General features: G+C 52.0%; 1 protein-coding gene across 1 annotated transcript; it reads right to left on the reverse strand.

The window, feature by feature from the left end:
• Nucleotides 1-11,218: 11,218 nt before the first annotated feature.
• On the reverse strand, nucleotides 11,219-55,882 carry eef1g (eukaryotic translation elongation factor 1 gamma). The gene is made up of 7 exons (XM_072246098.1): nucleotides 55,742-55,882; nucleotides 48,262-48,405; nucleotides 43,748-43,877; nucleotides 33,779-33,971; nucleotides 17,787-17,959; nucleotides 16,337-16,461; nucleotides 11,219-11,504 (listed from the first exon to the last, which is right to left on the reverse strand). The coding sequence occupies exons 1-7, from the start codon at nucleotides 55,757-55,759 to the stop codon at nucleotides 11,346-11,348; spliced, it is 942 nt and encodes a 313-aa protein (XP_072102199.1). The 5' UTR covers nucleotides 55,760-55,882; the 3' UTR covers nucleotides 11,219-11,345.
• Nucleotides 55,883-62,911: the final 7,029 nt, after the last annotated feature.

The following is a 62,911-nucleotide window of genomic DNA, read 5'->3' on the forward strand; positions in this document are numbered from 1 at the left end:
GTGGATACGATAGGGTCTTTTAAGAGACTTAGATAGGTACATGGAGCTTAGAAAAATAGAGGGCTATGCTCTAGGGAAATTCTAGACAGTTTCTAGAGTAGGTTACGTGGTCGGCACGACATTGTGGGCCGAAGGGCCTGTAATGTGCTGTGGGTTTCTGTGTTCTAACTGCCCTAGATTCTCCTATGAGAACCACCTCCCTCCTCACCGATCCTGTCGGGACCGTGTATACTTCAGCACAAACGCACTCCCAGCCCCCGCCTGCGGTTTTCCGTCCCACCGCTCGGCTCCAAAGCACCATCGTAGTACCCCCTCCATGGGATCTTGCTGTGCAAACATTGAGGGCAGCAATCCGGGCGAAAGGCAAGTCACCACCTCCGGCTTTGAAGTGCGGCGGGACACCCCGGGACCGTGGGAAGGCACGGAGACAGTTGTATAAAGACCGGGGAGGGGAGAGGAGGGAAGCCCGGGCGGGGTACAACATAGTCCCCCCCCACCACAGCCAATGGGGAACGTCCGCGCCCCTGCGCCGTGCACCCTCTCCCCGCCTCCCTGGGTCTTTACACACAACCTCCTGCCCCTCATCCAGCCCCCACCCCAAACTCACAAAGAGCACGGATACGGTGGGTGCTCCATCAGGTAGGGGGAGTGTAAAACTAGAGGGCACAGGTTAAAGATGAAAGGGGAACGATTTAAAGGGGGGGGGACCTGAGGGACAAGTTTTCACGCAGAGGAGGGTGCATATATAGAAAGAGCAGCCACAGGAGGTGGAATGTCTGGCTACGATCACAATGTTTAAAAGGCTTTTGGACGGGTGCACGGATAGGAAAGGCCCAGCCAAGTGGGGCTGGCTCGGGCTGGTGACTTGGTTGCCAAGGGAAATTGTTTGGGTTGGGGGGGGCGGTGTTTCTGCAGACGCAAGTGGGGGGGGGGGAAGGTCGATGCTTTTTCTACTTGCTCCTTGTCTGTGGGAGGGGGGAATGGTGGTGGGGGGGAGCTTTGGGGGGTCTACGTCTCTATCATTAATCCTACGAGGTCTCTTGCTTCGCAGCTGTCTGTGAAGAGTACAAATTTCAGGGTGTAAACCGTAGACATTCCCTGATATTACATTGAACCATCTGAATCTGTGACATGCACACTCAAAGTACAAGTCAGGCAGCCTCCATGGAGGGGAAGAAACAGTCGACGTTTTGGGCTGAGAGGGTCTTGGCTTGAAACATCGACTGCTTATCTGTTTATTCCCCTCCAAGTTCCTCCAGCATTTGCCTGACCTGCCAAGTTCCTCCAGCATTTTGTGTAAGTGTGTGTGTGTGTGTGTTTCTCTGTGTGTTTGTGTTTGTGTGTGTATGTGCGTTTCTGTGTGAGTGTGTGTGTGTACATGTGTATGTGTGTGTATGTTTGTGTGTGTTTCTGTGTGAGTGTGTGTGTGTATGTGTGTGTGTGTGTTTGTGTTTCTGTGTGTGTGTGTTTGTGTTTCTGTGTTTGTGTGTGTTTGTGTTTCTGTGTGTGCGTGTGTGTGTGTGTGTGTGTGTGTGTGTGTGTGTGTGTGTCTTGCTCCGGAATTTCAGCATCTGCAGAAACCTCTTGCATTGGTGACATGCACGCCTCCTTGCTAACCGCTCGTCTCCCATCCTAACCCACTAACCTCACCCACTCCTCCCTCCCTCATCTGCTGTCCCTATCTCACCGCTCCCTTCTGACACACTCTCCCCTCGCTCTCCTCCCCGCCTCATCCCTCGCACACCATGACTACCCTCACTAGCCTCCCCTAGCCTCCACCCCCTTTTCCCCCTCCCTCCCTTCTCTGCGAGGAACTCGACGTTAGCACTCATTTCGAGAGGACCTGCGTATAAAAGCAGGGATGTAATTTGGAGGCTTTATAAAGCCCTGGCAAGGCCTCACTTGGAGTATTGTGAGCAGGCCTGGGCCCCTAATCTTACAAAGGAGAGGGTTCAGAGGAGGTTCTGGAAAAAGATCCCAGGATTGAAAGGCTCGTCATATGAAGAGCGTCTGAGGGTTCTGGGCCTGCATTCACTAGAATTCAGAAGAGTAAGGGGTGACCTCATTGAAACCTATCGAATGGTGAAAGGCCTCGATAGAGTGGATGTGGAGAGTAGGTTTCCTACAATGGGCCAGTCGGGTCAGAATAGAGGGGCGCCCTTTAGCCAGGGAGTGGTGAATCTGTGAAATTCGCTGCCACAGGCAGCTGTGGAGGCCAAGTCATTGGGTATATTTAAGGCAAGAGTTGATAGATTCTTGATTGGTTGGGGCATGAAGGGATATGAGGGGAAGGCAGGAGATTGGGGGGCTGAGAGGGAAAATGGATCAGCCATGATGAAATGGGAGAGCAGACTCGATGGGCCGAATGGCCTGATTCTGCTCCTATGCCTTATGGTCTTAACCCTCCCTCGCCACCTCCCAAGACCCCTCCCTCAGTGCTCCCTGCTCTCCCTACGCACCATTCCTGCCTCCCGTCGCTCCAGGGACCCAGAGCCAAAGTCCAGGCCTCCCTCCCCGTCGTGCGGGGTGGGGACGGGCAAGGCCGGCCAGCGGGGCTCTGGTGAAGCTGTGCAGCCTGTCCAGGGGATGAGAGAAACGCTGACGAACTCCAACCATACCGCCGACTTTCTGCGACGGAGACGGGAGGTCGCCTGTGCTTCACTGGGAACTAAGGGCCCAACGAGAAGATACCGGGACTCTGACCCAGCAACAGTGGCGAACATCCAAGTTGGGACGTACAAGGAAACGCTCGGCAGCTCTGGGCCTGTACTCACGGGAGTTTAGAGGAAGAACCCGTTGAATATTGAAGGGCCTGGATAGAGTTGACGTGGAGAGGATGTTCCCAATAGCGGGGGAGCCCAGGCCCAGAGGGCACAGCCCCAGAGTCCCTTCAGAACAGAGGCGAGGAGGAATTTCTTTAGCCAGAGGGTGGTGAGTCACTGGAGGCCAAGTCACTGGGAATGCCTAAAGCAGTGGCTGGTATACCCTTGGCTCGGAAGGGAGTCAGAGGTTACAGGGAGAAGGCAAGGAGAATGGCGGGGGGGGGGGGCGAGAGGGATCACGAATTATTCACACGGTAGACTGGCGGAGCGGGCCCGAAGCGGCCCATTTCTGCTCAGTGGCTTTACAGGGCGGCGTGCAGCTCGGGGGGGGGGGGAGGGGTGGCGCTCCCCACACCCCCACCGCCCTGGGTTTCCGCTGCCTGGGCGAGTTGCTCCGGGCGCGTCAGAAGAAGTTGCAAAAGTCGGAACGGGAGGACCTGCCCGGCAGGTCAGGCTGATTACCTCCTCCACTCCCATGAAGGGATGACAGAACAGCAGCCCAGCACGGACTAGATGGGCCAAAGGGCCTGTTGTTGAGCTGCAGAGCTCCATGACTCCGGAGATAGCGGGGTTCGGTCCTGAAGAGGGGTCTCGGCCCGAAACGCCAACTGTCCGTTCACCTCCACAGACGCCGCGTGACCTGCTGAGCTCCCCCAGCGTTGTGTGTGTCACCGGGTAACGAGTCCCATTCGCCATCCTATACGCTCCCTCCCTCCGCCATCGGCACACAGGGGATGCAGCGCGCACCGCAGTTACTCCCACCCCACCCCACCACCAGGCTACTCAACCAGGCCCCCTCGGACTCGCCAAGGGGCCGTCGGACGCGGGGGAACACCGCCGCCCGCAGGGTCCCGTCTCGGCCACGTGGAAGGGCATCGCCATTATTCCTTCACTGGGTCTAAATCCCCACTTAAGTTTAGATTAGAAGCCGGGGACGGCAGCAAAACGCCCTCCTCTACAGGCGGTTAAGATATAGGAACAGAATTAGGCCATTTGGCCCATCGAGTCTGATCCGCCATTTCATCATGGCTGATGCATTTTCCCTCTCAGCCCCCCCACCTCCCGCCTTCTCCCCCGTATCCCTTCATGCCCCGACCAATCAAGAATCTATTAACCTCTGCCTTAAATATACCCAGTGACTCGGCCTCCACGGCTGTCTGTGGCAACGAATTCCACACTCTCTGGCTAAAGAAATTTCTCCTCATCTCCGTTCTAAAAGGACGCCCCTCTAGTCTGAGACTGTGTCTCTCTGGTCTTAGACTCCCCCACCACAGGAAAACATTCTCTCCACATCCACTTTATGGAGGCCTTTCAGCGTCTGATAGGTTTCAGTGAGATCTGCCACCGCACCCTCCCCTCCCTGACACATTCTTCTGAAATCCAGTGAATACAGGCCCAGAGCCATCAAACGCTCCCATGATAAGCCTTTCAATCCAGGATAAGTTATGAGGGATAAACACAGACAAGAGAAAATCTGCAGATGCTGGAAATCCAAACCAGCGCACACACAAAATGCTGGAGCAATGCATAGGCAGCCCCTATGGAAAAGAGTAAACAGTCGACATTTTGGGCCGAAACCCTTCGGCATAAACGCACAAACAAGATGCCCCTCGAATTCTTCCAGGTGCTAAGAAAACAAAAGGTCAAAGAATTGTATCACGACCAGTAATCAAATGCTTCAGAACTGATCGGGTTTGATAAGAGTTATTCTGGGCAGTCCCATCTGGTTGTCGTGACGACACCGGGCCCTCAGGGCATTAGTAAAGAGGTGACTAAATGCAAAGCGAGTCTGATGCACGGGGATTATCGCTGGGATCTTGCTCTGTGTAACTCAGCTCAAGAAGGCAACATCAACATCGGGGCCATACCATCGGGCGGAAACCTGGCATCCCACTCGACCAGGTTCGGGAACCTTCTTCAGCCATTCGGTGCTTGAACCGATCTGTCGATCTGAGTAATTTCAGAGACCACTTTGCCTCGTTCTCATTGCTACCGTCAGGAAGGAGGTACAGAAGCCTGAAGACGCACACTCAACAATTCAGGAACACAAAGGATTCAGTGCTGTGCTCAGTTCTGGTCGCCTCGCTACAGGAAGGACGTGGAAACCATAGAAAGGGTGCAGAGGAGATTTACAAGGACGTTGCCTGGATTGGGGAGCATGCCTTATGAGAATAGGTTGAGTGAACTCAGCCTTTTCTCCTTGGAGCGACGGAGGATGAGAGGTGACCTGATAGAGGTGTACAAGATGATGAGAGGCATTGATCGTGTGGACAGTCAGAGGCTTTTTCCCAGGGCTGAAATGGCTAGCACGAGAGAGCACAGTTTTAAGGTGCTTGGAAGTAGGTACAGAGGAGATGTCAGGAGTAAGCTTTTTACACAGAGAGTGGTGAGTGCGTGGAATGGGCTGCCAGCGACTGTGGTGGTGGTGGTGGAAACGATAGGGTCTTTTATGAGACTCCTGGACAGGTACATGGAGCTTAGAAAAATAGAGGGCTATGGGTAATTTCTAAGGTAGGGAACATGTTCAGCACAGCTTTGTGGGCCGAAGGGCCTGTATTGTGCTGAAGGTTTTCTATGTTTCTATGTAGGAACAAATGGACATTGAACCATGAATTACGCAAGGGGCCGGCTGGATTTGAACCTGGGACCTCTGGCTCTGAAGTCTGGTGCTGATACCACTACCCCACCGCCACAGTGTATATGTACTCACAGTGATACACATTTTTTCCAATTATGGTGTATAAAAGTAAATTTTTTTATTACACATAGGACAATAAAGTCACCCTTGTCTTTGACCCTTTGCCACTCCCCCTCTTCCCTCAGGAACCCTCCTCCCGGGAGGACGAATGCGTAAGTGGAATGGGAGAAAGTTTTCATGACCACCAAGGAAGCCTCAGCGACCAGAAGCCGTTGGGCCCGCCACAGCCCGTGGCTGTGTGAGCTGCGGGCTGGTCGAGCGAGCTTGGGCCCTGAGCCAGGTCTCGGATTTGTGACCGTTCCCGGACCCAGTCCTTGGCGGAGCCACCCACCCACACTACTGTCCCGTGACGATAAGCAGAGTTTCAAGTTCAGACCCCACTTGGAGTACCGTGCTCAGTTCTGGTCACCTCACTACAGGGAGGATGTGGATACTATAGAGAGAGTGCAGAGGAGATTTACAAGGACATTGCCTGGATTGGAGGGTGTGCCTTATGAGAATAGGTTGGGTGAACTTGGCCTTTTCTCCTTGGAGCGACGGGTGACCTGATAGAGGTGTACAAGATGATGAGAGGCATTGATCGTGTGGATAGTCAGAGGCTTTTTCCCAGGGCTGAAGTGGCTAACACGAGGGGGCATTGTTTTAAGGTGCTTGGAAATGGGTACTGAGGGGGTGTCAGGGGTAAATTTTTTTACGCAGAGATTGGTGAATGCATGGAATGGGCGGCCGGTGACGGATACAATAGGGTCTTTTAAGAGCCTCTTGGATAGGTACACGGAACTTAGAAAAACAGAGGGCTATGCGGTAGGGAAATTCGAGGCAGTTTCTAGAGCAGGTTACGTGGTCGGCACGACGTTGTGGGCTGAAGGGCCTGTAATGTGCTGTAGATTTCTACGTTCACGTCACCAGGCCAGGCCCAACCATGTTGATGCCAAGCAGCCTCGCCAACACCTCCACTCCCTCACGAGGCTGCAGAAATTTGGCCAGTCTCCTCTCGGTCTTACCAAGTTTTAATCGACGCACCGTAGGCAGCTTCCTCTCCGGGTGCGCCGCAGATTGGTACGGTAAACCGCTCTGCCCGTGACCGCGAGACACGGCAGAGAGGCATGGGCGCAGCTCAGCACGTCGCAGGGACCAGCCTCCCCTCCATGGACTCTTGCCTACACTGCTCACTGCCTCGGAAAAGCAGCCAGAGTCATCCAGGCTAACCCCCCACCCCCAACCCATCCCAAACATTGGGGATAGTTACAGAGGCTGGGAGGTGATGGGTAGATCCGGGTGAGGAGGGGTGATGGACAGATGGAGGAGAGGAGAGTGGGAATAGTGACCGAGGCTGGGAGGTGATGGGTAGATCCAGGTGAGGAGGGCTGATGGGCAGATGGAGGAGGGAAGAGTGGGAATAGTGACAGAGGCTGGGAGGTGATGGGTGGATCCGGGTGAGGAGGGGTGATGGACATATGGAGGAGGGGAGAGTGGGAATAGTGACTGGGGCTGGGAGGTGATGGGTAGATCCAGGTGAGGAGGGGTGATGGACAGATGGAGGAGGGAAGAGTGGGGATAGTTACAGAGGCTGGGAGGTGATGGGTGGGTCTGGGTGAGGAGGGTGATGGACAGATGGAGGAGGGAAGAGTGGGGATAGTTACAGAGGCTGGGAGGTGATGGGTGGGTCTGGGTGAGGAGGGGTGATGGGCAGATGGAGGAGGGGAGAGAGTGGGGATAGTGACCGAGGCAGGGAGGTGATGGGTGGATCTGGGGAGTGATGGGCAGATGGAGGAGGGGAGAGAGTGGGGATAGTGACAGAGGCTGGGAGGTGATGGGTGGGTCTGGGTGAGGAGGGTGATGGACAGATGGAGGAGGGAAGAGTGGGGATAGTGACAGAGGCTGGGAGGTGATGGGTGGGTCTGGGTGAGGAGGGGTGATGGGCAGATGGAGGAGGGGAGAGAGTGGGGATAGTGACCGAGGCAGGGAGGTGATGGGTGGATCTGGGGAGTGATGGGCAGATGGAGGAGGGGAGAGAGTGGGGATAGTGACAGAGGCTGGGAGGTGATGGGTGGGTCTGGATGAGGAGGGGTGATGGGCAGATGGAGGAGGGGAGAGAGTGGGGATAGTGACCGAGGCAGGGAGGTGATGGGTGGATCTGGGGAGTGATGGGCAGATGGAGGAGGGGAGAGAGTGGGGATAGTGACAGAGGCTGGGAGGTGATGGGTGGGTCTGGGTGAGGAGGGTGATGGACAGATGGAGGAGGGAAGAGTGGGGATAGTGACAGAGGCTGGGAGGTGATGGGTGGATCTGGGGAGTGATGGGCAGATGGAGGAGGGGAGAGAGTGGGGATAGTGACCGAGGCAGGGAGGTGATGGGTGGATCTGGGGAGTGATGGGCAGATGGAGGAGGGGAGAGAGTGGGGATAGTGACAGAGGCTGGGAGGTGATGGGTGGATCTGGGGAGTGATGGGCATATGGAGGAGGGGACAGAGTGAAATAGGGATAGGGGGAGAGAATTACCGGATGTTGGAGAATTCTATGTTCACACCAAGGGGCTGGAGACTACCTAGACAGTATATGAGGTGTTGCTCCTCCAACCTGAGTTTAGCCTCATCATGGCAGTAGAGGAGGCCATGTATGGACATATCTGATTGGGAGTGGGAAGCCTGGGGGGTGGGGGGAGAAGAATGAGTACAGGCTGGCAGGTGATGGGTGGAACCAGCTGGGGGAGGAGGGAGGTGGGAATGGAGTGAGAAGCGGGTTAGTGAAGGGTCAAGGGCCAAAGGAGGAACCTGATAGGAAAGTGAACCACGGGAGAAAGGGAGGGAGGAAGGGCATCAAGTCCCAGGTGTTCTGAATAGAAAGTGGTCCCCGTCATCAGTCACGTCGGGCGAAGTGTAGCCACCGTGATTGCAGGTACACACCGTCCGGTGCCAGCCCTCTTATCTAATCCGGATGTCTCCATCATCAGCCTCCCCGCTTCCGCTACACAAATACCGTCTGCAGAGACAGGGCCCCTCTGTGGCCCCCACAAATCCACGATGACCATCGCACTCACATTAAAGCAGTCGCTTACGACGAAGGCCGCTCCATATTCCAGACAGGACACCGCAAACCTCATTTTTATACATTTCAAACTAATGAGAAGTTATTCGTCAAAAAGAAAAAAAAGTCATTCATTTTTAGTATTTTAATCTGTAAACTATTCCCCCCCCTTCACAAATTCTCAATTTTACTGCTCCCCTACACACCAGGGGGCGCTTAGAATGGCTGTCCAACATGGACGTCAAGGGGGAGGCGGAAGGAATTCAGAGAGAAGAGCAGGGTCATGCAGTAGGTGCAGGTAAGCTGCCGGGACTTTGTAGGGAAAGGTTGGATAGGTTAGGACTTTGTAATATTTAAGGGGAACGAAAGAGCTCCCAGTGGATGCAAGTTCCAATTCAGCGAAGTTTGGTTAAGTACGCGGATGAGAGGGGGCATGGCCTGGACACATTTCAATGGGACGAGCCAGTCTAGACTAGACGGGCAGAAGGGCCAGTTCACGAGCTGTGGTGCTCTGGCTCCACACACACAGTGGCCACTTTATTAGGCAATCGCGGGGCAGCAACTCAACGCGTAAAAAGCACGCAGGCACGGTCAAGAGGCTCAGTTGTTGTTCGGGCCAAACATCAGAATGGGGGAAGTGGCTTTGACCCTGATGGGGTGGTTTGAGTATCTCGGAAACTGCTGATCTCCTGGGACTTTCATGCACAAGTCTCCAGAGGCGTGCAGAGGAACATTGACGAAGGCGCAACACGCCAAACCTTAAAGAGCACGGGCCGCAGCGGCAGGAGACCACGGATTTCACCCCTGTACCCAATAGACGGCCACTGCGGATGGGACGCCACGCACACAGGAGGGGCCTACTGCCGTCCCGTGGTGCTCGGGGACTCGGCGCACACGGGAGGGGGTCCGAGGCCGGATTTCGGACTCCTGTCGCTGAGGTTGGAGAGCGCTATCTCTACCTGCGGCTCCATCTGACGCCCACAACACGCTCTGGCACAAAGGCAGGTCACTGGCTTCAGATGGGAACAATGAGAATAAATCCCTTTTTCTAAATTAATGAGCACTGCCAAGAATCGTTACTCCCTGAGTCAACAACAGCTCATTAAAACGGAAGGCAGAGAGACACGAGGCACGAAAGAGAGGTGACTCATCCCCCACAGCTGCACAATAGCTAGGAAATGAGATCTTTTCATTACAGGCACCACTGTGAAGGACTCAGGGGGGTTGGCATTTATTTCGAGGGGGCTAGAATATAAAAGCAAGGCTGTAACGCCGGGCTTTATAAGGCATTGGCCAGACCTCATCTGGAGAATTGCGAGCATTTTTTGGGCCCATTCCCTGAGAAAAGCCCGCGCAGGCTTTCACAAGTATGATGCTGGGAACGAAAGGGTTAACGTATGCACTCGCTGGGAAGTTCGGAAGGGATCTCTCACTGAAACTGATTGAATACTGAAAGCCCCAGAGTGGGCACGAAGAGGATGTTTCCCGTAGCAGGGGACACAACCTCAGACTAGAAAAATGATGAATAAGGGATTTCTTTAGCCAGGGGTGGCGAGTCTGTGGAATTCAATGCCACAGGCAGCTGTGAGGGCACTGGGTGTATTTAAAGTGGAGGGTGATGGGTTCTTGATTGGTGGGCAAGAGATAGATGTTTCATATCTGGCTTTGAGTCATGGGTGCTTCTGGCTGAGACGTTAGGCCATCCATCATGCTCGAGTCACAGGAGAATGGGGTTGAGAGGAATAGCAAGTCAACCGTGATGGACGGCCTAATTCTGCTCCTTTGTCTCAGGGTTATGGAGTGGGATCCTTAAACAGAAGCACCCCTGGCTCCAAGTCAGAAATGAAACATTAGCAACTTCCCCCTCGCCTATGCTGCCTGACTAACTGGGCATTTCCAGCAGTTTGCTTCTGTCTTAATCTCCCAGGTTTACCACCTGCAGTTTACATCAGAAACAGGAGCAGGGGTCGGCCATTTGGCCCGTCGAGCCTGCTCTCCAATTCAATAAGATCATGGCTGATCTGACCATGGACTCATCTCCACCCACCTGCCTTTTCCACATAATCCTTAATTTCCCTACAATGCAAAACTGTCTCCAACCTATTTACAGAGGCAGCCTCCACTGCTTCATTGGGCAGGGAATTCCACAGACTCACCACTCTCAGGGGAAAGCAGTTCCTCCTCATCTACTCCCTCCAATTTTGTCCTCTTGAGGCTATCTCACCTACCAGTGGAAAAAACTTTCCTGCCTCTATTTTGTATGTTTCTATAATACTTCCCTATATTAAAAAAAGGTTTATTTTGGGATGGGTTCGCAAGAAGCTGCATGCCTGGTCTATCAACACACATCAAAGTTGCTGGTGAACGCAGCAGGCCAGGCAGCATCTCTAGGAAGCGGTACAGTCGACGTTTCAGGCCGAGACCCCTTGTCGCAAACACGAGGAATTCTGCAGATGCTGGAAATTCAAGCAACACACATCAGAGACGCAGCAACTTTGATGTGTCTTGCTTGAATTTCCAGCATCTGCAGAATTCCTCGTGTGTGCCTGGTGTATTTTGGGGAAAAAAAATACATAAAGTGTTACTTCGGACGTTAGGAGTAAAGCTTTCCCGACCAAGTTCAGTGCCACAAGGCATCGCCCGCGACGCCACAGAAACAAAAGGCAAGACCGTCAGATGAAGTATTTTTTTATTTTGCGCCTGCGTTTTAAAAACGGTGGCCCGATGTTACTGCCACGAGCTCTGAGGGGGGTGGGGGGAAGGGGGAAAATCGGGATCAGAGTCTGCAAAGTCTCTCGCTCACTTAAAGATCTTGCCCTCCTTGAAGGGCTTCCCCACGTGCGTGAACTGTCCTTCCCAGCTGAAGTACTCCCTCACCATGGTACGGCACTCCTCACTATCGCTGTCCAGCTTCCTCCAGCTGTACGACTCATAGTCCACCTGCCAGTCAGGAGACATCTGCGCAGACGAACAAAGAAAAAACAGAAATAGATCACAGCAGGTGTCACGGGCATCCAGTTTACCACCACAGGCACCAACCACGCAGCTCCTTGCTCGCGCGAAGCTGAGAGTGGACGGCGTCGCGTGGTGGTACCGCGTAAAATTCCAGCAACCCAGAGCAGTTCTACACCGCCGGCACAGAGCGCATCGCCGCGTTGGCCATTATCGCCCGGCTCGGCGCAGCGTACAACTACAGCAAACTGTCCGGTCAGCAGAGAGAGGTCGCTGCCTTGCAGGGCGTGTACGTGTCCGGGACGAAGAAGCGGGCTGGAAAATATCATTGTGGACACCACCCACACAGCAAACTCTATTAAACCTCTATTCTGCAGAGCTCTATAGGGCTATTAAAACAAAAAATTCACACCATCTTAAAGATAATCTGATCAACCATTCCAGCTCATTCCCCCACCACTCCCTCTATCACCTGAGTCACATCACTGTAAACTTTTTAAAGCTTTTTATGCTGCTGGCATTGTAAATGTGTGGTGTTTATGCACATTTTATTCCATGTTTATTTTATTTTTATATAATCCTTGATGATTTAATATTGTTGACTGTTTTTTATTGTCGCCTGTGGTGCCAACACTGCAAAAATTCCTACACACAAAGGTATTAAGAACAACGATCAGGGACTCCCCACCCAGGCCGTGCCCTCCTCTCGATGCTATCGAGCAGGAAATACAGGAGCCTGACGACCCACATATACAGGCTCCTTCCCCACAGCCCCCAGGTTCCCAAACTGACCTGAAATGCCCCTGATCAATACCTCCACCTTGAACTGGAGAGGGATGGTTGAGCGAGCTCGGGCCACTCTCTTTGGAGCACAGGAGGATGAGGGGCAAACTGACAGTGGTGGTAAGAGCGAACAGCCAGAGCCTTTTCTCCCCCCCCAGGGAGGCAACGGATCGTTTAATACCAGAGGACATCCTTTAAAGTTTAGGGGAATGTAGGATGTGGTTAGACTTTTTCCATTGAGAGTGGGGAAGATTCAAACAAGAGGGCATGGGTTGAGAATTAGAGGACAAAAGTTTAGAGGTAACATGAGGGGGAACTTCTTTACTCAGAGAGTGGTAGCTGTGTGGAACGAGCTTCCAGCAGAAGTGGTTGAGGCAGGTTCGATGTTGTCGTTTAAAGTTAAATTGGATAGATATATGGACAGGAAAGGAATGGAGGGTTATGGGCTGAGTGCAGGTCGGTGGGAATAGGATAGGGTAAGAGTTCGGCACGGACTAGAAGGGCCGAGATGGCCTGTTTCCGTGCTGTAATTGTTATATGGTTATACGAATGTCAGAGGTAGGTGCTTTTTTCTACACGGAGAGTGGTAGTGGCTGGAACTCACTGCTGAGGGTGGTGGTTGAAGATAATCGATTACGATTTAAGAGACAGAGGTGGAAGAAATGTGGAGGACTACGGTGAGTGGGTTGACCATAAGATATACAAGAAGAATTAGGCCATTTCATCCTGGCTGATTCATTCTCCTCTCAGCCCTAATCTCCTGCCTTCTCCCTGTACCCCTAATCAAGAATCTATCAACCTCTGCTTTAAACAGACCCAATGACTTGTCCCCCACAGCCGCCTGCGGCAACGAATTCCAAAGATTCACTGCTCTCTGGCTGAAGAAATCCCCCATCTCCGTTATAAAAGGATACCCTGTAATCTGAGGCTGTGTTCCCTGGTACTAGACTCCTCCACCACAGGAAACATCCTCTCCGCATCCAGTCTATTGAGGCCTTTCAACGCTCGATAGGTTTCACCCCTCATTCTTCTCAATTCCAGTGAATGCAGGTATCAAACGCTCTTCTCATGACAAGCCGCTCAATCCCAGAATCACTTTTGTGAGCCCGGAACTGCTCGTGGTACTCCAAGTGGGGCCTGGACAGCGCTTTATGAAGTCCCAACTTTGTTAAAGGCCAGCACAACTCACTGGGCTGAAGGGCCAGGACGGCACGGTACTGTTCTATGTTGGTGGTGGCACAGTTACGTTTCTTTGATAATTTTACACACATGCAGGTGTATGGAATCTGTGAACTTGTTTGCCCTCATCTTGAAATAATGCCATATTGGGAAAAAGCTGACTTTCATGGCTCGATACCAGATCAGAATCAGGTTTAAGTGATCCATGGTCTCCCTGAGGGGAGGGGGAAAAAGGACTCTGGCTGTACACTCTCTATGGCTCTTATTATTTTCTAGACCTCTATGAACTGGAACTTGAAGATACAGCAAAGAGTGCAGATCAGAACGAGCTCTAGTATCAACGAGAGCTGTCGTGAAAGGTGCTGTTACGCAGCAGTCCCGTGCAAGACAAAATAAACTACCACTTTGCAGTAAGAAATGTAAAATAAAAAAGGGAAGTAGTGTTCCCGAATCATTGAGCGAGTTTTAGCAGACTGGCCCCGGGATTGTGCTGCGGAACAGAATGCGGAAGTGGTACCAGAGCCCAATCTTGCAGACTGCCCGAGTCACCCTCCGGCGTGAACACTCCTGTACGGCGATTGCCCGCGGGCCGCCTGCTGCGGTGCGGGTCTGTTGGCCGCTCAAGTCTCGCCTCTCGCAGCTGCCGCCCGTCCTCTGCAACACAGCAGAGTTCACTGCTCCCGCTCAAACGTTTATTTGCTGTTTCAGAGCGCGGAACAGGCCCTTCCGGCCCTTTGAGCTGTGCTGCCCAACAACCCACTGGCCTAATCACGGGATGATTTACATGGACCAACCGGTACATCTTTGGACTGTGGGAGGAAACCGTGGCACCCGGAGGAAACCCACGTGGTCACGGGGAGAACCTCCAAACTCCTGACAGGCAGCAGCGGGATTTCCTCCACTCACACCAGATTTGTGGTGCATCTACTCAGTGTATTGTCTTACCGTGGATAATGCAGCAAGTCAGGCCATTCGGCCCACCGCACCCATGCTGGCCATTGTATTTATCTATATGCCCCACTTCCCCGCATTTGGACCTAGCCTTGCCTAACTTAACCAGACGCTGACAGTACCGGCCTCCATTACTCCCTCTAGCAGTGCAATCCAGATTCCAGCATCTCCCCCTCCAGAGAAGCCCACCCTTCACTTTGTACACACACCTCGCCGTGGGGAAGAAAGATTTCATCTTCTAATACCCGCTTCTTTCCTCTGCCTCTCTGCTCAGGGGATTAAAGTCTGTCAGGAGCCTTGTGGCCCATCAGGCCGGTGTTTATGCCGATTTCCGTGGCGGTAAGTGACTGACAGTACGAGACTCCTCCCCGGATAGGATGCCAGTCTATTGCGAGCATTAGCATTTTTGCCGGTACCCATTCTTAGCTGGGTGGACTGGAGCAATGTGTGGTTAAGTGCCTTGCTCAAGGACACAACACGCTGCCCCGGCCGAGGCTCGAACCCACGACCTTCAGATCGCTAGTCCAACACCCTATCCACTTGGCCACGCTCTGCTCAGGGGACTTGCCCTTTTCTGGTCACTACCATCAGGGAGGGGGAAAGAGTCTGAAGACCCACAAACTACTCAGAGACAGCTTCTTCCTCTCCATCAGATTTCCGAAAGCCCATGAGCACGTTCTCTTACGCACAGCATATTTTCTGTAATTTGTAGATTACCCAGGGTGATAGTAGGGACAAACCCCCACTACCTATTAAACACTCCCAATGGCGTGCGCCTCAAATACCCTCTGACAACCAGGCCCGGCTCCCGGCCTGCACCTGTAGCTGAGCTACTAAGCCCGGCGGAACCGTTTCTACTGACAGGTGAAGGTGGGTTACTGACACCTTAAAACCAGTCACTGCGGGCAGATGGGGCTGGCCAGCTCATCCTGGAGAAGGAAAACTCTGATCTCAAACTTCCGCTGCTATACCCACTCACGGGGAAGGCTTCAGGAGTGAACCCCGAGGGGAAAATCTGGAGCTGGAGACCCTAAGACAGTCCTACGTTGAGCTCAACGCTGACTGGCAACTCCTGTGACACTGCTGGTGCCAAACTGTATCGGTCTCTGCCATTCCTTTGGGTTCATCGGATGCGTGGAGAGGGGGAGCTTGCTACACGGGCAACAGCTCGCTCTCCGTATCATACTGCCCGGGCTTGCCTAGCTAGACAGCTAAGACACATTCTCTGACCAACAGAGGCCTCATCATAGATTTCTTTTGTCTTTGCACCGAGCATTGTAGTTCGCAGTTCCAATTCCAACAATATCTATGAGAAATCTGCACGCTCTCTCCCATGATATGTATGGGTTTCCTCCGACGGTCCAAAGATGCATCAGTTAGCAGGTTCAACACACACAAAGTGCTGAAGGAACTCAGCAGGCCAGGCAGCGTCAATGGAAAAATGGACACGGATTGGTATACGTCCTGCCGAAGGATTTCAGCCCAAAACATTGATTGTACTTTCCTCCCCCCCATCGACGCTGCCTGGCCTGCTGAGTTCCTCCGGCATTTTGTGCGTCACCCGGATTTCCAGCGTCTGCAGATTTTCTCTTGTTTCCAGTTAGGAGGTAAATTGGCCTGTGATTAGGCTAGGGTTAAATCAGTAGGTTGCAGACAGTGTGGTTGGTTGGGCCTGTTCAGCACTGTATCTCTAAATAATAATTTTAAAAATTATTTTCCTGTCAGAGGCCAGTGATAATCAACCCGATTCCGCCTGTCCAACCGAACACTTCAACCCAGGAAATGTGGACAGCAACACTGCTGCGCGCTCACGTCTCCCCTGGCAGCATGGAGGCCAGAGCGCACCCTGTCTACGCCAATCGCTTGAGCGAGGCAGCAGCCACACGCCCGGGGGGGGTGAGGGGGGAGGGGAAGAGACTCCATACCGGGAATGCCAGCTCCTGGCCGCGGAACACCCAGATGCCGGAGATGCTGCTGTCGTTATTGCTGCCGAACAAGATGACGCTGGCGAAGGCGTTCTTGCGTAGCTTGTCAAGGCGCTGGAACATGCCTGGTGAGGAGAAGGGGAAACTGAAGGTTATGGCAGGGTAGGCAGGCCAGCTGACAGCGTCTCAATGGGATACGGCGAGACGGCAGCGTGCGACGTCGCACACACCCACCCTCCCGATCTCGCAACCCAAATCCAACAGCACCAAGCAGCTGTCCAAGAACGTCCGCACAGTGCTCTTGCAGAAGGGACTCTGGCATAACTTCTACCGTGAAACTCACAGCCAGGTTATCGGTGGGGTGATAATTGGATAAATTTGTCAGGGGGTACCTGCCCTTCCATTCTCAGCTGCGGGACTCGGCTGGGGATCACACCGCAAAGGGGCGAGAGGGACACTGGAAGCTGCCAACTCACGAAGGGCTGGAGGAACGCAGCGGGCAGCCCGTCTTTAGATGAAGGGCTGTGGCTCGAAATGCTGACCGTTCGTTCCCCTCCATAGATGGGTACATTTAAAGCGGAGGCTGATGTTTCTAGGGTGTCAGAGGTTGAAGGCAGGAGAGAGGGGTTGAGAGGGAAAATAAATCAGCCATTATTGAATGGCCAAGCACTCAATGGATTAAATCTGCTCCCATCTCTTACGGTCTTAAGCTGCCTGACCCGCTCCGTTCCTCTGGCATTTCGTGGCCCTTCAGCCCACTGCAACCTTGCTGACCCAACAACCACCCACTTTCTCATCGGACCCCCCCCCCCCAAGATTCTACCGTTTGCCCACACACTAGAGGGGCAATTAATCCACCAGACCCACATCATTGGGACGCAAGAGGGAGGGAAGGGGCCCACACGGTTACTGGAAGACAGACCAACCTCCAGACAGACACTCACAGAGCGGAGGTCGGGATCGAACCTGGGACCTGGGTCTCTGGGGGCAACGGGGTAGCAGTTTTACCCACTGTGCTGTCAAGCAGTCATACACAGAAACCTAGCACTTACACCAACACCATCAACTGATGCCCGGCGGAACCCCACGCTGAGTTCTGCAAAAGTCTCAGTAATGGGAACCCTGTCGCAGAGAAAGCCCGGTCCTCCGGCACGGTGCAGGGCAAGCAGCCTCAGAGTTACAAGCACACAAACTGGCCGCACCTCGAGGCGGCTAACCGACGGTATCGCCGGGCAGGTATTAAAATGCAACCCCCACGGAAAGGGACGGCCAAAGAGCATGCAGAGGAGAGACGGCAAGGCTGAAATTAAGATGGTGGAGACACCCCTGACCCGCCCTCGAGAAAGTGGCTCAGGACAGAGGACGATGGAGACGGGATGGCCTATCTGGCGGCGGTGGCAGTAGTTGGGGGGGGGCGGGGGGGGGGGGTGGAGTGCTAGAAGCTTCTTACCTGAGATCAGGTTACAGCTCATGAAAGTCAGTGTGAGCTCGGTGGGGTACTTATACTCCGAGTACCAGATCGACCAGCCCTCCTTGTCAAACTGCTCCCAGAAGTGCGGCAGAGCCACCGACAACGTGTCCTCGTTTGAGTACTTGCGTTTAAATTCGTCCATGACGAACGGGCTGTAGAGGGGGAGAGCAGGAAAAGATCAATGTTTTGAAGGTAATATATATTTTTTTAAAAACCGCAGACATCAAAGCCTGTCAGAGTCCCCAGTTCCCCGATGTACAGAGTGCATCAGCCAACAAGCATCGCCAGCTCGAAGTCCTAGACGACTGGGTTTTACCTCAGTGACGGTGAGGAGCATCGCACCAGCGGCGAAGCAACTGTGTCACACAGGCGCGGGAACCCCCCACCGACTCTCGCCACAGTCCTGCCTCTCTGCCACAGCTCACACCCCCCCACCCAGCGGCAATAAACTGAACCTCCGGTCAGCGCCATTTCTTCGCGTGACAGCATGAACTCACGGAGGGGGGGGGGGCAATCCCAGCCACCCGCTTGGTCCCTGCTAACCACTGCTCGGGCTCAGTTGAAAATTAAACCAGCTTCTTTGGCAAAGACACCACTAGGCTCTCTTAAAACGATCTGACGTCTTGTCTTTATCTGTCAGATGTGCCTTTTCTGTCACATCAATTCAGTGAGGATGCTGCCGGGCGGCCGGCAAGTGTCGTCACGGCAACATAACAGGTCCACACTCACTCACCCTGACCCACAGGTCGTTGGACTGTGGGAGGAAACAGAAGCGCCCGGGGAAACCCACGTGGTCACGGGGAGAACGCACACGCTCCTGACAGGCAGCGGAGGGATTTGAACCCTGATCTTACACTACACTTCTCTGCCACCCAAACAGTTTGAGATTCACCGAGTGTAACCTGCACACCTTAAGAGTTATTCTTAAAAAAAACTTAAAGATGAAATTACTCACAGATGGTAGGTCTGAAGCTCTGACTAAAAATGCTTATCTGTCGTCAGTAACTCATTCTGCTACGCTAATCAAACGGCCCCAAATTACTGCTCTGAAACCAAGGAGAACCTTTTTTTAAAAAAAGGACGTCAAATGCACGATAAAGATTAATTTCTAAAGAAAGAACCTAATACTCAAAACAAGAATACAGAGGAGGACTTCAACCAATCAGATTGGCAGCAAACCCCAATCAGGAAAACTTGGTCAGGACTTCCGAACAAGGGGTCGCCTCTTTACAATGGGAATGGGAGGGATTTCTACTCTGTGGATCCAGAATCTCTGAGATTTCTCTGCCCCAGAGTGGTAGAGGTGGAAACATCCCTGGCAGAAGTGGGCAGGACATGGGAACAGATTAAGGCCATTTGGCCCATCGAGTCTGCCTCATTGTTGGCTTTATCTGAGAATCTCCTCTGTAGCATTTACACATATTCGGCATTGCTTCCCACATTATTTAGCACTATGTGATGGGTGGATCTGTATAAACAGTGTGCAAGACAAGCCTCCCACTGTATCTCGGCACATGTGACAGTAATAAATCAATCCAACACGCAGAGTGAACTAGGAGGCTCATTTGGCAGGGTTTCGAAGGAACTGCGTGGTCGTCTCTCTCACTGCTGAACTGGGAGCAGACGCCGTCTGGTGGGGGGAGAGCGCCACCTGGTGGACAAGCACAAAACCAGGGCCCAGCCCACTCACATCCATCTGACAGCCTACCCTCGCCCCAGCCTGCTCGATCTCTGGAGAAGCCTCGTCCCTTCAGGGACTGAGCCCGAAGTCAATCGGTTCGCGAGCAGAGGCACAGCAGCGGGCCCCACTGACTCGCCTGTGTTTGGCCCGCTCCCCGTGGGAGAGAATTGCACAGGCTCGCAGCCTCTGCGAGGAATAATGGGGAAACTTCTCATTTCAATGCTTTATCCCGTGGCTGAGACTTGAAGCAACCAGGTGCACCCTTCCTGTGTGGAATTCACAGGAGTTGATGGGGTGGAAAAGCTTGGCCCTGGTCCATCCCCCGAACGTCACCACCTCTCACAGCTCCTCAAAGTCATTCCCACCCGCATCTCAGCCCAGGACTCGAGCCCGGTCACTCTCTCAGGAGCCCGAGGGGCATAAATGAGTTCAAATAATAATCTCCATTCAGTCCCCAAGAGAGGCGCCAGCACAACCGCCTATCATACATGGTTCACTTAATGAGATGCCATGCGTAGAGGGTTCAATGTCCACAACGTTCAGATCAGATTGAAGACCAGACACAGAAGTAGAATTACGCTATTTGGCTCAGAGTCTACTCCAGCATTCCTTCATGGCTGATTTATTATCCCTCTCAATGCCATGCAACCATAACCCTTGTAGCCAAGAACCTATTCACCCCCACTTTAGATGCACCCAATGAATCGGCCTCCACAACCGTCCGTGGCGATGAATTCCCCAGATTCACTGCCCCCTGTCTAAAGAAGTTCCTCGCCTCTGTTCGAAAGACAAGTCTCTTCTGAGGCCGCCTTACAAAGCCCCAGCAGTACATTCTTGCTTTAATATTCTAGTCCGCCCAAAACGAGTGCTAACATTGCATTTGCAATGACTCCAACTGCAAAGTAACCTTCAGGGAAGCCTGCACGCGGGCTCCCAAAGCCCTTTGCACCCGAATTCCAAGTTTTCTCTTTAGAAAATAGCCCACGAAGGCACAACCCTGCAGTTCCCTGCACTGTATACCATCTTTGCTTGCTCTCCAATCTATCCAAGACCTTCTGCAGACAACCTGCTTCCTCAACGCTACCCGCAAACGGACAAAGGGACCCAACCCGTTGTGCGTACATCCATTATGAGGAGAAACATACATCCCCACGTTCCATACTCCGTAGCCCTGCCCACTCGAACCCCAGTCCCCTTATTTCAGCAGGTGGAATACTTTCCGGGGACACAGGAAGGATGACCACGGACAGCGTTCTGTCTAGCCTGATGTAGAGGCGCCGATGCACAGCACCACAGGAGGCGCAGGAGGGTTGGGGACTCTGGCAGCTCCAATCGCGGGCACAACTCCACCGCACCACCAGGGGCATTTTCAAGAGGCAGCGCCCGTCACGAAGGGCCCTCACCTCACCGGGGAGGAGACACCGGAGACCGAGGACTCAGGCCCAGCGGTTCAGGAACAGTTGCTTCCTCGCTGACGTCAGACTGCTGAACGGTTCATGCTCGCTATTTGCTACTTTTAAAAAACTACTTCTCATTGCAAATTACAATTTGTAATGTAGTTGCACTGCACTGCTGGTGGACAACACATTTCACGACTTCTGATGCTGCTAACAAACCTAATTCTGAGACTTGAACCCGCAACCCACCCTGCCAAAGGGTCTCGGACCCAAACCTCCGCTATTTATTTCCCAAAGATGCTGCCTGGCCGCTGAGTTCCTCCAGCAATTTGTGTGTGTTACAACAAACTAGATGCTGGAGGAACTCAACAGCTCCCGCTGCCCCTTTCCTCTCATCCACCCAGTTTCTCCAACACACTCCCCAGCCGTCTCCTCCCACCCCACCATACTGTTCCTTTCCCCATCCTCCACACACTCCCCCCTTCATCCCACCGTTCCCATCCATCCATCGCCCACACACTCCCCCCTCTTCTCACCCCTTCATCCCACTGTCCCCATCCGTCCATCACCCACACACTCCCCCCTCTTCTCACCCCTTCATCCCACTGTCCCCATTCGTCCATCGCCCACACACTCCCCCCTCTTCTCACCCCTTCATCCCACTGTTCCTATCTGTCCATCACCCACACACTCCCCCCTTCATCCCACTGTTCCCATCTGTCCATCACCCACACACTCCCCCCTCTTCTCCCCCCTTCATCCCACTGTCCCTATCTGTCCATCACCCACACACTCCCCCCTTCATCCCACTGTTCCCATCCGTCCATCACCCACACACTCCCCCCTCTTCTCCCCCCTTCATCCCACTGTCCCTATCTGTCCATCACCCACACACTCCCCCCTCTTCTCACCCCTTCATCCCACTGTTCCTATCTGTCCATCACCCACACACTCCCCCCTTCATCCCACTGTTCCCATCTGTCCATCACCCACACACTCCCCCCTCTTCTCCCCCCTTCATCCCACTGTCCCTATCTGTCCATCACCCACACACTCCCCCCTTCATCCCACTGTTCCCATCCGTCCATCACCCACACACTCCCCCCTCTTCTCCCCCCTTCATCCCACTGTCCCTATCTGTCCATCACCCACACACTCCCCCCTCTTCTCACCCCTTCACCCCACTGTCCCCATCTGTCCATCACCCACACACTCCCCCCTTCATCCCACTGTTCCCATCCCACACACTCCCCCCTCTTCTCACCCCTTCATCCCACTGTCCCCATCCGTCCATCACCCACACACTCCCCCTTCTCCCCCTTCATCCCACTGTCTCCATCTGTCCATCACCCACACACTCCCCCCTCTTCTCATCCTTTCATCCCACTGTCCCTATCTGTCCATCACCCACACACTCCCCCCTCTTCTCCCCCCTTCATCCCACTGTCCCCATCTGTCCATCACCCACACACTCCCCCTTCATCCCACTGTCCCCATCTGTCCATCACCCACACACTCCCCCTTCTCCCCCTTCATCCCACTGTCCCTATCTGTCCATCACCCACACACTCCCCCCCTTCTCACCCCTTCATCCCACTGTCCCTATCTGTCCATCACCCACACACTCCCCCCTCTTCTCATCCTTTCATCCCACTGTCCCTATCTGTCCATCACCCACACACTCCCCCCTCTTCTCCCCCCTTCATCCCACTGTCCCCATCTGTCCATCACCCACACACTCCCCCTTCATCCCACTGTCCCCATCTGTCCATCACCCACACACTCCCCCTTCTCCCCCTTCATCCCACTGTCCCTATCTGTCCATCACCCACACACTCCCCCCCTTCTCACCCCTTCATCCCACTGTCCCTATCTGTCCATCACCCACACACTCCCCCCTCTTCTCATCCTTTCATCCCACTGTCCCTATCTGTCCATCACCCACACACTCCCCCTTCTCACCCCTTCATCCCACTGTCCCTATCTGTCCATCACCCACACACTCCCCCTTCTCCCCCCTTCATCCCACTGTCCCTGTCTATCCATCACCCACACACTCCCCCCTCTTCTCCCCCCTTCATCCCACTGTCCCTATCTGTCCATCACCCACACACTCCCCCCTCTTCTCACCCCTTCATCCCACTGTCCCTATCTGCCCATCCTCCACACACTCCCCCCTTCATCCCACTGTCCCTGTCTGTCCATCACCCACACACTCCCTCCTCTTCTCACCCCTTCTCCCCACTGTCCCTATCTGTCCATCACCCACACACTCCCCCCTCTTCTCATCCTTTCATCCCACTGTCCCTATCTGTCCATCACCCACACACTCCCCCTTCTCACCCATTCATCCCACTGTCCCTATCTGTCCATCACCCACACACTCCCCCCTCTTCTCACCCCTTCATCCCACTGTCCCTATCTGCCCATCCTCCACACACTCCCCCCTTCATCCCACTGTTCCCATCCGTCCATCGCCCACACACTCCCTCTTCTCACCCCTTCATCCCACTGTTCCTATCTGTCCATCACCCACACACTCCCCCCTTCATCCCACTGTTCCCATCTGTCCATCACCCACACACTCCCCCCTCTTCTCCCCCCTTCATCCCACTGTCCCTATCTGTCCATCACCCACACACTCCCCCCTCTTCTCACCCCTTCACCCCACTGTCCCCATCTGTCCATCACCCACACACTCGCCCCCTTCTCACCCCTTCATCCCACTGTCCCTATCTGTCCATCACCCACACACTCCCCCCTTCATCCCACTGTTCCCATCCGTCCATCGCCCACACACTCCCCCCTCTTCTCACCCCTTCATCCCACTGTCCTTATCTGTCCATCACCCACACACTCCCCCCTCTTCTCACCCCTTCACCCCACTGTCCCCATCTGTCCATCACCCACACACTCCTCCCCTCTTCTCCCCCCTTCATCCCACTGTCCCTATCTGTCCATCACCCACACACTCCCCCCTTCATCCCACTGTTCCCATCCGTCCATCGCCCACACACTCCCCCCTCTTCTCACCCCTTCATCCCACTGTCCCTATCCGTCCATCGCCCACACACTCCCCCCTCTTCTCACCCCTTCATCCCACTGTTCCTATCTGTCCATCACCCACACACTCCCCCCTTCATCCCACTGTTCCCATCTGTCCATCACCCACACACTCCCCCCTCTTCTCACCCCTTCATCCCACTGTCCCTATCTGTCCATCACCCACACACTCCCCCCTTCATCCCACTGTTCCCATCCGTCCATCACCCACACACTCCCCCCTCTTCTCCCCCCTTCATCCCACTGTCCCTATCTGTCCATCACCCACACACTCCCTCCTCTTCTCACCCCTTCACCCCACTGTCCCCATCTGTCCATCACCCACACACTCCCCCCCCTTCTCACCCCTTCATCCCACTGTCCCTATCTGTCCATCACCCACACACTCCCCCTTCTCCCCCCTTCATCCCACTGTCCATATCTGTCCATCACCCACACACTCCCCCCTTCATCCCACTGTTCCCATCCGTCCATCGCCCACACACTCCCCCCTCTTCTCACCCCTTCATCCCACTGTCCTTATCTGTCCATCACCCACACACTCCCCCCTCTTCTCATCCTTTCATCCCACTGTCCCTATCTGTCCATCACCCACACACTCTCCCTTCTCCCCCCTTCATCCCACTGTCCCTATCTGTCCATCACCCACACACTCCCCCCTCTTCTCACCCCTTCATCCCACTGTCCCCATCTGTCCATCACCCACACACTCCCCCCTCTTCTCATCCTTTCATCCCACTGTCCCTATCTGTCCATCACCCACACACTCCCCCCTCTTCTCCCCCCTTCATCCCACTGTCCCCATCTGTCCATCACCCACACACTCCCCCCTCTTCTCCCCCCTTCATCCCACTGTCCCCATCTGTACATCACCCACACACTCCCCCTTCATCCCACTGTCCCCATCTGTCCATCACCCACACACTCCCCCTTCTCCCCCTTCATCCCACTGTCCCCATCTGTCCATTACCCACACACTCCCCCCCTTCTCACCCCTTCATCCCACTGTCCCTATCTGTCCATCACCCACACACTCCCCCCTCTTCTCATCCTTTCATCCCACTGTCCCTATCTGTCCATCACCCACACACTCCCCCTTCTCCCCCCTTCATCCCACTGTCCCTATCTGCCCATCACCCACTCTCCCCCCTCTTCTCACCCCTTCATCCCACTGTCCCTGTCTATCCATCACCCACACACTCCCCCCTCTTCTCCCCCCTTCATCCCACTGTCCCTATCTGTCCATCACCCACACACTCCCCCCTCTTCTCTCCCCTTCATCCCACTGTCCCTATCTGCCCATCCTCCACACACTCCCCCCTTCATCCCACTGTCCCTGTCTGTCCATCACCCACACACTCCCTCCTCTTCTCACCCCTTCTCCCCACTGTCCCTATCTGTCCATCACCCACACACTCCCTCTTCTCATCCTTCCATCCCACTGTCCCTATCTGTCCATCACCCACACACTCCCCCTTCTCACCCCTTCATCCCACTGTCCCTATCTGTCCATCACCCACACACTCCCCCCTCTTCTCACCCCTTCATCCCACTGTCCCTATCTGCCCATCCTCCACACACTCCCCCCTTCATCCCACTGTTCCCATCCGTCCATCGCCCACACACTCCCCCCTCTTCTCCCCCCTTCATCCCACTGTCCCTATCTGTCCATCACCCACACACTCCCCCTTCATCCCACTGTCCCTATCTGTCCATCACCCACACACTCCCCCCTCTTCTCCCCCCTTCATCCCACTGTCCCTATCTGTCCATCACCCACACACTCCCCCCTCTTCTCCCCCCTTCATCCCACTGTCCCTATCTGCCCATCCTCCACACACTCCCCCCTCTTCTCATCCTTTCATCCCACTGTCCCTATCTGTCCATCACCCACACACTCCCCCTTCTCCCCCCTTCATCCCACTGTCCCTATCTGCCCATCACCCACTCTCCCCCCTCTTCTCACCCCTTCATCCCACTGTCCCTGTCTATCCATCACCCACACACTCCCCCCTCTTCTCCCCCCTTCATCCCACTGTCCCTATCTGTCCATCACCCACACACTCCCCCCTCTTCTCACCCCTTCATCCCACTGTCCCTATCTGCCCATCCTCCACACACTCCCCCCTTCATCCCACTGTCCCTGTCTGTCCATCACCCACACACTCCCTCCTCTTCTCACCCCTTCTCCCCACTGTCCCTATCTGTCCATCACCCACACACTCCCCCCTCTTCTCATCCTTTCATCCCACTGTCCCTATCTGTCCATCACCCACACACTCCCCCTTCTCACCCCTTCATCCCACTGTCCCTATCTGCCCATCCTCCACACACTCCCCCCTTCATCCCACTGTTCCCATCCGTCCATCGCCCACACACTCACCCCTCTTCTCCCCCCTTCATCCCACTGTCCCTATCTGTCCATCACCCACACACTCCCCCCTCTTCTCACCCCTTCATCCCACTGTCCCTATCTGCCCATCCTCCACACACTCCCCCCTTCATCCCACTGTCCCTGTCTGTCCATCACCCACACACTCCCTCCTCTTCTCACCCCTTCTCCCCACTGTCCCTATCTGTCCATCACCCACACACTCCCCCCTCTTCTCATCCTTTCATCCCACTGTCCCTATCTGTCCATCACCCACACACTCCCCCTTCTCACCCATTCATCCCACTGTCCCTATCTGTCCATCACCCACACACTCCCCCCTCTTCTCACCCCTTCATCCCACTGTCCCTATCTGCCCATCCTCCACACACTCCCCCCTTCATCCCACTGTTCCCATCCGTCCATCGCCCACACACTCCCTCTTCTCACCCCTTCATCCCACTGTTCCTATCTGTCCATCACCCACACACTCCCCCCTTCATCCCACTGTTCCCATCTGTCCATCACCCACACACTCCCCCCTCTTCTCCCCCCTTCATCCCACTGTCCCTATCTGTCCATCACCCACACACTCCCCCCTCTTCTCACCCCTTCACCCCACTGTCCCCATCTGTCCATCACCCACACACTCGCCCCCTTCTCACCCCTTCATCCCACTGTCCCTATCTGTCCATCACCCACACACTCCCCCCTTCATCCCACTGTTCCCATCCGTCCATCGCCCACACACTCCCCCCTCTTCTCACCCCTTCATCCCACTGTCCTTATCTGTCCATCACCCACACACTCCCCCCTCTTCTCACCCCTTCACCCCACTGTCCCCATCTGTCCATCACCCACACACTCCTCCCCTCTTCTCCCCCCTTCATCCCACTGTCCCTATCTGTCCATCACCCACACACTCCCCCCTTCATCCCACTGTTCCCATCCGTCCATCGCCCACACACTCCCCCCTCTTCTCACCCCTTCATCCCACTGTCCCTATCCGTCCATCGCCCACACACTCCCCCCTCTTCTCACCCCTTCATCCCACTGTTCCTATCTGTCCATCACCCACACACTCCCCCCTTCATCCCACTGTTCCCATCTGTCCATCACCCACACACTCCCCCCTCTTCTCACCCCTTCATCCCACTGTCCCTATCTGTCCATCACCCACACACTCCCCCCTTCATCCCACTGTTCCCATCCGTCCATCACCCACACACTCCCCCCTCTTCTCCCCCCTTCACCCCACTGTCCCTATCTGTCCATCACCCACACACTCCCTCCTCTTCTCACCCCTTCACCCCACTGTCCCCATCTGTCCATCACCCACACACTCCCCCCCTTCTCACCCCTTCATCCCACTGTCCCTATCTGTCCATCACCCACACACTCCCCCTTCTCCCCCCTTCATCCCACTGTCCATATCTGTCCATCACCCACACACTCCCCCCTTCATCCCACTGTTCCCATCCGTCCATCGCCCACACACTCCCCCCTCTTCTCACCCCTTCATCCCACTGTCCTTATCTGTCCATCACCCACACACTCCCCCCTCTTCTCATCCTTTCATCCCACTGTCCCTATCTGTCCATCACCCACACACTCTCCCTTCTCCCCCCTTCATCCCACTGTCCCTATCTGTCCATCACCCACACACTCCCCCCTCTTCTCACCCCTTCATCCCACTGTCCCCATCTGTCCATCACCCACACACTCCCCCCTCTTCTCATCCTTTCATCCCACTGTCCCTATCTGTCCATCACCCACACACTCCCCCCTCTTCTCCCCCCTTCATCCCACTGTCCCTATCTGCCCATCCTCCACACACTCCCCCCTTCATCCCACTGTCCCCATCTGTCCATCACCCACACACTCCCCCTTCTCCTCCTTCATCCCACTGTCCCCATCTGTCCATTACCCACACACTCCCCCCCTTCTCACCCCTTCATCCCACTGTCCCTATCTGTCCATCACCCACACTCCCCCCTCTTCTCATCCTTTCATCCCACTGTCCCTATCTGTCCATCACCCACACACTCCCCCTTCTCCCCCCTTCATCCCACTGTCCCTATCTGCCCATCACCCACTCTCCCCCCTCTTCTCACCCCTTCATCCCACTGTCCCTGTCTATCCATCACCCACACACTCCCCCCTCTTCTCCCCCCTTCATCCCACTGTCCCTATCTGTCCATCACCCACACACTCCCCCCTCTTCTCTCCCCTTCATCCCACTGTCCCTATCTGCCCATCCTCCACACACTCCCCCCTTCATCCCACTGTCCCTGTCTGTCCATCACCCACACACTCCCTCCTCTTCTCACCCCTTCTCCCCACTGTCCCTATCTGTCCATCACCCACACACTCCCTCTTCTCATCCTTTCATCCCACTGTCCCTATCTGTCCATCACCCACACACTCCCCCTTCTCACCCCTTCATCCCACTGTCCCTATCTGTCCATCACCCACACACTCCCCCCTCTTCTCACCCCTTCATCCCACTGTCCCTATCTGCCCATCCTCCACACACTCCCCCCTTCATCCCACTGTTCCCATCCGTCCATCGCCCACACACTCCCCCCTCTTCTCCCCCCTTCATCCCACTGTCCCTATCTGTCCATCACCCACACACTCCCCCTTCATCCCACTGTCCCTATCTGTCCATCACCCACACACTCCCTCCTCTTCTCCCCCCTTCATCCCACTGTCCCTATCTGTCCATCACCCACACACTCCCCCCTCTTCTCCCCCCTTCATCCCACTGTCCCTATCTGCCCATCCTCCACACACTCCCCCCTCTTCTCATCCTTTCATCCCACTGTCCCTATCTGTCCATCACCCACACACTCCCCCTTCTCCCCCCTTCATCCCACTGTCCCTATCTGCCCATCACCCACTCTCCCTCCTCTTCTCACCCCTTCATCCCACTGTCCCTGTCTATCCATCACCCACACACTCCCCCCTCTTCTCCCCCCTTCATCCCACTGTCCCTATCTGTCCATCACCCACACACTCCCCCCTCTTCTCACCCCTTCATCCCACTGTCCCTATCTGCCCATCCTCCACACACTCCCCCCTTCATCCCACTGTCCCTGTCTGTCCATCACCCACACACTCCCTCCTCTTCTCACCCCTTCTCCCCACTGTCCCTATCTGTCCATCACCCACACACTCCCCCCTCTTCTCATCCTTTCATCCCACTGTCCCTATCTGTCCATCACCCACACACTCCCCCTTCTCACCCCTTCATCCCACTGTCCCTATCTGCCCATCCTCCACACACTCCCCCCTTCATCCCACTGTTCCCATCCGTCCATCGCCCACACACTCCCCCCTCTTCTCCCCCCTTCATCCCACTGTCCCTATCTGTCCATCACCCACACACTCCCCCCTTCATCCCACTGTCCCTATCTGTCCATCACCCACACACTCCCCCCTCTTCTCCCCCCTTCATCCCACTGTCCCTATCTGCCCATCACCCACACACTCCCCCCTCTTCTCCCCCCTTCATCCCACTGTCCCTATCTGCCCATCCTCCACACACTCCCCCCTCTTCATCCCACTGTTCCCATTTGTCCATCAACCACACACTCCCCCCTCTTCTCACCCCTTCATCCCACTGTTCCTATCTGTCCATCACCCACACACTCCCCCCTCTTCTCACCCCTTCATCTCACTGTCCCTATCTGTCCATCCTCCACACACTCCTCCCCTCTTCCCACCCCTTCTCTCCACTGTCCCCATCTGTCCATCACCCACACACTCCCCCCTTCTCACCCCTTCATCCCACTGTTCCTATCTGTCCATCACCCACACACTCCCCCCTCTTCTCACTCCTTCATCCCACTGTCCCTATCTGTCCATCACCCACACACTGCCCCCTCTTCTCACCCCTTCATCCCACTGTCCCTATCCGTCCATCACCCACACACTCCCCTCTTCTCACCCCTTCATCCCACTGTCCCTATCTGTCCATCGCCCACACACTCCTCCCCTCGTCCCACCCCTTCATCCCACTGTCCCTATCTGTCCATCAACCACACACTGCCCCCTCTTCTCACCCCTTCATCCCACTGTCCCTATCCGTCCATCCTCCACACACTCCTCCCCTCTTCCCACCCCTTCTCCCCACTGTCCCCATCTGTCATCACCCACACACTCCCCCATCTTCTCACCCCTTCATCCCACTGTCTCTATCCATCCATCACCCACACACTCCCCCTTCTCCCCCTTCATCCCACTGTTTCTATCTGTCCATCAACCACACACCCCCCTTCTCACCCCTTCATCCTACTGTTCCTATCTGTCCATCACTCATACACTCCCCTCTCTTGCTCCCTCTCCCCCCCACCCCGTGTATTTCGTTCCATGTTGCACCTTCCTTCCCCACCCGATCCTACCATCTCCCACCTCTACCCAACGCCTCCCAGCCTCTGTCATTATCCACATTTTTCTCTCTCCCACCTGCCCATCACCCCTCCTCACCTGGATCCACCCATTACTTCCCAGCCTCTGTCACTACTGCCACTCTCCCCTCCTCACCTGGATCCACCCATCACCTCCCAGCCCCCGCCACACCCCCTTCCCCTCAGCTCTTTATACCGGGCATTTCTCCTTGATCTTTCAGTCCAAACAAAGGATCTGAACCCGAAACGTCGACAGTCCCTTTTCCAAACCATCAGCTAAGCAACTCCCAACCCATTGGAGGCAGTGGTTGAGGATATGGATCAGATGCTGGGATTTCAGACCTACCCCCACATCCGAGATGGTCTAAACCCTGTACCGGGCCAGGAAGTCCATCCTTCTGACTTCAGAGCCACGATCACACTCACCGAACCAAACCAACAGCCAATACAGGACTTGCACCCGGGACACTGAGGGATGGTCACACCACAACCCCAATGCTGAGGGTCTACGGCGTGTTCAATCACACTGTGTTCTCAGTGGCCACCTGCTCATTAATGCAAATATCTAATCAGCCAATCACGTGGCAGCAACTCAATGCTTTAAAGCACGCAGACATGGTCTAGAGGCTCAGTTGTCGTTCAGACTGAACATCGGAATGGGGAAGAAATGTGATCTAAGTGACTTGGACCGTGGAATGATTGTCGGTGCTAGACAGGGTGGCTTGAGTATCTCAGAAACTGCCGATCTCCGGGGATTTTCATGCACAACGGTCTCTAGAGTTTACAGAGAGTGGTGTGAGAAACCAAAAACATCCAGTGAGGGGCAGTTCTGTGGGCAAAAATGCCTTGTTAATGAGAGAGGTCAGAGGAGAATGGCCAGATGGGTTCAAGCTGACAGGAAGGCGACTGCAACTCAAATACCCACTGGTGGTGTGCAGAGCACACCACGTCCAAGCTTAAGGAAGATGGGCTACAGCAGAACCCTACCGGGACTGGGTCCTACTCCTGTATCTAATAAAGTGGCCAATTTGGAACGAACAGAGGGAAAGAGATTAGATTCTTTTTTATATATAAACCTTGCATCAGCAGAGCCAAGGATCAGTTTCAAATTTCCAAACCCCTATGACTCAGAGCTGCAGGTGAGGCACGGCGGGACGGGAGGCAACCGCCAACTTGGCAGGAGGTAACCACCAATCGAGGAACGACAGGAGGCAACAACCCATCTCTCCAAGCAAGGGCCAACCATAAATCTCACGGCCGAAGGGGGTGGTCATAACTCCTCGAAGTCAGCAGAGTTGGAGGACCTGGCCTTAAAATGCTCTTCCCATTGCCTCTTACCTAACCGTAACCAGGAAGTGGCAGGTGGACTTCTTTCCAGTAAAGTGTGAAGTGACGCACTTTGGAAGGTGGAAGTTGAAGAGCCAAGTACAAGGTTAATGGCAGAATTCTTAGCACACCTTGGGGTCCACATCCATTGAGATTGACAGATTCTTGGTTCACCGGGACATGGAGGGATACGGGGAGAAGGCAGGAGATTGCGGCTGAGAGGGAAAATGGACCAGCCGTGGTGAAATGGTGGAGCAGACTTGAACGGCCAAAGGGCCTAATTCAGCCCCTTTATCTCATCTTTCTCCAGGCTGTTAGGGCGGTGAAGAGCTGTATGGTTAGTTGCAGCTCAATAGAGCTCTGCTTAGACTACACCTGGGCAGATCTGGTCACCCCATTATGGGAAGGATAAGACAAGATTTGGCCCACAGAGTCTGCTCCACAAGTTAACTGCGGCTGATCCATTTTCCTTCTCAGTTCCAAGCTCCTGCCTCCTCCCCACATTCCTTCACGCCCTGACCGATCAAGAATCTATCAGCCCCTGCCTTAAATATACACTAAGGCTTGGCCTCCACAGATGCGCGTGGCAAAGAATTCCATTCTCTGGCTAAAGAAATGTCTCATCTCTGCTCTAAAAGGACGCTCCTCGATTCTGAGGCTGGTCTTACACTCCCCGCCCACCATCGGGAACATCCTCTCCACATCCACTCTATCGAGGCCTTTCAACATTCGATAGGTTTCAATGAGGTCACCCCTCACTGGAGTACAGGCTCACAGCCATTAAGCGCAATTCAAATGGCAAGCCTTTCACTCCCGGGACCATTTCTGAAAGCCTCCCTTGAACCCTCTCCAGTGTCAGCACATACTTCCGCAGATGAAGGGGCCAAAAACCGAACTCAATACTCCCGAGCGTGGCCTCGCCAGTGCTTTATAAAGCCCCAGCATTACCTCCTTGCTTGTGGAGAGAGTGCAGAGGAGACTTACCAGGGAAACTACCTGGAACAGAGAGCGTGCTTTACGATGGGTTGGGCGAGCTTGGGCTTTTCTCTTTGGCGCGATGGATGAGGAGGTGACTTGGGTAGGAGGTGACTCAAGTTAGGAGGCACTGATAGGGTGCTTGGCCAGCACCTTACTTCCCAGTGCCAAAATGAATACAAGGGAGCGCAATTTTAAGGAGATTGGAGGGAAGTATTGGGGTATGTCAGAGGCAAGTTCTTTACACAGAGAGCACTCAGTGTCAGGGGCAATGGTAGGGGCAGAGACATTTAAGGGGTGGGGCTGATAGGAAAATGGGGAGTAGTCCTGCTGAAGGGTCTTGGCCTGAAATGTTGACCGCACTCTTTTCCAGATGCTGCCTGGCCGGTTGAGCTCCTCCAGCATTTTGTGTGTGTCGTTGCGTGGGAGGGAAGGGTTGGTTTGCTCTTGTAGTAGGATTGAAGGCCGGCACAACATTGTGGCCCGCACTGCGGTGGACTGCTCTACGCTCGCCAGCCCCGAGATCTCTGCACTCCTTCGAATCTCTGCACATCCCAACCGTTGCAGGGCAGGTCTTCACCTCAAAGGGGTTCTTCCCCAAACGCCCACCCCCCACTTACAACTAGCCCCGTGCTCTCACGATACTCCTGCAGCCATTCCCCACCCCTCCGCCGTTAAAACATTCGCCAACAGTACCGCTCGGTATTTTACCGGTGCCGTTCTAAGCAGAGTAACCGCGTTCGAACCTCTTGGGCAGGTGAGCGAAGGGGTCCTTGGCTTTGGGCTCCGAGGAGAGCACCTCGTCAGTGGCGTCCTGCTCCTCCTCCGGGGCAGCTGGTTTCTTCTCCTCCTTTGTCTTCTTCTTCTCCTGGGACTTGGGCTCTTTGGGCTCCTTGGGCACCTTCTCCTTCTTGGGCTGCAGCTCTGCGAACTTCTTGGCTGCCGGAGAGGAAGAAAACGGGAGGCCCGGTTAGTCCCAGCTCACTGGCACGAGCCCGAATCACAGGCAACCTACAGGTCATATATATGAACTTTTATGGTCCCCTGGTCCAACCATGGCCAAAATTCACCAGCACTTCTACTTCAGGAGGCTGAAGAAATTTGGCATGACCCCGTTGACCCTCACCAGCTTTTCTATACACACCACAGACAGCATCTGGTTCAGATGCAACTGGTCGCCCCACTACAGGAAGGACACTGAGGCTTCGGGGAGGGTGCAGAAGAGGTTATGAGGAAGCTGCCTGGCTTACAGGGCATGGGAGGCTGGACAAACTTGGGGGTTGTTTTCTCCAGAGTACTGGAGGCTGAGAGGAGATCTGATAGAGGTTTATAAGATTATGAGAGGCATAGATAGAGTGGACAGGGAGTATCTGCTTCCCAAGGTTGAAATGTCTAATACCACAAGGCATTCATTGATGATGAGAGGGGGTAGGTTCAAGAGGGATGTAAGGGGCAAGTTTTTTTTTAATATATACCTAAGAGTGTGGTGGACGCCCAGAATGCTCTGCCCGGTATGGTGATAGAGGCAAATACATTAGAGGCTTTTAAGAGACGATAGGCACATGGATGTGAGGAAGATGGAGGGGTATGGACATGGGGTAGGAAGGAGAGATTAGTGTTTGGGTGCTTGTGATTTGCTTTTCAGCTGGGTTGGCACAACACTGAGGGCCGAAGGGCCTGTTCCTGTGCTGTACTGCTCTAAGCTCTGCCCACGACCGCAGGAAGCCACAGAGAATCGCGGACACAAGGCAGCACAACAGTGAAAGCAGCCTCCCCTCCATGGACTCTGTCTACACTCAAGAGTCAACGGAGGGGAGGCCAGGGTCTGTGAAGCACTGTGTCCACAACATCCTGCAATTTCCTGTGGTCTTGGGCCTCAGTAAAGAGCCAATGCATCAAAGACACCCCCCCCACCAATCCCTGTCATTATTTCTTCTCTCCCCTCCCATCTGACAGAAAATATAAAAATCTGAAAATCGTAAAACCAGAATCAAGTTTAATATCACCAGCATGTCCTGAAATTTGACTTTGGACTCTGTATATATCTGGGAGCTGTGTGGTGAAAAGGCACAACAGCACCTCTTTCACCTCAGATGGTTCAGAAAGTTTGGTGCGGGCCCCAAATCCTAAGAACTTTCTACAGGGGCACAATTGAGAGCATCCTGACCGACTACATCACTGCCTGGTACGGGAACTGTACTTCCCTCAATCGCAGAACTCTGCAGAGAGTGGTGTGGACAGCCCAGTGCATCTGTAGTTGTGAACTTCCCATGATTCAGGACATTTACAAGGACAGGTGTGTAAAAAGGGCCCGAAGGATCATTGGCGACCTGAGTCACCCCAACCACAAACAGTTACAGCTGCTACCATCCGGGAAACGGTACCGCAGCATAAAAGCCAGGACCAACAGGCTCCGGGACAGCTTCTTCCACCAGGCCGTCAGACTGATTAATTCACGCTGATACAATTTCTATGTTATATTGACTGTCCAGTTGTACACACTATTTATTATAAATTGAACATTGCACATTTAGACAGAAACATAACGAGGAGAATTTTACTCATGTTTTGTGAAGGATGTGAGTCAATTTAATATATATTAGAGAAAAACTGAATAACAGTGAGTATATAAATAGTTAAATTAAATAAGTAGTGCAAAAATAGAAATAAAAAAATAGAGAGGTAGTGTTCATGGGTTCAATGTCCATTTAGAAATCAATGGCAGAGGGGAAGAAGCTGTTCCTGAATCGTTGAGTGTGTGCCTTCAGGCTCCTGTCCCTCCTCCCTGATGGCAGCGATGAGAAGAAGCATGTCCTGAATATTACAAAGGCTAGTGTCCATGAGGGGGCCAAGTTATCTGCAGCTTATTTCAATCCTGTGCAGTAACACCTCCCCACCTCAGTCCCACACCAGATGGAATGCTCTCCACGAAATTTGCAAGCGTCTTTGGTGACATACCAAATCTCCTCAAACTCCCAGTGAACTCAAGGACAGTTTCAATCACTCTTATAAACGACTGAGTGGATGCCTTGTACATGAACTTTGACCCCACAATCTGCCTTGCACTTTCTCCAGTGACATTGGATTCTGTATTCCATGATTGTTTTACCCTGCAATGAAATGATCAGTACGGATGGTTTTTCACTACCAACTCCACTCGATTCAGACTTTCACAAGTACAGCTAGACTTGACTGGAGCAGACAGCAGGTCACGTTGACAAATAACCTTGGGCCAATATCCTTTTAAAGCTATTTCCCAAATCCTTACAAATAAACTCACCACCCGGGCCGTGCTCTCTTCTTGCTGCTGCCATCAGGTAGAAGGTACAAGAGCCTCAGGACTCGCACCACCAGGTTCAGGAACAGTTACCACCCCTCAACCATCAGGCTCCTGAACAAAAGGGGATAACTACACTCACTCATCCACTGAGATGTTCCCACAACCAATGATCTCAGTTTAATGACTCTTTATCTCGTGTTCTCATTACTTATCACTTGCAGGTGCAGAAGAGGTTTTTCAGGATGCTGCCTGGTATAGAGGGCGTGTGCTATCATGAGAGGCTGGATAAACTTGGGTTGTTTTCTCCGGAGTGTCGGAGGCTGAGGGGAGATCTGATGGAGGTTTACAAGTGCCGGGGGCAATCTGCTGGACGAAGACATAGCCTCCCAGGCCGGAATACCTCGAGCCGCTAAGTACCCCACTGGTTTACAAGATTATGAGAGGCACAGATTGAGTGGGACAGAGAGCATCTGTTTCCCAGGGTTGAAATGTCTCATACCAGAGGGCACGCATTGAAGGTGAGGGGGGGATGTGAGGGGTAAATTTTCACTCAGAGTGGTGGATGCCTGGTGTGGTGGTGGAGGCAAATACATTAGAGGCTTTTAAGAGACATTTGGACAGACGCATGGATGAGAGGAAGATGGAGGCATATGGACACGGTGCAGGTAGGAGGGGTTACTGTTTGAGTGTTTTTGACTTGTTTAGCTGGTTCAGCACAGACACTGTGGGCCGAATGGCCTGTCCTGTACTGCACCCTTCCATGCTCTATTTACATTTGCGCCTGCACAGTTTGTCGTCTTCTGAATTCTGGTTGATCTTTCACTGATCCTCTTTACAGTTACTATTCTATAGATTTGTTGATTATGCCCGCAGGGAAATGAATCTCAGGGTGACATTTCTGTACCCTAATATTATTTACTTTGAACTTTATAGTACAGATCTTTGTTTTTAATCCAGGGAAGGCCACACCATGCCCCCTACTCTCCGTCACAGCAGTCTCCCCCCCTCCCCCCCAATAGCCTGTCCTCTAAACTAAATCCTACAACGGGAGGCCGCATTTCCAAGGTCATCAGGGCATCCTGGACAAGAGGGGAAAGTGCGACAGCTGCTTATTTACTGAGATACAGTGCAGAGCACGCCACTGAGCCACTGAAGCTGTGCCGCCCAGCACCCCCACCGTTTAAACCTAACCTGACCACGGGGCCATTTACAACGGAAAACGAAGCTGCCAACTGGTACGGCCCTCGGACTGTGAGAGGAGGCCGGAGCAGACGCAGGTCATGGGGAGGACATATCAACAACCATGATAGTTCAAGTTCACCCTGAATCTTTGAGATCTGTACCACACACTTCTATCCCGCTGTTAAAAGTCAAGTGAACAGTTCCCCAGTGCAATAAGATGAACCGACCTCACAGTCTACCTGCTCTTGACCCCAAAGTGGCCTAAACCCAACATGGACTCTGCCCACACTTCACATTGTCTCAGTAAAGCAGCCAAAATAATCAAAGACAAATTTAGAGGAATGTGAGGCGGGGGGGGGGGGGGGCAGGGTCTCATCGAAACCTATTGAATGATGAAAGGCCAAATTAGAGTGAATGCGGAGAGGATATTGTCTATAATAGGAGAGTCTAGGACCAGAGGACGCAGACTCAGAATAGAGGGACGTCCATTTAGAACGGGAGAACGGGGATGGGGAAGAATTTCTCCAGCCAGGAGGTGAATCTGTGGAATTCGTCACCACAGCCGGCTGCGAAGGCCAGGCCACTGTGGTAAGTTGGGGTGTGAAAGGTGACGGGGAGAAGGCAGGAGTGCGCTGAGAGAGAAATGATGAGACAGAGCAGACCCGATGGGCCGAATTGTGGTCCTTGTGGTCTATTAAATGGTCCGGGAACACGAGGGGAAACCACTTCACTCGGAGGCTCGTGCGAGTTGCGCTTGCGAACTCGATTTCACCGTTTAGGAGAAGTTTGGATAGGTACATGGAGGGTAGGGGTACAGAGGTCCCAGTGCAGGCCGATGGGAGTGGGCAGTTTAAAGATTTTGGCATGGACTAGATGGGCCAAAGGGCCTGCTTCTGTGCTGTACTTCTCTACAACACTACGATGAAACCTTGCGCTGGACTCTCGGCAACTGTAACACTCTGTTCGGTAGTAAAACACAAAATGCAGGGGGAACCCAGCATGCCAGGCAGCATCTATGTTGGCGAGTAAACCGTCGACATTGAGGGCTGAGACTTTTCAATCAGGACGCCGTACAGACTCTGGAGTCAGTGGCGGGGACTGAACCCGGGTCGCAGGCGTTGTAGTAGCATTACACCTATCGCTACTCAACGGTGACCCCCCGCTCAGCTGGCAGCAAACTGGCAGGAGTTACAAGTGAAAGCCACCACCATTCCGCCGGGTGCAGGACAGGACGGCTGTGAGCTACCCCCCCCCCCCCCAGCCCCGACAGCGGCCGGGCAACAGTCACAAACCCAGAAGTGGCCCCACATTGAGGCACCGCCCGTCGCCTTGGTCCCAACCAAACGCTGCTGCGGCTGTGCACAGGTCTAGGCTCTGTGCCTCCAGTTCCGTTGGAGTAAACTGCACTTGGATCACTCTCGGGGTCTACACCAGTGACGCACTTCTCCCCTGGGCTCCCCTGGGGTGCTAGTAGTCTCTTAAACTTCACTAGTGTATCTGCCTCCACCACTGACTCAGGCAGTGCATTCCACGCACCAACCAATCTCTGAGTAAAATACCTTCCTCTAATATCCCCCTTGAACTTCCCACCGCTTACCGTAAAGCCATGTCCTCTTGTATTGAGCAGTGGTGCCCTGGGGAAGAGGCGCTGGCTATCCACTCTATCTATTCCTCTTATTATCTTGCGAGTGGATTGAGAAAATCAGGTCGGCACTGGATCTCAAGAGAGAATTTGTAGAATGTCTGCAAGGTGGCTTTTTAGAACAGCTTCTTGTTGAGCCCACTTGGGGATCGGCTGTACTGGATTGGGTATTGTGTAATGAACCGGAGGTGATTAGAGAGATTGAGGTGAAGGAACCCTTCAGAGGCAAAGATCATAACATGATTGAGTTCACTGTGAAATCTAAGAAAGGGAAGCCGAAATCTGACGTCGGTATTTCAGTGGAATAAAAGAAATTACAGTGGCATGAGAGAGGAACTGGCCAAAGTTGACTGGAAAGGGACCCTGGCTGGAAAGACGGCACAGCAGCAGTGGCTGGAGTTTATGTGAGAAGTGAGGAAGGTGCAAGACAGATATATTCCAAAAAAGAAGAAATCTTCGAATGGAAAAAGGATGCAACCGTGGCTGACAAGAGGAGTCAAAATCAAAGTTAAAGCAAAGGAGAGGGCATACAAGGAGCAAAAATTAGTGGGAAGACAGAGGATTGGAACGTTTTTAAAAGCTTATAAAAGGAAACTAATAAAGGTCGTTAAGAGGGAAAAGATTAACTCTGAAAGGAAGCCAGCAAGTAATATCAAAGAGGATACTAAAAGCTTTTTCAAGTATATAAAGAGTAAAAGACAGGTGAGAGTAGATATAGGACCGATGGAAAATGATGCTGGAGAAATTGTAATGGGAGATAAGGAGACGGCAGAGGAATTGAACAAGTATTTTGCATCAGTCTTCACTGAGGAGGACATCAGCAGTATACCGGACACTCAAGGGTGGCAGGAAAGAGAAGTGTGCGCAGTCACAATTACGACAGAGAAAGTACTCAGGAAGCTGAATAGTCTAAGGGTAGATAAATCTCCCGGACCAGATGGAATGCACCCTCGTGTTCTGAAGGAAGTAGCTGTGGAGATTGCAGAGGCATTAGCAATGATCTTTCAAAAGTCGATAGATTCTGGCATGGTTCCAGAGGACTGGAAGATTGCAAATGTCACTCCGCTATTTAAGAAGGGGGCAAGGAAGCAAAAAGGAAATTATAGACCTGTTAGCTTGACATCGGTGGTTGGGAAGTTGTTGGAGTCGATTGTCAAGGATGAGGTTACGGAGTACCTGGAGGCATATGACAAGATAGACAGAATTCAGCATGGATTCCTTAAAGGAAAATCCTGCCTGACAAACCTATTGCAATTTTTTTGAGGAAATTACAAGTAGGCTAGACAAGGGAGATGCAGTGGATGTTGTATATTTGGATTTTCAGAAGGCCTTTGACAAGGTGCCACAGATGAGGCTACTTAACAAGGTAACAGCCCATGGAATTACGGGGAAGTTACATACGTGGATAGAGCGTTAGCTGATTGGCAGGAAACAGAGTGGGAATAAAGGGATCCTATTCCGGTTGGCTACCGGTTACCAGTGGTGTTCCACAGGGATCAGTGTTGGGGCCGCTTCTTTTTACATTGTACATCAACGATTTGGATTATGGAATAGATGGCTTTGTGGCTAAATTTGCTGATGATACAAAGATAGGTGGAGGGGCCTGTAGTGCTGAGGAAACAGAGTCTGAAGAGAGACTTGGATAGATTAGGAGAATGGGCAAAGAAGCGGCAAATGAAATACAATATTGGAAAGTGTATGGTTATGGCAGAAGAAATAAGCAGCCAGACTATTATTTAAATAGGGAGAGAATTCAAAGCTCTGAGATGCAACGGGACTTGGGAGTCCTCGTGCAGGATACCCTTAAGGTTAACCTCCAGGTTGAGTCAGTGGTGAAGAAGGCGAATGCAATGTTGGCATTCATTTCTAGAGGAATAGAGTGTAGGAGCAGGGATGTGATGTTGAGGCTCTATAAGGCGGTGGTGAGACCTCACTTGGAGTTCTGTGGGCAGTTTTGGTCTCCTTATTTAAAAAAGGATGTGCTGGCGTTGGAGGGGGTTCAGAGAAGAATCACTAGAATGATTCCAGGAATGAGAGGGATAACATATGAGGAGCGTTTGTCGGCTCTTGGACTGTATCCCTTGGAGTTTAGAAGAATGATGGGGGACCTCATAGAAACATTTCGAATGTTGAAAGGCATGGACAGAGTGGATGTGGCAAAAATGTTTCCCATGGTGGGGAAGTCTAGTACGAGAGGGCATGACTTAAGGATTGAAGGGCGCCCATTCAGAACAGAGATGCGAAGAAATTTTTTTAGCCAGAGGGTGGTGAATCTGTGGAATTTGTTGCCACGGGTGGCAGTGGAGGCCAAGTCATTGGGTGGGTTTAAGGCAGAGATTGATAGGTATCTGAGTAGCCAGGGCATCAAAGGTTATGGTGAGAAGGCGGGGGAGTGGGACTAAATGGGAGAATGGATCAGCTCATGATAAAATGGCGGAGCAGACTCGATGGGCCAAATGGCCGACTTCTGCTCCTTTGTCTTATGGTCTTACATTATCATGGGGTCTTTTTTTTATTCTATTACAACTTTAAGTCCACAGGGAATTTGCCCTCATCACGTAGGACATCAATAGAGTAGCTCCTTAGCAGCTAGTTGAAATAATGTTAGCTATGCTAATGAATGAATGACACCTGTTAAACTCACCTCAACATGTCTTTTACAGTCATTTAACCCACCATGGGCAATAGAAAAGTCACTGTTGCAAACAGAGCAGCGAGCAACACTGTCATTATTTTTGACCCCTATTAGGCAGAGGTACACTTTAGTGTGGTCTGGGGTGAAGTGTGTTTTATATTTTCTTTTTTTGGAACACTCTGCCATGGCGCTGCAGGACACTAAACTGAACTGATGGGACAGTGAAAGAGAGAGAGATAGAGATAGAGTGAGAGCGAGAGAGAGAGAGATAAAGAGGTCAACTGTAAAGCTCGTCCACAGAGAAAACTGATAGGTCTACTTAGCACAAAGAGAGACCAATCAGGACGCTCTCTGTCACTCTCTCTCAAAAAAAATCCATTCCCGAGATATTGTATATAACTTGCGGGCGTCAGGGAGCTGCTATCAATATGCGGGGAGACTCCCGGAACCTCCAGGAGAGGTGGGATGCCTGCATTCACAATGGTCTCCCTCCCTCTTATAGACTGCCAGAATGCACTGGGTCGGTAAAAGGCTACAGTGGGTCGTGAACTCAGCCAGCTCGACCCAGCCACTCGCCTCTCCAACAAAGATATCTTCGAAAGGCAGCACCCATCATGACGGACTTCAGCCACCCTCTACGTTCCCTCTTCTCATTACTACCATCAGGGAGTCCATAAGACCGCAAGATATTGGAAGGAAAAATGAAGGAGCAGATTATTATTTAAATGGTAAAAAATTGCAGCATGCTGCTGTGCAGAGGGACCTAGGAGTGCCTGTGCGTGAATCACAAAAGGTTGGTTTGCAGGTGCAGCCGGCTATCAAGACAAATGGACTGTGGCCTTCATTGCTAGAGGGATTGGATCTAAGGGCAGGGAGGTTATGCTGCAACTGTACAGGGTACTGGTGAGGCTGCACCTGGAGTACTGCGTGCAGTTCTGGTCTCCTTACTTGAGGAAAGATCTACTGGCTTTGGAGCCGGTGCAGAGGAGGTTCACCAGGTAGATTCAAGAGATGAGGGGGTTAGACTATGAGGAGAGATTGAGTCGCCTGGGACTGTACTCGCTGGAATTCACAAGAATGAGACCTTATTGAAACATATAAAATTATGAAAGGGAGATGAGATAGAGGCAGGAAAGTTGTTTTCACTGGGAGGTGAGAGTGGAACTAGGGGACATGGCCTCCATCTTAGAACGGGGATGAGAGGAACTGCTTTTCCCAGAGAGTGGTGAATCTGTAGAATTCTCTGCCCCATGAAGCAGTGGACGCTTCCTCAGTAAATATACTTAAGACAAGATTGGATAGATTTTTGCATAGAAGGGGAATGAAGAGTTATGTGGAAAATGCAGGTAGGTGGAGATGAGCCCATGGCCAGATCAGCCATGATCTTATTGAATGACAGAGCAGGCTCAACGGGCCAGATGGCCGACTCCTGCTCCTATTTCTAATGTTCTTATATAGGAGTAGAATTAGGCCATTTGGCGCATTAAGTCTTCTCCGCCATTTTAGCATGGTTGATCCATTTTCCCTCTCAGCCCCAATCTCCTGCCTTCTCCCCATATCCCTTCATGCCATGGAAATCAAGAACCTATCAACCTCTGCTTTAAGTATACCCAATGACCCTGCCTCCAAAGCCGCCTGTGTCAATGAATTCCATAGATTCACCACCCTCTGGATAAAGAAATTCCTCATCTCCATTTTAAATGGACATCTGTCCTTCTAGTCTGAGGCTGGGTCCTCTGGTCTTAGACTCCCCACCACAGAAGACTTGCAGCCAACATTTTAAGAACATTCTTCCTCTCTGCCATCAGATTTTCCAATGGTCGACATTTGCATGACCTCACCATTTGGCTCCACTCTGCGTTGCTTAGAGAAATATTTTTAACGCCTTGCACATCACAAAACAACAAACCTCACGACATAATGAACCTGCATCGGACTACTGACAAGTCCTGCGTCAAAGCAGACCAAGCACTCACCGTCAAACTGTGCCATCTTGTTGCAGAGTTGCAGCTGGCCCAGGACAGCTTTGAACTGCGGCTGGTTCACACAGGTAACAAACCAGCGGTTGGTGTTGGTGAAGGACTGCCGGAAGGAGGGTTCCAAAACCTGGGGGGACGGAGAGAAGCCAGGGTCAGCCACGCAGCCGGTAAATACGACATCAAACCGAGCACCGGACCCACGCACCTCCACCTTCATCCCAGCCACGACACCATGGAGGGATGCAGCCCTTCCAGCCCAAATGAGCCCTCGCCCAATTACACCCACGCGACCAATTAACTCACTAACCTATACTGTGGTTGGAAATGTTAAATATATGCGGAGCAGGAATGACGACAGAGCAGTAGGACTGAACATTTTACTGAGTCGCGTTAGCCAACGCACACACATGGCAATTCAGTGTACAAACAATGAACTGGACCCACTGAGGGAAAAAAACATACACACTCAGGAGGGAACCCTAATCAATTCATCGCATTTCTTAAGGAAACCATGCTGATTTTGGCCTATTTCATCCTGTGCCTCCAGGTACACCAAAACTACATCCTTAACAATCTACTCCAGCACCTTCCCAACCACTGAGGTCAGACTAACTGACTAAAGATTTCCTTTCTTCTGCTTCTCTCCCTTCTAAAACAGTGAAGTGACATTTGCAATTTTCCATTCCTCTGGAACCATTCCAGAATCCAGTGATTCTGGAAAGATCATTACTAATGCCTCCACAATCTCTCCTCTGTCAAAACCCTGGTCCAGGTGACTATCTACCTTCAGATCTTTCAGCTTCCCAAGGGCCTTCTCCTTAGTAACAGCAATTGCACTCATTTCCACCCCAACACTCCTGAACATCCAGTATACTGCTAGTCTTCCATAGTGTAAACTACTTCTTCAGTTAGTTCATTTCCTTGTTCCCAACATTTAGATGGAGTGCTATCACATTTCCCTCTGTTTTTAACATCTACCTACTAGTTTCTGTTATATGCCCTCCTTTTTGCGTTTATGCTGTCGTTGATTTTGCCTGTCAGCCATGGTTACCTCATCCTCCTTCTAGAATACTTCATGTTTGTGATGAACCTTTCCTGTGCCTTTGCTGCCCTGCCGTCATCCCTACTAGTGTTCCCTTCCAATCAACTTTGGCCAGATCCCCTCTCATGCCTCTGTAATTTCCTTTACTCAATTGTAATGCTGATACATTTGATGTTATCTTCTCAAACTGCAGAGTATACTCTATATTGTGATCACTGCCTTCTAAGGGTTCCTTTACTTTAGGCTTCCTAATTATATCTGGGTCATTACGCAACACCCAATCCAGAACAGCCATTCTCCTAGTGGGCCCGACAACAAGCTGCTCTAAACCATCTCGTCAACACTCTACAAATTCTCTCTCCTGGGATGCAACACCAACCGGATTTTCCCCAATCTACCTGCATATTTAAATCACCCATGATTATCGTAACATTGCCCTTTTGACATGACTTTTCTATCTCCTGTTGTAACTTATAGCCTACATCCTGGCTACTTCTGCCACCCACCTACACCAGGGGTAAATTAGTGGCCAACTGACCAACGAATCAGCATTCTGACCTATAGAATGTGTGGGGAAAACACACACGGAGTCCGAGATCAGGACTAAACTATCTGGGAACCCACAGAAACAAGAAAGTGAACACAAACACACACACACACACACTCACACCAGATTAGGACTGAACCGTGCAGATGCCTGGATTCCAGATTTGAGCTGCAGGAGAACCTCAAAGATGATTCCCTGGAATATTCCTTTCCAGCACATAGGTGAGCTTTGTCACTGGGGTCAAGGCAAAAGAATGAGGTCACATAGACACAGTGCCTCCAGCAATATCTCCACGTGTTAGACTAGTCAGTGACAACCTCTGCCAACCTACCCAAGGCGGGGAATTTGAGGGGGGGGGGGGGGATGCTGTCAGCACAAGCCTCCTGAAGGCAGCGAGGAGGATGGCCTTGGACACCCAGCAGAGTAAAAGGCCCTTCGGCCCAGCTTGTTGATACTACCAAGCATCTGTCTCCACTGATCCCATTTCCCTACATTTGACCTGCAGCTTTCTAACCCTTAGTAATTCAAGAGCACGTTTAGATGCACAAGTACCTCCCCAGAGAACATTTTTCACTACAGACCTCATTAAACCTCACCCTAATCTATGGCCTCCGCTGTGCTGAGACGAACCCAGGAAGGCAGCAGCCATTATTGAGCACTCACCACCCGGGACGTGCCCTCTTGTCAATGCTACATCCAGGCAGGAGGTACAGGAGCCTGAAGTCGCACACTCAATGTTTTAACAGCAGCTTCAAGTCATAGGGAAGTACAGCACAGAAACAGGCCCTTCAGCCCATCAAGTCCACGCCAACTCATTTAAACCACCGAATGCCATCGGCCCGCACCTCTGGACCATAGTCCTTCATACCCCTAGCGCCCACGTACCTAACCAAACTTCTCTTAAATGGCGAAATCGAGCTTGTGCGCCTCACTTGCACTGGGCAGCTCGTTCCACTCTCACCAACCTCTAGAGTCAAGAAGTTTCCTCTCATGTTCCCCTTAAACCTTTCACCTTCCCACAACCTCTGGTTGTAGTCCCACCCAACCTCAGTGGAAAAAGCCGGCTTGCATTTACCATATCTATACCCCTCATAATTTTGTATACCGCTATCAAATCTCCTCTCAATCTTCCAAGAAATAAAGTCCTCCCCTATTCAATCTTTTCTTACAATTCAGATCCTCCAGACCCGGCAGCATCCTTGTAAATTTTCTCTGTACTCTTACAACCTTGTTTACGTCTTTCCCGCAGGTAGGTGACCAAAACTGCACACAATACTCCAAATTAGGCTTCACCTACATCTTGTACAACCCCAGCATAACATCCCATCTTCTGTCCTTCCCCTCTACCATCAAATTTCTGAATGGTTACTTCTTCTTTCTCACAATTTTTACAGTAGCTTGTCGCGACTTTTTCTCTGACATATGTATTCAAATTTTATGATAACTAACCAGATTCTGACTCCCATCTACGCCTCTGCACGTAACTTTGTAAAACCTCTACCGCCTCCATTTTCAACCTCCTCCAGTCCACAGCAGTGCTCGTAATAAATTAAAACACTCCATCCCCGGCAGCATTCAGCTGAAACTCCTCCGCACCCCAACTCCGGTACAACCACATCCTTCCCAGAGTGTGGGCACTGAAACCACAACAGAGTCCTCCAGCTGAGGCCCCCGCTGTACTTAACTTCCCACCCCTCTTAGCTTGCTGCTCCAGCCGATGAAGGCAAGCATCTCACGGACCTCCTTTATCACACTGCCTGCTCGTGTTTTCGGCAAAAGGTGGGGGGGCGGGGGTTGAAGAGATCAGTGCCAGGGAATTTTGGACCACAGGAATGGAAGGGAGCCGGCTTCAGAGATGCACAGCATGGAAACCGGCCCTTCGGCCCGAAGAGTCCCTGCTCACCGTGAGCAACTCCTCCTATCTACAGCTGTACAGTGACTGGCTGCATCTGGTCTCTGATAGGGAGGCTCCAATGCACAGGATCACAAGAAGCTGCAGTACAGGGGCTCCCAACCCTTCTTTTTAATACCACGGACCAACACCATTAAGCAAGGGGTCCCTGGACCCCAGGAACCCCCTGCTGACTCAACCAGCTCCATCCGAGCATAAACCTCCCCCACCATTGAAGACACCTTCAAGAAGATGGCATCCATCCCAGGATGTATGTGGCTACATTGGGAGTTTGAGGAGATTTTGGTTCAGCACCTAAAGCACTCACAAGTTTCTACAGATGTATCGCAGAGAGCATTCTGACTGGCTGTATCACGGTGGGGGGAGGGTTTACTGTACAGGATCAAAATAAGCTGCAGAGAGTCATAAACGTTGTCAGCTCCCTCATGGGCACTAGCCTCCGTAATATCCAGAACATCTTCAATGAGCAGTATTAAGGACCCCCCATCACCAAGGACATACCCTGTTCTCAAGGAGGTACGATTCAAGAACAGCTTCTTCCCCTCTGCCATCCGATTTGTGAATGAACCCATGAATGCTACCTCACTACTGTTTTAGTATCTTTGCATTACCCATTTACTGTACCTCACTGGGTTTTTCCTAGATTATGTGCTGCGTTGTACTGCTGCTGCAAAGTTAGCAAATTTCACGACGTAAGCCGGCGATTTCAAACCCGATTCTGACTTCCTCTGGCAGCTCGTTACGTACACCCGTCACCTTCTGTACGAGAAGCTTGCCTCTTCCCCAATCCCGTGTTCTCTCTTTACACCCCCCCCCCCCCCATCCTAGGCCAGGTAAAAAGACCGACCGTTCATCTCATCTGTCGCTCATGGGACAGCACCTCTTGCAGGACAGGGAGCGTGGCAAAGCATCGTTTACAGGGAACAGGGTGCGGAACTGGCATCGCCCGCTGTGCCCGCAGCTCGAAGTGAAACAGACGCCCCCCCCCCCCCAACCCAAGCGTCATTTACCTGTTTGTAGAGCCACAGCAGGGAACAGACGAGCGTGATGTCGGCCAGGGTGACGCGCTCTCCCACCAGGAAGGTCCTCGTCTTCAGGTGCTCGTTCAGGATGCCCAAGACCTTCTTCACCTCCTCCTTGGCGTGTTCGGTGGCCTGCGAGAGAGCAGCGGTCGTGAAGCTCGGTTTTACACTGGTCGGCCCGAGGGACCGCGGGGGCCAGACCAGGGCCTTTGCGACTGCAGGCTCCACCACAGCGGGTGACCGTTGAGGCCGCCCCGAGCAGTGTCATACATTCAGATTCCACACTACAGGCCCTGCTGAGGCCACACTTGCAGTACTGTGGCCAGTTCTGGTCTCCAAATTTCAGGAAGGACATTCTAGCTATTGAGGGAGTGCAGTGTAGCTTCACAAGGTTAATTCCTGGGATGGTGGGACTGTCATATGTCGAAAGATTGGAGCGACTGGGGTTGTATACACTGGAATTTAGAAGGATGAGAGGGGATCTTATTGAAACATATAAGATTATTAAGGGATTGGACACGCTGGAGGCAGGAAGCATGTTCCCGATGTATGGGGAGTCCAGAACCAGAGGCCACAGTTTAAGAATAAGGGGTAGACAATTTAGAACGGAGTTGAGGAAAAACTTTTTCACACAGAGGGTTGTGGTTCTGTGGAGTGCTCTGCCTCAGAAGGCAGTGGAGGCCAATTCTCTGGATTCTTTCAAAAAAGAGTTAGATAGAGCTCTTAAAGATAGCGGAGTGGAGGGATATGGGGAGAAGGCAGGAAAGGATACTGATTGTGGATGATCAGCCATGATCACAGTGAATGGTGGTGCTGGCTCGAAGGGCTGAATGGTCTACTCCTGCACCCATTGTCTATTACAACACAGAACAGGTACTTAGGCCCACAATGCTGTGCTAATCAGTTAACCCACATCGATATGAACCCCTCCTGCATAACCCTGCATGTTCCTGTCATTTGAGTGCCTATTTAAGACAAGATATAGCAGCAAAATATAGGACCACAAGATGCAAGAGCAGAATGAGGCTATTTGGCCCATCGTGTCTGCCCCACCATTTTATCATGGCTGATCCATTTTTCCTCTCAGCCCCCAATCTCCTGCCTCTGCGCCCCCCCCCCCAACCTTTATGTCCTGACCGATCAAGAATCTATCAACCTCTGCCTTAAACATACTCAATGACTTGGCCTCCGCAGTACCTCTGTGGCAACGAATCCTACAGATTCGCCTCTCTGTAAAGAAATTCCTCATAGAGCATAGAATAGTACAGCACAGTACAGACCCTTCGGCCCACAATGTTGTGCCGACCCTCAAACCCCGCCTCCCATATAAGCCCCCACCTTAGATTCCTCCATATACCTGTCTAGTAGTCTCTTAAACTTCACTAGTGTATCTGCCTCCACCACTGACTCAGGCAGTGCATTCCACGCACCAACCACTCTCTGAGTAAAAAACCTTCCTCTAATATCCCCCTTGAACTTCCCACCCCTTATCTTAAAGCCATGTCCTCTTGTATTGAGCAGTGGTGCCCTGGGGAAGAGGCGCTGGCTATCCACTCTATCTATTCCTCTTATTATCTTGTACACCTCTATCATGTCTCCTCTCATCCTCCTTCTCTCCAAAGAGTGAAGCCCTAGCTCCCTTAATCTCTGATCATAATCCATACTCTCCAAACCAGGCAGCATCCTGGTAAATCTCCTCTGAACCCTTTCCAATGCTTCCACATCCTTCCTATAGTGAGGTGACCAGAACTGGACACAGTACTCCAAGTGTGGCCTAACCAGAATTTTATAGAGCTGCATTATTACCCCACGACTCTTAAACTCTATCCCTCGGCTTATGAAAGCTAACACCCCATAAGCTTTCTTCACTACCCTATCCACCTGTGAGGCAATCTCCATTCCAAAAGGACGCCCCTCTATTCTGAGGCCGTGTCCTCTGGTCTTGAGACTCCCACTATAGGAAACATCCTTTCACCATTTGATGGGTTTCAATGAGGTCACCCCTCATTCTTCTGAATTCCAGCGAACGCAGGCCCAGAGCCATCAAACGGTCTTCATATGACAAGCCTGGAACCTCCTCCAACCCTCTCCAGTATCAGCACATCCTAAGATATGATAATTTAAGATAAATGCCCCCAATGTAGCCGCCTCTACCACCACCCCTGGCAAGGTGTTCCAAACACCCGCAGAAACTAACCTCAGACATCGCCCCTACACTTTCCTCCAGTCACCTTAAGGTTATGACCTCTCGTATTAGCCACTTCCGCCCTCAGGAAAAAGCCGCTGGCTGTCCACTCCATCTGTGCCCCTGATCATCAAAGTCACCCCAATCAAGAGAAAAGCCCTAGCTCGCTCCTTCTCGAGCAATCTACTGAGGAGCTGCGGTGTGAGTGGCTACACAGCCTGCCACAGAGAGTCTCCACCATCCCAATACCACTGCCCAGGATGTACACTCGGTGGCCCAGCTTATTATGTAAACCTAAACAGGCGATCGTTAATGCAAATATCGAATCAGCAGGCAGGCACGGCCAAGAGGCTCAGTAGTTGTTCAGACCAAACATCTGAACGGGGGAAGAAATATGACCCCAGTGACTTCTTTGACTGTGGAATGATTACTGGTGCCAGACGGGTACTATCTCAGAAACCCATCTCCTAGGATTTTCACGCACGACAGTCTGTAGAGTTTACAGAGGACGGTGCGACACCAAAAGACATCCAGTGAGCAGCAGCTCTGTGGATGAAAAGAACGAGAGGGGTCAGAGGAGAATGGTAACTCACATTACCATGTGATATAAATAGTTGCGCGCAGAAGAGCGTCTCCGAATGCTCAAGGTGTCGGACCTCGGGGTGGACGGGCTGCACGTCAGACGACCACACCGGGCTTGCGTTCCTGTACGCAAGTGGCCACGAGTCGCCGGGAAGGGAGACGAACAGAGGGGCCCCGTCTGAAACGCAAGCGCAGGGAGGTCTCCTGAGATGCTGCCGCAGCTGTAGAGGGTCAGATTGTTGGCACGTCGCCCGCGGGGGAGGAAATGCCTTCCCGAACGCCCCCCGCCAGCTGCTGCCGAGAATTCTCCACGTCCACGCCGCCGAACAGGGTGAAGTCATTAACCTGACGGCTCTGAAGGGGAAATTACTTTCACTTTATCGATCAGGAAGTCCTTCGCCCCGCCAATCCATAAAATACTGGCTGATCTGAGTGAGGCCACTTCAGTTCTGCTCTAGACTGGGTTTTGAGCAATGAGGAAGGGTTAATTAGCAATCTTGTCGTGAGAGGCCCCTTGGGTAAGAGTGACCATAATATGGTGAATTTTTCATTAAGATGGAGAGTGACATAGTTAATTCAGAAACAAAGGTTCTGAACTTAAAGAGGGGTAACTTTGAAGGTATGAGACGTGAATTAGCTAAGATAGACTGGCAAATGACACTTAAAGGATTGACGGTAGATATGCAATGGCAAGCATTTAAAGATTGCATGGATGAACTACAACAATTGTTCATCCCAGTTTGGCAAAAGAATAAATCAAGGAAGGTAGTGCACCCGTGGCTGACAAGAGAAATTAGGGATAGTATCAATTCCAAAGAAGAAGCATACAAATTAGCCAGAAAAAGTGGCTCACCTGAGGACTGGGAGAAATTCAGAGTTCAGCGGAGGAGGACAAAGGGCTTAATTAGGAAGGGGAAAAAAGATTATGAGAGAAAACTGGCAGGGAACATAAAAACTGACTGTAAAAGCTTTTATAGATATGTAAAAAGGAAAAGACTGGTAAAGACAAATGTAGGTCCCCTGCAGACAGAAACAGGTGACTTGATTATGGGGAGCAAGGACATGGCAGACCAATTGAATAATTACTTTGGTTCTGTCTTCACTAAGGAGGACATAAATAATCTTCCAGAAATAGTAGGGGACAGAGGGTCCAGCGAGATGGAGGAACTGAGCGAAATACATGTTAGTAGGGAAGTGGTGTTAGGTAAATTGAAGGGATTAAAGGCAGATAAATCCCCAGGGCCAGATGGTCTGCATCCCAGAGTGCTTAAGGAAGTAGCCCAAGAAATAGTGGATGCATTAGTGATAATTTTTCAAAACTCATTAGATTCTGGACTAGTTCCTGAGGATTGGAGGGTGGCTAATGTAACCTCACTTTTTAAAAAAGGAGGGAGAGAGAAACCAGGGAATTATAGACCGGTTAGCCTAACGTCAGTGGTGGGGAAACTGCTGGAGTCAGTTATCAAAGATGTGATAACAGCACATTTGGAAAGCGGTGAAATCATCGGACAATGTCAGCATGGATTTGTGAAAGGAAAGTCATGTCTGACTAATCTCAATAGAATTTTTTGAGGATGTAACTAGTAGAGTGGATAGGGGAGAACCAGTGGATGTGGTATATTTGGATTTTCAAAAGGCTTTTGACAAGGTCCCACACAGGAGATTAGTGTGCAAACTTAAAGCACACGGTATTGGGGGTAAGGTATTGATGTGGATAGAGAATTGGTTAGCAGACAGGAAGCAAAGAGTGGGAATAAACTGGACCTTTTCAGAATGGCAGGCAGTGACTAGTGGGGTACCACAAGGCTCAGTGCTGGGACCCCAGTTGTTTACAATATATATTAATGACTTAGATGAGGGAATTAAATACAGCATCTCCAAGTTTGCAGATGACCTGAAGCTGGGCGGCAGTGTTAGCTGTGAGGAGGATGCTAAGAGGATGCAGGGTGACTTGGATAGGTTGGGTGAGTGGGCAAATTCATGGCAGATGCAATTTAATGTAGATAAATGTGAAGTTATCCACTTTGGTGGCAGAAATAGAGAACAGATTATCTGAATGGTGGCTGATTAGGAAAAGGGGAGGTGCAACGAGACCTGGGTGTCATTATACACCAGTCATTGAAAGTGGGCATGCAGGTACAGCAAGTGGTGAAAAAGGCGAATGGTATGCTGGCATTTATAGCGAGAGGATTCGAGTACAGGAGCAGGGAGGTACTACTGCAGTTGTACAAGGCCTTGGTGAGACCACACCTGGAGTATTGTGTGCAGTTTTGGTCCCCTAATCTGAGGAAAGACATCCTTGCCATAGAGGGAGTACAAAGAAGGTTCACCAGATTGATTCCTGGGATGGCAGGACTTTCATATGAAGAAAGACTGGATGAACTAGGCTTGTACTCGTTGGAATTTAGAAGACTGAGGGGGGATCTGATTGAAACGTATAAAATCCTAAAGGGATTGGACAGGCTAGATGCAGGAAGATTGTTCCCGATGTTGGGGAAGTCCAGAACGAGGGGTCACAGTTTGAGGATAAAGAGGAAGCCTTTTAGGACTGAGATTAGGAAAAACTTCTTCACACAGAGAGTGGTGAATCTGTGGAATTCTCTGCCACAGGAAACAGTTGAGGCTGGTTCACTGGCTATATTTAAGAGGGAGTTAGATATGGCCCTTGTGGCTACGGGGATCAGGGGGTATGGAGGGAAGGCTGGTGCAGGGTTCTGAGTTGGATGATCAGCCATGATCATAATAAATGGCGGTGCAGGCTTGAAGGGCCGAAGGCCTACTCCTGCACCTATTTTCTATGTTTCTATGTTTACCCGCTCCGTCAGTAACCTTCAGCTTCCCAGTGCCTGCTTCCATCAAGCCAGCCCTCCCATTCACTCGGCTGTGGAGGCCAAGTCACTGGGTATATTTAAAATGGAGGTTCATGATTAGTCAGGGTTAGAGTTGGAATGGAATGAGCACTGAGTTCGCCAACTTCATCTGCCTCCCTCCGACTACTTTTGCCACTCCCCACTCTCTAGTTTACAGAGGAAAAACAAAAATCATCCCGTGAGCAGCAGCTCCCTGAGCAAAAACATTTTGTTAATGAGAGGGGCCAGAGGAGAACGGCCAGGCTGGTTCAAGCTGACAGGAGGGTGACAGTAACTCAAATATCCAGGCGTTGGGCAGCAGGGCATCTCTGAATGCACAGGATGTCGAGCCTTGAAGTGGGTGGGCTACACTTCAGAAGAGATTTCCATCCAGGGGGTCAGTGTGGACATGGTGGAGGATTACAAATACCTGGGGACACGAATTGACAATAAACTGAGGCTGTCTACAAGAAGGGTCAGAGTCGTCTCTATTTCCTGAGGAGACAGGTCCTTTGACATCTGCCGGATGATGCTGAAGATGTTCTACAAGTCTGTGGTGGCCAGTGCTATCATGTTTGCTGTTGTGTGCTGGGGCAGCAGGCTGAGGGTAGCAGACACCAACAGAATCAACAAACTCATTCGTAAGGCCAGTGATGTTGTGGGGATGGAACTGGACTCTCTGATGGTGGTGTTGGAAAAGAGGATGCTGTCCAAGTTGCCTGCCATCTTAGACAATGTCTCCCCTCCACTACTTAATGTACTGATTGGGCACAGGAGTACGTTCAGCCAGAGACTCATTCCACCGAGATGCAACACAGAGCGTCATAAGAAGTCATTCCTGCCTGTGGCCATCAAACTTTACAACTCCTCCCTTGGAGGGTCAGACACCCTGAGCCAATAGGCTGGTCCTGGACTTATTTCCTGGCATAATTTACATATTACTATTTAACTATTTATGGTTTTATTACTATTTAATTATTTATGGTGCAACTGTAACGAAACCCATTTTCCCCCGGGATCAGTAAAGTATGACTATGACTAAAACCTCGCCAGCTTCCATCCCCGAACCAAATGAAGTGGCCACCGAGGGGAATGCTGGGTAAAAATTCGAACAGAGGGGCCTGGTCTGAAATGCAGGGGCACCTCCCTCCTTCCGCCCACTCTCCTCTCATACGAATCAACTCTTCGCCTCTTCCTCCCATCACCTCGCAGCTTCTTTCTTCACCCCTCACCTGCCCCCACCACCTTACCTTGGCCTCCGCCCCTCCCTCCTCCTATCCAGTCCTGACGAGGCTCTCAGTCTGAAGCGTCCACTATTTATGCCCCTCCGTGGATGCTGCCTGACTTGCCGAGTACATCTGGCATTTCCTGTGCATTACTCAACATTTCCCAGCGTCCACAGAATCTCTTGCGTTTGGGCGGAGAGGAGTTCAGAACGATTGGAGGGGATTTCATTGAAACCTATTGAAAGGATAGAGTGGAGAGGATGCTTCCTCGCTTGGGGGACAGTCTTCTGAGAACAGGACGTCCTTTTAGAACAGAGATGAGGAGCATTTTCTTCAGCCAGAGGGTGGTGAATTTATGGAATTCATTGCCACAGAGGGCTGTGATGTGCATGTCTTGGGTACATTTAAAGCAAAGGTTGATAAATTCCTGATTAGTAAGGGTAAGGAAGGATATGGGGAGAGGGCAGGAGCATAGGGTTGAGAAGGATAATAAATCAGCCGTGACACAATGGCAAATCAGACTCAATGGGTTGTAGGCCTAATTCCACTCCTCTTCTGAACCCTGCGATACAAGCTTGTTGCACCGTACTGTTACGAGAGGTACTCGAGCCGAAGGCGTGACTCACCTGTTTATTGTACTGCATGATGCCCAGTGTTGGGAAGACCCACGTGCTGGCAGGGGGATGACATCGCTGTCTGCAAAGCTAATCCACTGCTGGACCTGGGCCGCTGCCTCGCGCGTAGCTCCTCTGAGTTCGTCGTTGGCCACTGGGTGGGTGGGGGGAGGAGAGACAACACGCGGAGTGAGCCGACAGGAACCTCACCGCCTCCCGCAAGACAGTGCCCGCACAGTACTCCTTCCTCCCTTGACTCATTTTATCCCCTGCGCTGGGTAAAAAGGTTCGAGATCCGAGGGGCTGAGTGCACTGGGTCTCCAAGGGAGATAAAAACCCATTCCCCGCCGAATCTTGTCGCAGACTCTGGACTCCGGGGAATAGATTTAGGACAGGAACGGGGAAGAAAGGCTCTTTGCAGTGTGTAATTAACCTGTGAAATTCTCTGTCCAGGGAAGTAGTAGAGGTTTATCTCTTTAAGTGAAATAAATTTTACTGACTGGGTGGGGGATAAATTGGGATCAACACTGGAATAGTGTCCCTGGGTGAGTGCTGGTCGGCATTAAGTTGGTGGACTTGACGCTAAGTAGTAACAGCACATAGAATTTAAATTAATCAACTTTGTATTGAAGTCTACCCAAACCTGAGCATTTGGTCTTAAGAGAACACTTGAACACTACAGTTAAAGAGGAAAAGGTTCCCCAATACACAAGTGTAAAAGAGAGAATTGTGACTCTGGATCATGGCTAAGGATTAAAAAAATATAAAAGCACCACCATAAAACACAACATACAAGTGAACGTGGCCATACGTACACAAGATTTGTTTATATATCCTCAGTGGCCCCTTTACGAGGTACACCTGCTCATTCATGCAAGTCTTTAATCAGCCAATCACTTGGCAGCAACACAGTGCATAATAGCTTCGGCTGGTTGTTGGTGCCAGATGGGGTGGTTTGAGTATCTCAAAAACTGCCAGTCTGGGATTTTCACTCACAGTGGTCTCTAGAGTTTAGAGAATAGTGCAAAAAAGAACAAAAATCATCCAGCGAGTGGCAGTTCTGAGGCTGAAAACGCCTCAGAGGTCGGAGGAGAACGGCCGGACTGATTCAAGCTGACAGGAAGGCGACAGAAGCTCAAAGAACCACCCATTACAACAGCGGTGTGCAGAAGAGCATCCCTGAATGCACAACACGTCAAACTTTGAAGTGGATGGGCAACAGCAGCAGAAGACTATGCTGGGTTCCACTCCTGTACCAAATGAAGTATACACAGACAAACTGTATATGAATAAAGTGACGCTGGGTACAGGATTATCTCACCAAAAGGTCACTTTGACAGGAAATGATTAAGTGGCAAAGGGTCTCACAGCAAAAGGAACTTTTCTCGGCAGCAACAGGGCAGATGAAGACTCTGTAGGACAGCGACACCGAGGTGTGGGGTGTAAGCATAAAGTGGCAGTGCACGGGGAGGAGGAAGGGTGTGAGGCTGCGGCTGATGTGATGGGAGACAGAGGACGTCGGAACGTTACCGAATTGATAGATAATGCTGCTTGCGGCTTACCGTAATGGGCAATGGCATTGCTCTCAAACACGCAGAAGCCGTCGTTGCCTTCGAACGCTGGGACCTGGAACAGAAGCACGCAGCTGGATTGAGCAATAAATGCGCTGAACCGCCAGCTCCAGACTGAATGAACACCTCAGTGGGCACAACGCACCAGTCACACCACAAAACAGAATTAAGCTGTCCGGCCCATCAGGTCTGCACCATCATCACATCTTGGCTAGTTTATTTTCCCCTCAACCCCATTCTCCTGCCTCCTCCCTGTAACCTTTGACACGTAGACCAATCAAGAACCCATCAAGCTCTTGTGCATCTGCATGTGGCAACGAATCCCACAGATTCACCACCCCTCTGTTCAAAAGGGACATCCTTCTGTTCTGATGGCGTGCCCTCTGGTCACACTACTGGAAACAATCTCCCAACGTCACCTCTATCTACACCATTCAATATTCAATGACAAAACTCCCCCCCCCCCCCAAAATTCTTCTGAACTCCAGCAAGTACAGACCCAGAGCCGTCAAACGCTCTTCAGACATTAACCCCTTCATTCCCAGGGTAATTCTGGTGATCCTCTTCTGGGCCCTTCCCAATGCCAGCACGACATTTGCCCATGTTGTCTGGGACTCCCAAACCACAAACACAGGGGATTCGGCAGATGCTGGGAACCCTGGGCAACACCCACAAAATGCTGCAGGGACTCAGCAGGTCTGGCAGCCTCTATGGAGGGGAACAGACAGTCGGCATCTTGGACTGAGACCCTTCGACGCCAGAATAAGCTGGGGCAGAGTGCAAGAGAGAAGGCGATAGGTGAAACCAGGTGAGGGGGACGGCAAGAGGAGGTTGAATTAAGAAGCTGGGCGGTGAGAAGTGGAAATTGGTAGGACAGGACAGTGGAACATGGAAGAAAGTGAAGGAGGAGGGGAACCAGAGGGAGGTGAAGGGCAGTTAAGAAAGAAACTAGAATATGGAGTGGAAAAGGAGGGATAGAAATTACTAGAAGTCACAGAAATCGATGTTCATCAGAACTTGCTACACACAAACTGGCTGCTGCTTCCACAGTAAACAACAGGAATTCTGCAGATGCTGGAAATTCAAGCAACTCACATCAAAGTTGCTGGTGAACGCAGCAGGCCAAGCAGCATCTGTAGGAAGAGGTGCAGTCGACGTTTCAGGCCGAGACCCTTCGTCAGGACTGCTTCCACAGTAATGGGTTAAATCTCTGCTGCTTCTCGTGACCATGAAAAACACTCAGAAGCAAACACACCGGTTGACATCTCTACGTGCACAAGCCGGTTTCAGTATTGAAGCTCCTTTCTGCACCTTTAATGTCGGCTGCCTTGGAGCTCCAACAACCCCCCCCCCCCCCCGTTCGATTACAACCTCCAGCGTTGTGCGCTCGGGCAGGATGGTAGATTTGCAACTGGCGTTAGGGGTTCGCAGTGCCAGGGCTCGATACTGCCTGGCGTGCACATGATCTCCCCGTGACTGCATGGGTTTGCTCTCCCGCTCCGAGGACGTACAGGTGACGGGTAAGTTGTGAGTTCTCTGTGTCGGCACCGGAAGCGTGGGTCGCGCCCCCACCCCCGATGCTAACGACGGAGCACCTCTGCGCCATCCGCCACAAGCCAGACTCCCCGGCGGACACGCATTTTCATTCCCGTTCCAACACGTCAGTCCGTGGAGAGCAACACTTTATATTCCCTCTCGGTAGCCTCCAGCCTGACGGCATGAAGATTAATTTCTCCTTCTAGTAAACAAATCCCCCACTCTGACCCTTTACCTCCTCGCACCTGCCCCTGGGTCCCCTTTCCTTCCCTTTCTCCTCTCCTATCGGATTCCTCCCTCTCCAGCCCTTTCCCACCCACCTGACTTCACTTAGCACCTTCCAGCCAGCCTCCTTCCCCCCCCGACAAGATTTTTATTCTGACATCTTCCCCCTTCCTTCCCAGTCCCGACGAAGGGTCTCGGCCCGAAACGTCGACTGTTTACTCTTTTCCGTAGATGCTGAGTTCCTCCAGCAATTTTGTGTGCGTGTTGCTCTGGATTTCCAGTGTCTGCAGGAATCTCTGGTGTTGATTCGCGTTTCAATGTATATCTGACAAATAAAGCTGCCGTCACCTCAGCAGAAAGCAATGGCAGGGAGAGTCGTGCGGCACGAGGCACTCAGAGATTAGCGCCGATCTCAGCTCAGATCTCCTCTCGTCACTCATTGAGCCAGGAGCTGGCAGCCATTTGTTCCAACCAGCCCCACATGCAGTTCCTCACCATCGCTGACAACAGGACCCCGGTAATTCCTACAATAATCCCGGCTCCCGACGGAGCGAGTCGCTGCCCTGATTCTGAATGAGTCCAACGTACCTCTGGCACTAAATCTGACGTCCAAAATGCAGAGCTGGCAAAATTTTTTAAAAACTCAGCGAGTGGGACACGCGGCAGTGTCTAGTTTTGATGCAGTTCAGGTGTCGAGGCCCCAGAGCAGGAAACATCCGCATTAACCCTCACTGAAACTGACTGGCAGCTGGCGGACTCGGTCAAGTAAGAGGTCATCAGAAGTGCTCAGTTTGTAAAGCGGGTGTTTGTACTCCCATACCGTATACAAACAGGCCCTTCGGCCCAACTCATCTATACGAACCACAGTCACCAGCTAAGCTAGTCCCACTGTCATATTTGGCCCACGAACCTCTAAACAAAATTCTTCTCCACTCAAGTGTCTGTCAACAAACCTCCTCAGTCAGCTCATTCAAGATACTGGCTACCCTCCAGGTGAAAAAGTCACCCTCGGTTTCATATTAAATCTCTCCTCTCACCCTCCTGTTCTCAATTCCCCAAGCCTGGAGGGGAAAAAAAGGCTGTGCGTATTCGCCCGTCTGCGCCCCTCGTGATTTTATATGAGGGGTGAGATCACCCCTCATCGTCCCACACTCCCCAGCTGCTTAAGCTCATTCTGCAACTCGGCTCCTCGAGTCACAGCGACATCCTGGTAAATTCCCCCTGCGGTCTTCCCAGCTTGAGGGTGACCAGAACAGCACACAAGATCGCAAATGCGGCCTCACCAACTATGGCAATAACACCCAAATTCTATACTCGATAAACATGAAAGTCTGCAGACGCTAGAAATCCACAGCAACACACACACATATATAAAATGCTGGAGGAACTCAGACCAGGCAGTATCAATGGAAATGAGACAACAGTCGACGTTTCGGGCCGAGACCTTTCTTCAGGACTGGCGGGGTGGGGGGGGAATGCCAGAATAAAAAGGTTGGGGTGGGAAGGAGGCTAGCTGGACGGTGATAGGTGAAGCCAGGTGGGTGGGAAAGGTCAAGGGCTGGAGAGGAAGGAATCTTGTCCATACTGCACCAACCACTGCCTCTGGGCTATAAACGGGCAGGAACAATGTGTGCCTTGCTCAAGGACACAACACGCAGCCTCAGCTGAGGCTCGAACTCGCGACCTTCAGATCACTCGTCCGACGCCTTAACCACCTGGCCACACCAATCCTGAGTGGACCGGAGCAGCAAAAGGCGGCAGGGACATGACAGGCAGGTGAGCAGAGGTAAAAGGTCACAGCGAGGAATAGAGGGGTGAGGCGAGGGAATGTCTCACTCCACCTTGAGAAGTATTTGATACTCAACACCCTGACTGAAGGCCAGTGTTCCCAAGTCTTTCTTCAACAACTTGTCTACCACTGACCCCACTTTCATGGCCCTCTCCTCGAGTTCTGTTCTGCAAGCACTCCCTAGGGCCCTACCATTCAATGTCAAAGTTTTGTCCTCCGCTATGGACAGGTACAGGCCCTTCAGCCCATCTAGTCCGTGCCGAAACCATTGCAACTGCCCACTCATCGATCTGCACCAAGGACCACACCCTGACCATCCACATATCCAGCCAAACATTGAAATTGAGCCTGCATCCACCACTTGTGCTGGCAGCTTGTTCCACACTCTCACCACCCTCTGAGTGAAGACATTTCCCCTCAAGTTCCCCTTAAACCTCTCACCTTTCACCCTTAACCCATGACCTGATCCTGCTCTGGCTTCCCAAAAAGCCAATGGCACCAATATGCAAACTGAACTCCATCCGCCTGTCCTCGCCCCACTCTAAGATCCTGGTAAACATCCACAGCGCATACTGCCCCACAGCCCCACCTGTGAATTCATTGGCACTGTAAAACCACGGGAGCAGAATTAGACCATTCGGCCCATTAAGTCTGCTGCCGTCCCATCACGGCCGATTTATTATCCCTCTCAACCCCGTGACCTTTGACGCCCTGACTAATCAAGAACCTATCAACCTCCACTTTAAATATATCCAATGACCTGCCCTCCCTCCTCAGCCATTTGTGGCAATGAATTCCACAGATTCACCACCCTTTGGATAAAGAAATTCCTCATCTCTGTTCTAAAGGGACGTCTGTGCCCCCTGGATCTAGACTCTGCCACTATGGGGAGCATCCCCTCCACGTCCACTCTCTCTGGGCCTATCAATACTGGAAATGAGATTTCACTGAGATCTCCCCTCCCTCTCCAATTCTTCGAAACTCCAGCGAGTACCGGTCGTCAAGCCCTCCTCGAGTGACCCCTCTCACCCCAGGATAATTCCTGTAAACCGGATCAATACTGGGCCCAGCGCGTCGATACAATCACGAGGGCAGCGCACCAGCAAGCTGTATTTCATTAGGGCGAGTGAGGGGGGATTCGGCAAATCGCCGAAGACTCCAGCCGCATGTACCGCGGAGAGCATTCTGACTGGTTGCATCGGTGCCTGGAGGGGCCATGGCACAGGATCAGAAAAGGCTGCAGAGGGTCCCGAGTTCGAATCCAGCCGGCTCTCTGGCACGTTTTCCATCTGCGCTGGGTTGAGCGCCGAGCTAGCAACTCGGCCTCGTAAAAATAAGCAAGCCTGCTCAAAAAAAAAAACGCTGTCATGACGGCGTCCTGATGACTCCGCTCGGTGTTAAGGGCTTTCCTCTTCTACCCACATCATTAAGGACCCCCACACACCCAGGCCATGTCCTCTTCTCATTGCTACCATCAGAGCAGCCTGAACACACGCACGCACACACGGAACATTTTCTTCCCCTCTGCCGTCAGATGTCCAAACAATTAGCATTCCCTCTTCCTGCGCTATTGTTCTTCACATACATTTCTTGCCGTAGCTTATAGTTCATGTACTGCTGTCGCAAATTTCACGATGTAGTCCGTGATATTAACCCCGATTCTGATCCTTAGCACATTCTTTGGGGCCCAAAACCGTTCACAATAGTCCACCTGCAGATTGTCCTGTCCGCTGCCCTTCTAAAGCCTCTGCATCACATCTTTGCTTCTATGTTCTAGTCCTCGTGAAATGAACGCTGAAATCAGTGCTCTTCCAAGTCACTGATGACGGTGACGACTAGCAATGGGCCCAGCACTGAGCCCTAGGGGACACAGGCCCCACGCCGAACAGTCTATAAAACCATCACACTCAACCGTGGATCCAATTATCCATCTCTCCCTGGATCCCGTGCCATCTAACTTCCCAGAGTGGCCCGCAACGCAGATCCTTATCAAAAGCTCACATCTAGACCTCATTGGTCTGAAGACCAGGAGATACAGGAGCAGAATTAGGCCATTTGGCC

Source organism: Mobula birostris, chromosome 28 (genome assembly GCF_030028105.1).
Source record: "Mobula birostris isolate sMobBir1 chromosome 28, sMobBir1.hap1, whole genome shotgun sequence".
NCBI lineage: Eukaryota > Metazoa > Chordata > Chondrichthyes > Myliobatiformes > Myliobatidae > Mobula > Mobula birostris.

Coding starts and splice junctions, on each gene's coding strand:
- eef1g (XM_072246098.1), bottom strand. Junction 17,960..33,778: donor TTCGCTCACCTGCCCAAGAG/GTTCGAACGCGG, acceptor CCCCCTCTACAG/CCCGTTCGTCATGGACGAAT. Junction 16,462..17,786: donor GAGCTGTAACCTGATCTCAG/GTAAGAAGCTTC, acceptor TCTCCTCACCAG/GCATGTTCCAGCGCCTTGAC.